This window comes from Ranitomeya variabilis, chromosome 1 (assembly GCF_051348905.1).
Source record: "Ranitomeya variabilis isolate aRanVar5 chromosome 1, aRanVar5.hap1, whole genome shotgun sequence".
Taxonomy (NCBI): Eukaryota; Metazoa; Chordata; class Amphibia; order Anura; family Dendrobatidae; genus Ranitomeya; species Ranitomeya variabilis.
The window spans coordinates 12,637,175-12,698,122 of NC_135232.1; the positions used below are offsets into that span (position 1 = coordinate 12,637,175).

General features: G+C 45.7%; 1 protein-coding gene and 1 pseudogene across 1 annotated transcript; both read right to left on the reverse strand.

Moving 5' to 3' along the window:
- Positions 1-21,019: 21,019 nt before the first annotated feature.
- LOC143793579 (uncharacterized) lies at positions 21,020-21,769 on the reverse strand (annotated as a pseudogene).
- Positions 21,770-21,958: 189 nt separating this feature from the next.
- Positions 21,959-60,423, reverse strand: LOC143793525 (uncharacterized). The gene is made up of 9 exons (XM_077280570.1): positions 60,314-60,423; positions 36,892-37,038; positions 36,395-36,574; positions 34,982-35,105; positions 32,145-32,242; positions 31,988-32,066; positions 31,786-31,883; positions 31,541-31,646; positions 21,959-23,387 (listed from the first exon to the last, which is right to left on the reverse strand). Exons 2-9 carry the CDS (start codon positions 36,979-36,981, stop codon positions 21,976-21,978), a joined length of 2,187 nt encoding a protein of 728 aa, XP_077136685.1. The 5' UTR covers positions 36,982-37,038; positions 60,314-60,423; the 3' UTR covers positions 21,959-21,975.
- Positions 60,424-60,948: the final 525 nt, after the last annotated feature.

Here is a 60,948-nt window from a genome sequence, read left to right on the forward strand (position 1 = left end):
AATAAGATGTATAACTATGTGCTTAATTCTAAAACTCTGGGCAAAACCGTCAATGAAAAAGACCTGGGTGTATGGGTGGATGACAAACTCATATTCAGTGGCCAGTGTCAGGCAGCTGCTACAAAGGCAAATAAAATAATGGGATGTATTAAAAGAGGCATAGATGCTCATGAGGAGAACATAATTTTACCTCTATACAAGTCACTAGTTCGACCACACTTAGAATACTGTGCACAGTTCTGGTCTCCGGTGTATAAGAAAGACATAGCTGAACTGGAGCGGGTGCAGAGAAGAGCGACCAAGGTTATTAGAGGACTGGGGGGTCTGCAATACCAAGATAGGTTATTACACTTGGGGCTATTTAGTTTGGAAAAACAAAGGCTAAGGGGTGATCTTATGTTAATGTATAAATATATGAGGGGACAGTACAAAGACCTTTCTGATGATCTTTTTAATTATAGACCGGTGACAGGGACAAGGGGGCATCCTCTACATCTGGAGGAAAGAAGGTTTAAGCATAATAACAGACGCGGATTCTTTACTGTAAGAGCAGTGAGACTATGGAACTCTCTGCCGTATGATGTTGTAATGAGTGAGTCATTGCTTCAATTTAAGAGGGGACTGGATGCCTTTCTGGAAAAGTATAAAGTTACAGGGTATATACACTAGATTCCTTGATAAGGCGTTGATCCAGGGAACTAGTCTGATTGCCGTATGTGGAGTCGGGAAGGAATTTTTTTCCCCAATGTGGAGCTTACTCTTTGCCACATGGGTTTTTTTTGCCTTCCCCTGGATCAACATGTTAGGGCAGGTTAGGTTAGGCTATGGGTTGAACTAGATGGACTTACAGTCTTCCTTCAACCTTAATAACTATGTAACTATGACCCCAAACACACCTCCAGGCTGTGTAAGGGCTATTTGACCAAGAAGGAGAGTGATGGGGTGCTACGCCAGATGACCTGGCCTCCACAGTCACCAGACCTGAACCCAATCGAGATGGTTTGGGGTGAGCTGGACCACAGAGTGAAGGCAAAAGGGCCAACAAGTGCTAAGCATCTCTGGGAACTCCTTCAAGATTGTTGGAAGACCATTTTCGGTGACTGTCTCTTGAAGCTCAGCAAGAGAATGCCAAGAGTGTGCAAAACAGTAATCAAAGCAAAAGCTGGCTACTTTGAAGAACCTAGAATATAAGACATATTTTCAGTTGTTTCACACTTTTTTGTTAAGTATATAATTCCACATGTGATAATTCATAGTTTTGATGCCTTCAGTGTGAATGTACAATTTTCATAGTCATGAGAATACAGAAAAATCTTTAAATGAGAAGTTGTGTCCAAACCTTTGGTATGTACTGTACATCATCATCATCCATCAGTCATCCATCATCATCTTCATCCATCAGTCATCCATCCTCATCCATCATCATAATGTTCATACATCACCATCCTCATACATCATTATCCTCATCCATCATACATCAGTCACCCATCATCATCCTCATCCATCATCACCCATCCTCATCCACCATCATCATCCATCAGTCATCCATCATCAGTCACCCATCATCTTCATCCATCATCATCCTCATCCATCATCTTCATCCATTCTCAAACATCATCATCCTCATCCAGTCATCATCATCATCATCCTCATTATCTTCCATCATCTTTATCCATCATCTTCATCCATCATCATCCTCATCCATCTGTCATCCATCATGATCTTCCATCATCTTCATCCATCAGTCATCCATCATCATCTTCCTCCATCATCATCATCACTTCTCCCCCACCCTGATCACATGATGGTGACAACACTGATCCTTCTGGTCTCGCAGTGCAGCAGACAGAGGGCAGATCCCATTTTTTGTTTCGTTCTCGCTCTTTATTTAAAAAAAAATCATTTTCATTGGAATTTTCCTAAAACATATTAACAATCCCGAGTGTAGAAGATAACGACGGCCGCACACAGACCGGGCCAGGAAGAACCCCTCTCCCGGACCTCGCTGGTATTATAATTAAACCTTCATCATCCCTCCGAGCAGGTGAGCGAGCTGACAACACGGCCATTCTACACAGAAACCCACTGATTTCACCCCCCCTTTCTTTTAGTGTAAGGGTCCCAGGTTGTTTTTGGGGTCCTCTAATATACACCAGGCTGTAGAAGGAAAGCGATCAAACATGTTCTTTTTTTTCCCTGAAGAGCAACAATTCACAATAAATTTCTTCCATGTCATAAGGAATGTGACTGCTTGTGTTTCTGACATAGGACATCCGGCTGCTCCACCTCCATGAAATGCTTCACTTGTGCCATCAGTTCTGCGGTGGGGGTGGGGGGGATTTGGTTCTAGCCGATATGTAAGAAGCAGTGCTTTGGCTAATATAACCAAGGTACGCAGCAGTTTGGGAGGACGGCCCGTCTACTTGCTAGGATTATCTGCGTTACTCCAGACGTGTAATAAGCGCTGAGATCTCATCTCCCGAGATCTTGGTGCAGAGATCTCCATCTGCGCATGGCCACCCCCAGCAGCCATTTTCCCGGAGTCCACCGTATAGGAAACCATGTCACTGTGGGGGCTCTGGGCTTTCACAAAATGTCAGCAGAGTCCCCCAGAGCACCGGACACTCGCAATGGTGTGCTGCACCGCATATCCAAACACCCGCAGCACCAGACACCCGCACATCCAGACACCCACAGCACCAGACACCCACAGCAGCGGACACCCACAGCAGCGGACACCCACAGCAGCGGACACCTGCAGAACTGCACATCCAGACACCCACAGCACTGGACACCCGCAGCACTACACATCCGAACACTCGCAGCACTACACATCCGAACACTCGCAGCACCGCATCACACATCCGAACACCTGCAGCACCAGACACCCACAGCAGCGGACACCCACAGAACCGCACCACACATCCAGACACCCACAGCACCAGACACCCACAGCACCGGTCACCCACACCACCGCACATCCGAACACCCGCAGCACCGGACACCCGCAGCACCACACATCCGAACACTCGCAGCACCGCATCACACATCCGAAGACCCGCAGCACCAGACATCTGCAGCAGCGGACACGCGCAGCACCTGACACCCGCAGCACCAGACACCCGCAGCACTGGACATCCACAGCACCAGACACCCGCAGCACTGTACACCCATAGGACCAGACACACACAGCACCAGACACCCGCAGCACTGTACACCCATAGGACCAGACACACACAGCACCAGACACCCGCAGCACCGCACCACACATCCGAACACCCGCAGCACCAGACACCCGCAGCACCAGATACCCGCAGCGCCACGCCGCACATCCGAACATCCCCTCCTCCCAGCCTGCAGCCGGTAAGGTATATCTGCATTGTAAGACACACCCCGATTTTCCCCCAAAATTTGGTGGAGAAAAGTGCGTCTTACAATCCAAAAAATAAGGCATATTGAAAGCACAGATGGCCCCGGGCATGATTTTATACGGAGTTTCTCTTCACTCTTTGTTTATAATCCGTTTCCTAAACAAGCTACAACCTGCTCTGATCTTACAAGGAATCTCCACATCGTCCAACCGCTGCTTCCGATATTTAAAGATGATGTCTGGGCGGACCCCCAATAGATTAGACTTCATTACAGAGTACAGGACCAATAATCAGGGGCACCCATAGGAGATAACATCCAACTCATTCTCGACAACCTCAAGGTTACGTCTTTTAAGTTGGCCATAATGCAGAGTTTGATCTGTTCATATTGAAAGCAGTGCTGGGGAGGTGGTTATACTTCTCCGGACACTCTGTGCCTGTCAGCCATCTGTGACATCATGACAGACATTATCAACCTTCAATTAACATCCATTAGCCTTTTAAAGAATTATTGCAGCATTTCTTCCAGCAGTATAGGTCAGCACAAACCATAATAACCCTGTATAATTATAGCTACATAGGTAATGTAATTCACATCTATCAGTGCTGTCCTATGCATTAGCAGCAATCTTAGACCGAATAAAAATAAAGTGCTTAGTGCATAGTAACTGGTCGAGAATAAACCGCTGGAACACACAATCCAAACATAGCAGAGAAATGTGGCATACTTACTAAATATGAGAAGGCGATGTGCCGGTAACAAGCCGTCCCCGCCGCCCCAACGCACGTTTCGTCAAGACTTCCTCAGGAGGCTAATGGATGTGCTGGTTGCATCCTGTCCCTGGATGAGTGCTGTCCAGTAGTTCTAGTTTTAAGAATTTTTGATTCTGTACTTTATCAGTAAAGATTTGAATGTAAGGATTATACTCGATTTGTGGTCTTTATGCACCGTGTTTTTTGATGTGAATAAACAGAATGAAGTCATCTGCAAACAAGGCCGCCTGAATTGATTTCTTGGTAAACTGGATCCCAGAAAAAGTATTTGGATCCGATAAAATTCAGACTGAGGGATCCAACGCTAAGCTGAAGAGGAGGGGGACAATGGACAACCCTGAACTGGTTCCCTTTTTGAGGAGAAAGGGAGTGGACAAAAAACCCGGAGAGTAAACCTGAGCCCTTGGAGAAGAGTGTAAGTTGTGAATGTAATTAATGAAGGGGCCTGCTAAAGACATTTTTGCTAAGACCTTGTATAACCAATCCCAAATAATGTTATCAAAGGCCTTCTCCGCGTCTAATGAGATGATCGCTGGGGAATCTGATGTTAGTTGAGGAACGAACGTTATCCAGCACCAAAAGTACTTTTCTGATAAAGTGGCTGAGCGACCTCTTATAAACCCCCCTGTACTGGGGATATGAGGGGAGGTAAAACAGAAGCCAGTCTGTCGGTTATTACCATGACCAGCTCTATCCTCACCTACTGTATTCTCACCCATCCCTTGTAGATTGTGAGCCTTCGCGAGCAGGGTCCTCTCTCCTCCTGTACCAGTTATGACTTGTATTGTTTAAGATTATTGTACTTGTTTTTATTATGTATACCCCTCCTCACATGTAAAGCGCCATGGAATAAATGGCGCTATAACAATAAATAATAATAATTATTATTATTTTGGATATGATTCTGTCAGGATTAAAGAGAGAGATTGCCCTATATGAGTTGGGGGATAGAGGGTCCTTATCTGGTTTCAGTAATAATTTAACCCCTTCATGACCCACCCTATTTTGACCTTAATGACCTTGTCGTTTTTTGCAATTCTGACCAGTGTCCCTTTATGAGGTAATAACTCAGGAACGCTTCAACGGATCCTAGCAATTCTAAGAATGTTTTTTCGTGACATATTGGGCTTCATGTTAGTGGTAAATTTAGGTCGCTAATTTCTGAGTTTATTTGTGAAAAAAATGGAAATTTGGCGACAATTTTGAAAATTTCGCAATTTTCACATTTTTAATTTTTATTCTGTTGAACGAGAGAGTTATATAACACAAAATAGTTAATAAATAACATTTCCCACATGTCGACTTTACATCAGCACAATTTTGGAAACAAAATTTTTTTTTGCTAGGAAGTTACAAGGGTTAAAATTTGACTAGTGATTTCTCATGTTTACAACAAAATTTACAAAACCATTTTTTTTAGGGACCACCTCACATTTGAAGTCAGTTTGAGGGTTCTATATGGCTGAAAATACCCCAAAGTCAGACCATTCTAAAAACTGCACCCCTCAAGGTGCTCAAAACCACATTCAAGAAGTTTATTAATTCTTCAGTTTCTTCACAGCAGCAGAAGCAACATGGAAGGAAAAAATGAACATTTAACATTTTAGTCACAAAAATGATCTTTTAGCAACATTTTTTTTATTTTCCCAAGGGTAAAAGGAGAAACTGAACCACGAACGTTGTTGTCCAATTTGTCCTGAGTACGCTGATACCTCATATGTGGGGGTAAACCACTGTTTGGGCGCACAGCAGGGCTTGGAAGGGAAGGAGCGCCATTTGACTTTTTGAATGAAAAATTGGCTCCAATCTTTAGCGGACACCATGTCGCGTTTGGAGAGCCCCCGTGTGCCTAAACATTGGTGCTCCCCTACAAGTGACCCCATTTTGGAAACTAGACCACCCAAGGAACTTATCTAGATGCATAGTGAGCACTTTAAACCCCCAGGTTTTTCTCAAAAATGATTTTTTAGCCCACAATTTTTTATTTGCCCAAGGCTAACAGGAGAAATTGGACCCCAATAATTGTTGCCCAGTTTGTCCTGAGTATGCTGGCTCCCCATATGTGGGGGTAAACCACTGCTTGGGCACACGTCAGGGCTCGGAAAGGAAGTAGTGACGTTTTGAAATGCAGACTTTGATGGAATGGTCTGCGGGCATCACGTTGCATTTGCGGAGCCCCTGATGTGCCTAAACAGTAGAAACCCCCACAAGTGACCCCATTTTGGAAACTAGACCCCCCCAAGGAACTTATCTAGATATGTGGTGAGCACTTTGAACCCCCAAGTGCTTCACAGAAGTTTACAACGCAGAGCCATGAAAATAAAAAATCATTTTTATTTCCTCAACAATGATGTTTTAGCAAACAATTTTTTATTTTTTCAAGGGTAACAGGAGAAATTGGACCCCAATAGTTGTTGCCCAGTTTGTCCTGAGTATGCTGGTACCCCATATGTGGGGGTAAACCACTGTTTGGGCGCACGTCAGGGCTCGGAAGGGAGGGAGCACCATTTGACTTTTTGAACGCAAGATTGGCTGGAATCAGTGGTGGCGCCATGTTGCGTTTGGAGACCCCGATGTGCCTAAACAGTGGAAATCCCTCAATTCTAACTCCAACACTAACCCCAACACACCCCTAACCCTAATCCCAACTCTAGCCATAACCCTAATCACAACCCTAACCCCAACACACTCCTAACCACAACCCTAACCCTAATCCCAACCCTAACGCTAACCCTATTCCCAACCCTAACCCTAACCCCAACCCTACCCACAACTTTAACCCCAACAAACCCCTAACCATAACCCTAACCACAAGCCTATTCTTAACCCTATTTCCAACCCTAGCCCTAATTCCAACCCTAACTCTAATTCCAACCCTAAGGCTATGTGCCCACGTTGCGGATTCGTGTGAGATTTTTCCGCACCATTTTTGAAAAATCCGCAGGTAAAAGGCACTGCATTTTACCTGCGGATTTACCGTGGATTTCCAGTGTTTTTTATGCGGATTTCACCTGCGGATTCCTATTGAGGAACAGGTGTAAAACGCTGCGGAATCCGCACAAAGAATAAACATGCTGCGGAAAATACAATGCAGCATTTCCGCGCGGTATTTTCCGCACCATGGGCACAGCGGATGGTACTGTAAACCTGATGGAACCCTGCTACGAATCCGAAGCAGCAAATCCGCGGATTTGGCTGCGAATCCGCAGTGGCTAATCCGCTGCGGATCCGCAGCCAAATCCGCACCGTGTGCACATAGCCTAATTCTAAAGCTAACCCTAGTTCTAACCCTAACCCTACCCCTAGTTCTAACCCTAGTGGAAAAAAAAATTATTTTCTTTATTTTATTATTGTCCCTACGTATGGGGGTGATAAAGGGGGGGTTCATTTACTATTTTTTTTATTTTGATCACTGTGAGGTTTTATCACAGTGATCAAAATGTAGCTGGAACGAAGATTCGGCAGATTCGGCGGGCGCACTGCGCATGCGCCCGCCATTTTGGAAGATGGCGGCGCACGTGGAGAAGACGGACACCGGGAAGCTTGGTAAGTATGAGGGGGGGGGGTTGGAGCACGGGGGGGTGATCAGGCAGGGGGGGTGGGATCGGAGAATGGGGGAGCGGACAGGAGAACGGGGGAGCAAACAGAAGGACGGAGGGGAGCAGAGCACAGGATGGAGGACTGGGGAGATCGGTGGCAGTGGGGGGGTGCAGACCAGTGTTTCCAGCCATGGCCGATGATATTGCAGCATCGGCCATGGCTGGATTGTAATATTTCACCAGTTTTCATAGTGAAATATTACAAATCGCTCTGATTGGCTGTTGAAAGTGAAACAGCCAATCAGAGCGATCGTAGCCACGGGTGGGGGGGGCTGAAGTACCACTCCCCCTGTCCCTGCAGATCGGGTGAAATTGGAGTTAACCCTTTCACCCGATCTGCAGGGACGCGATCATTCCATGACGACACATAGGCGTCACAGGTCGGATTGGCACCGACTTTCATGACGCCTAAGGGCCGTCACAGGTCGGGAAGGGGTTAATGTAGGCCATAATCACAGCAGCAAAAACGGGAGATATTTTATAAAAAATGTACTTGAAAAGGGGACTCAATACAAGCGGTCCATACAGGCAAGTATTATGTCAAGGTCGCCATTAGCTTGGTGTCGGTTTTAAAGACCATGAGGAAGCAAAAATCAGAACTTAGATGGCTACATGATATGAACGGGGGTAGAACATAAGCGATAATCGGGATTCACATGGTCGGTGCCTAAGACTCACGGTCTCATATTTTGCAGCGGTGATTATCTCATGTTAAAGGAAATGAATATTACCAGAGCAGTCCACCTATTAGCCAGCGAAGAGCTCTGGCTGTAAGGGTATGTGCACACGTCCGGATTTCTTGCAGAAATTTCCTGAAGAAAACCAGAAATTTTCTGCAAGAAATCCGCATTTTTTTTTTTGCGTTTTTTTTCCGTTTTTTTCGCGTTTTTTTAGCATTCTGCAAGCGTAATTAGCTTGCAGAATGCAAAAGTTTTCCAAGCGATCTGTAGCATCGCTTGGAAAACTGACTGACAGGTTGGTCACACTTGTCAAACATAGCGTTTGACAAGTGTGACCAACTTTTTACTATAGATGCAGCTTATGCAGCATCTATAGTAAAACATAGAATGTTTAAAAATAATAAAAAAAATAAAAAAAATGCTTATACTCACCCACAGACAGCTGATCTCACCGGCGTCCGTTCCGTATAGATGGTGTGTGTGCGCAGGACCTTCCATGACGTCGCGGTCACGTGAGCGGTCACATGACCGGTCTCGACCAATCACAAGACGGCGACGTCATCGCAGGTCCTTCACCGCACACCAGCTACAGGAACCGAAGCGACAGCGTGCAGTGGAGAGGCGGGAAGACATCGAAGGTGAGTATAGGACTATTTTTTATTTTAATTCTTTTTTTTGACCAATTATATGGTGCCCAGTCCATGGAGGACCCTGGGTACCAACCGCACATAATCTGCTTACTTCCCGCATGGTGGGCACAGCCCCGTGTGGGAAATAAGCAGATCAATGGACTCCTAGGTGTGCGGAATCCCCTGCAATTCCGCATTTTAATGAACATGTTGCTTTTTTTTTCCGCGATGCGATTTTTTCGCGGAAAAAAAGGCTACATTTGCACAAAAAATGCGGAATACACTGAAAATAATGGGAGGCATATGTTAGCGTTTTTTTCGCGTTTTTATCACGTTTTTATAGCGAAAAAACGTGAAAATACGCGAAAAATACTGAACGTGTGCACATGGCCTAATACTGCTCCCGGACAACAGGTGGCAGCAGAGTCCCAGGCCGAGATCAGCAGGATCATGAAAGCAAAGCCTGGAATATGCTTTATATGCAAATCGCTTCTTCAGAGAAAAAGAGGACTTGAGCTCTATAGCGCCACCTGATGGAATATGCTCTGAAACATGTAATGGAGAAAGATTCTCCAGGCGCCCCAATGTGGACACAAACAACAGACTCTCCAACTGAGGGATATATTGATCAGATTGCAGTGTCGGAGTCACCTCCAGGCTTTGGCATCACACAAGTGTCGGATTCAGAGCACATTGGCAGCCCCACCATTCTTATTTACACTGCCCAGCTCCCAGATCTTCCCATGGTGATAGCTCCTAAGGGGAGAGGGACAGAGACCGAGCGCCGGTCTTCAGCAAGTCTCCCCCCGCTCCTGGTGAGCAGAGACATATCAGGGCTCTCACTAGCATCGCACTGCCGTGTACAAGGTGGGAGACCCCGATTATCTGCGCTGCAGGAGCTCGCAGGGGCCGCGGCACTCACACCACCACTCTTCTCACCGCCTCCGGTCCACAGTGAGGAAGAGGTAACTGCCTCCGGTGAAGTGCCGACAAGTATCTTCGGCAATGCAGCCAGACAGGAGCAGAGGTAGGAGTCGGGAAGCGCTCCCGCAAGTCTAAAATGGTGTCTGCTAACAGTCTAAGGCTAGGTTCACATTGCGTTAGCGCAATCCGCTAGCGCTAAACGGATTGCCCTAACGCAATGTTTATTTAGGGGCCGCTTTATGGGTCGCGTTAACGTCAACGCTCTCGCAGATCCCTGATCTGCGAGAGCAGGGAACGGACCTCGGGTGCGCCGCGGATGCTGCAAGCAGCGTCCGAGGCGCGCCACAGAAGAACGGCACATCGCTAGCGCGAGCCGAAAAAAGCACGCGCTAGTGATGCGCTGCAGGCGAAATTTACATTGCTGTCAATGGGTGCGCTAACGGACCCGTTGCACGGCATTAATTGCGACATTTTCGCCGTGCAACGCTGTCCGTTAGCATGCACACATTAACGCAATATGAACCTAGCCTAAGCCTCGGTCCTCAGTCCGATCCTCCTCACCAAGGGGTCCGGAGACCAAAGGCTCTCTGGGTGGGCAGCAGTCAGCGGAAGCAGTTTGGGAGGTGAAATCCTTTGCATTAAATCTCAAAATCTCCCGTAATTGTGTATTATCCAGGAGCTTTCGCTAGCACGTCCTGCTCCTTCAGCTTCTGGAAGCTCCTTGTGGTGCTCTCTTGTTCTCCCTGTTGTCAGCCACTATGTAACGTACACGATTGTGAGGAGTCCCTGACAAGTCTCCTCACTGCGTAGCCAGCGAGTTATTCAGGACAGCCTTTATTTTTTCTCCCCTATCTCCTCACACTGCAGCTTGCGAGCAGCGGGGCCCTCACTGCCCCTATGACTGCTGCATTAGGTGTTTAGTCCGTGATGTCCTTATTGTCTGACATGTAAAGTGCGACAGAATATGTTGGCGCCATAGAAAGGAAAATTACAATAATTACACTGTCCTGCGCATTTTCAGAAGTTATCAGGTTCAGTTATGAATGAGCCATAAATGATTTCACCTCCTGAATTCAGATCGGACAATGACAAAGTTTAGTTGCTCTGGTTTCTATGAGTTTTCTTTTTCCTGCTACATATAATCAACGCATGAAAGTGTCAGTACTTTGAAACATAATTTTTGCAAATATAAAGATGCAGAATCTTTTGTGCCAATTTTCTGATGATTATTTAGCGGAAACTTAGCAATTTCAGTAAGTAAAACGTCTAAACACTATTGTGAACTATAAGCAGTTACAGAAATTGCTCTACAACATTTGCTCCGCATTCAGTGATGACTATTTCTTTTCTCTTGTGCTCCTGCATTAGATCATCTCTTACAATCGTCTAACAGTGATCTGCAGCATTGATGGATTCCACTTTCCCTGATATCTTTTCTCCATAGCCGCAATATGACAGAGAAATCTCTCACCATGCCCATCTCACTGCTCCAGTTTGGTGAAAAAAGGTCTAGATGCGAATATAAGGTATCAGAATTCCCCCTCACTGTGTCTGAGATGCAGTTAATGTCAGCTCACCCGTCCAACCTGCTGAAGCCATCAGTACTTTGAATGACAGCTCAATGTCCAGCCTGGTACAGGGGCGTGCTGAGCTGTCATTTTTTTAATTGACAGCTTGGCCATCCAATCTGAGATTGGGAGGTGCTGGCTGTCCACAGGTGTTCACTGTCCCAGGTAATTGCCTGGCTACTTAACTGGGCTGTTAGTCCCAGACCTCTGTAAAATGTACATTAAGTTTTTGTGTGTTCTGTATGTTGATCTTCTGTTGCCTGACCTTGGACCTCATTCTGATCATCCATCTGTTTAACCCCTTCTGCTCTGATCCGCCATCTTCCTGGTATTTTGACCTTGGAAAGTAACCTGACTACGCCATTCTCTTTTTCCTTCTGTTTATGACTTACCCTCCTAGATTTTGACCTCGGACTCCTTGACTATCCCGACTCATGGTTTATCCATGATAAGTAACTCAGCATCAAACAAGAAATAAAGGACATGTTATAGCCAATATCTTTTTAGATTGAGATTTCCCACCAACTCTTTATAATTATCAGCTCGAGTTTCCCAAAAAATTAGTTATCACTAAGGCAAATGATACTCATGCAGCCTTTTCCTTCACATGCAACAAACGGAGAACCTCCTCACCTTGAATAAGGTTACGAATCTGATGTCCAATGGAGACTCCTTCCTTTATCTTGGCTTCGTTCAACCTTGGAAATTTATCAATGAGATACTTGATGCTTTTGCATTTTTATCCATGACTGTACAAAGTCCTTCACTAGGCCCTAAATAATATGCAATGGTCTCTTTTACTGTTGTAATATTCTCTTGCACAACTATCACACACCCAGAAAAAGCAGCAGCACTTTGTGTGTCCACCCTGGTAACTAAGTAAGAGGGCATCCACCTTTGAACCATCACAGAGGGGCCAAAAATGTTGGTCATAGTTGTCAGCTGTTTCCTGTTGTCATAGGTTTCTTTCATGTGGATGGTATAACCAGGTAATACATTGCCATTATGCAGCAAGATGGCTTTTAGGCTTGTTTACACGAATCGATGAAGAGCTTCCATCCCTCTGGATTATGACTTCTCTTCAGAGCTTCCATTAAACTGTTGATGTTGCATGCCACAAGATCACCCTCAATGAAGAAGTTTGGAGATTCCACAGGTGTAGCCTGGAACCCAAGAACTCAGCCTTATTCTTGAGGCAGATCAAAGCTCTAACAAGATCATTTAGTTCACTTTGTTTGATATTGAAAATTAGAGCCAATAAGCAAATTGAAGCATCATATTAGTTTTCAGCACCATAAAATTAGTCGAGTTCAACTGTTTTAGTCTCTGAACCAATTTGGCTGTAGAACAGTGTTATTATTATTATACCGAACACTTTGGGCCACTGATCTCTTGCCGCCGACCTAAATCTGTGATTGTAAAGGGCAGACGGACAATGTGCATTTAGCTGGATAAGTTATTATGGGAAGGGGAAGTCCAAAATAAAGGCAAATAGTTTTAGCTCCTAAGTCCAGAGTCAGCTGCATCGCTGCTTTGGTCACAGTGATTGGCTGCAGCTGTGACGTTACATCAACAGCTCACATCACTGCTGCAGCCAAATACTAAAACCAAAGCAACAGTGTACTTGGCCCTGGACCCAGGAGCTGAGGACCTTTGCTGTGAAACATATAGGGTCCACAGCAGGTCCCCGCAGTAGTACAACTTGCATGTAGTGGGGGCGCCAAGGATAGACATGTTCATAGTGGTCACACTGAACCCAATGGCTGACAGTAATGCAGCCGCCAATTATTCACTTCTGATTGGCAGAAATTGACTTTAATTCGCAATTTTCCTTAGACCTGTGACCTTACACTCTGCCTCATGGAAAGCAGCTGAGGGCGGTTATAAGGAAATATGTAGTAATGTCTTTTTGTTCGATCGCACACTGAGCTCTGCTATATCGTTTGGTTTTGCAGACACAAGCTGCGGCTTTGATCCCCCTCACCACCCCTCCTTCTCTCTCTCTGTCTGCGTGTGTAATCCTATACTCCTTTCCCCTCCCTCAATAATCTGTTAATTAGCAGAACCCAGCTCTTTGTCTGCAACCATGTGCTCCATGTGTGTACGAGAAAGTTATTCAAGATGAAATAACTCGACCCCAAGTAGCGATATAGTTGTGATAGTTACATGCTTGGGATGTGCGACGACAGGGCTACACATCAGTGCTTTTTCTAAGATCAGCATCTGGCAGAATTTGAGAAATGCATTACTGCTTATCCGAGTCACATAGCCAAGTCATGTTTGCTCTCAATTGAAAGCCAATGTTTTGCTGAGAAAAATGATAATTTTGTCTTCCGCCTATGAGCCTCACAGACCAAGTTAGGATGGCTATGAGCAATTAGAAGGTTTTCCATACCTTTGCAAGGGGGGCATATCCAGTCCCTCAGTCATGTCACTAGGAGGGTATAAAATATGGGACCTCATTTTAAGAGTAGCTTTTTTCCCAGGAGGTCAGGTAACAGAAACTCTGCAATCTGCCTGATGCATTGGGACATATTGGGACAATCCTTCCTGCTGCATGGCTTACCATGGAGTGACATAAGACAAATGTAAGTTTATTTTCATCTATAATCCCTTTTATTTAGTAATTGTTCTGTACATACATAATTGTCTCATCTTATAATATCGTTTTTATACCTTTTGTAAACACTGCCTATGTCTTTTTGGAGTAAAAGTTATATTTACTAGCTTCCTTTTCCTTGCTCTAAAACGTACCTCCAATGTTCTCTGAAGTAAATTATGCTACGGATTGGGTTGGCTCCTGACCTGCTATTAATCATAGAAATAGGAGCTGGTGGCAGCGCAGCGTGCTGAGCTTGTGGGGCACAGCTGGCATGACAAAAACGGTTTTATAAGTGTATTGCCTGGCTGCGGCTGGGAAGTTATATCGCCCTCACTGAAGAGTGCCCGCTAGCCAGTACACGAGAAGGCAGCCTTTCTGGCAACTAATTATCCTAGGTGCAGTTCCCTGACTGACCTGAGGGTGAGGGGGGCGCTAGAGAGTTGCAAGTTCCAAACCGGAACTGGGATGTGGGATATAAAAAAAATCCCTGAAGAAAGAACTGACACAACCTAACACCCCGGTTCATAACAGCTGTCCACAGTAAATCTGGGTACAAAACCTGCAACAAAGCAGCCACTTCTCACTGATCTGTTGCTGATATTATGTTGTTGGTTCTCGCCAATGAGAACCAGTGCCCTGTCATCCCAGAGCTGTACCAGGCGACCAGTGCCCTGTACATAGAAGAGGCCCTATTGCCCTGTGCTGTACCGATGAGAGGCACAATTCTTGCACACTGGTTTACAGATGCACCCTTGCTGTCAGGCGCTTTTCATTTTTCTCTCTCTGAGCATTTGAATAGATGATAAGTGTCAATAGTTGTGTCCCTACCATATGAGCTGGTTCCCCAATGCCCCAAGTTGTGGTACATCGGAAGAGCTAAAGGACACGTTTGTGTAGACATTTTCTCAGACTCGTGATTTTTTTTTTTCCACCACTGCAGCCGCGTCATTGCTTGTTGATAGTATGAAGCCATCGGGTTGCTGGTCTTAATCTTCACCTTGTTCCTTGTATTATTCTGACCATGATGTCCTTCTCCAGTGATTTGCTCTCTTTGCATGGTGTCCAAAGTAGGCACAATATACCTCAGGTGTAGGAAAAAAATGTAATTATTTACACAGTCCAATGTTATAAAAGTGAATCACCTGTGGGTTTAAAATACTCACTACACCCCTAAATCAATTCAATGAGGGGTGTAATTTCTAAAATGGGGTCACTTGGGGGATTCTGCTCTTTTGGCTTCTCAGGGTATCTCTTAATGTAACTTGGCATCTGCAACTTAAGTTATCGAAAATGTGCTACAAAAGTCACATAGCACTCATTCCCTTCTGAGTCCTGACATTTGCCCAAACAGTAGTTTACTGACCACATATCAAATATCAGCATAGTCAGGAGAAATTTCACAATAAGTGTAGAGTCCATTTTTACTTGATACACTTGTAAAAATGTGAAATTTGATGCGAAAACATTTTTTGTGGAAAAAAAATGTAATATTTAAGGCCCAATATTATACAATACTTTTCAAGATGCTCATTACACACTTAGATGAATTCCATGATGTAGTTTCCAAAATGGGATCACTTGTGGGAAGTTTCTGCTGTTTTGGTAACTTGGAGGCTCTGTAAATGCGACATGGAAATCACAATTTATTCCAGACAACTTGGCACTCTAAAAATCAAATAACGCTACTTCTCTTACACACCCCGCCGTGTGCCCAAAAGGTAGTTTTCCACCACATATGGGGTATTGGTATACTCAGAAGAAATTGCACAACATAAAGTGGGGTCAAATTTTTTCCTGTTACCCCTATCATGAGAAATCTTGAGCGAAAACATTTTTTGTACAAAAATCATATTTCAGTTACAGATATTATGAACTTGCAGAAATCAACTGTGGGTTACAAATACAAAATTATTTACCGGTAGTGTTTTTTTTCAGTACCCATTAGAGCACCCTTATGTTCCCTCACAATACTAAGTTGTTCTTCTAGATGGTGGGTCTCACTCTTTGGGAGGTTTGTACTGTATATAATGTTGTGTCATTAACTATTGGAGGGCCTCTCATGCTCGGTATTCCAGCTGATGTGGAGAAAGGCGTCGTCCTTTTTATCCTGAAGGTTTCCTGTCCTTGAAGGGTGGATTCCCTCTATCATGGTGCGGTCATGGGTGACTGAGAAATGCTCACTACTAACCAGATACATTTCTGATGGGGTGCAGTTTTGAAAATGAGGTTACTTGTTGGGGGATTATGCTGTTTTTGGCTCTCCAAATGAGGCATGGCATCTGTAATTTCTTCAATTAAAAATTGCACTCCAAAAGTTATAGCTCCATTTTCCTTCTGAGGCCTGCGGCTTGCTCAAACAGTAGTTTTTGACCACATGTGGGGTAGTACTCGGGAGATAATGGACCACAAAAGCTATTGTGCAATTTCTCCTGTTGCTCTTCTAAAAATGAGAAATTTGGGGATAAATCAGCACTTTAGTGGAAAACAATTCAATATTTGATTTTACGTCCCAATATCATAGCATTCTGTGAAGCACCTGTGGGTTCAACATGGTCATCCGTCCTGTGAATGAATTCTTTGAGTGGAGTAATTTCCAAAATGAGGTAACTTGTGGAGGCTTTTGATGTTTTGGCACTGAGGGGCTCTGAAAATGCAACATGGCATCTGGAGTCCATTTCAGTCACATATGAGCTCCAAAAATCAAGTAGTGCTTCTTTTCTTCTGAGCCCTACCGTGCCCAATCAGTAGTTTCTGAAAATATATGGTGTATCTGCATATTCAGGAGAAATTGCTTTTACCCTTGTGAAAATGAAAAATTTGGGGCTAAAGCAACATTTTAGCAAAAATAAGTAATTTTTCATTTTTTTCTTCCATTTGTATTAAGTCCTGGAAAGCACCTGAAGGGTTAAACGTTAAGAATGGGGCTTTGAATACATTGGGGGTGCAGATCTGAAATGGTGTTTTGTTTGCAGTTTTCTGACATATACAGCTCTGGCAAAACTTAAGAGACCACTGCAAAATTTTCAGTTTGTCTGATTTTTCTCTTTATAGGTATATTTTTGAGTAAAATGTAAATTATTCTTTTATTCTATAAACTACTGACAACATGTCTCCGAAGTTCCAAGCAATAAATTTTGTTTTTATTTTCTGAAAATGAGAAATGGTCAAAATAACCAAAAAAATGCATTGCTCGCAGACCTCAAATAATGCAAAAAAAACAAGTTCATAATCATTTAGATACAACAATACTAATGATTTACCTCAGGAGGAGTTCAGAAATCAATATTTTGAGGAATAATCATGACTTTTAATCCCAGCTTTCATGCGTCTTGGCAGCTTTCCACCAGTCTTTCACACTGCTTTTGGGTGACCTTATGCCACTCCTGGTACAAAAATGTAAGTTCTTTGTTTGATGGCTTGTGACTATCCATCTTCCCCTTGATTACATCCAAGAGGTTTTCAATGTTCAGGGCTGGAGATTGTGCTGGCCATGACAGGGCTTTGATGTGGTGGTCCTTCATCCACACCTTGATTGACCAGCTGGGTGGCATGGCACATTGTCCTGCTGGAAAAAACAGTCCTCATAATTGGGGAACATTGCCTGAGCATAAGGAATCAACTGTTTTTTTCCAGGATAACCTTATGTGGCTTCATTCATACGTCCATCGCAAAGATTAACCTTCCCAATCACCAATCCTCCACCAAATTTCACAGTGGGTGCAAGACCCTGTGTGTTGTGAATTCTGCTCTTGGGCTCCCTCCGGTGGTTATAAGTGGTAGCGCTGCTGTCTTCGATCGCAGCATTTCATCAGGTGTGTCCACTTAATGCAATCCACTGGGCTATTTAGTTTTGCTTGACCCTTTAGTCAGTGCCAGTTGTCCATTGTTCCTGGAGGATTCACATCTCTGCCTGGTCTCTCCTGCTTTGCTGTTCATTTCAACAAAGATAAGTTCTGGCTTTGTTTTTGCAGTCCACATGCTGTGGGCTTTATAGTTCAGTGCATTTCTATGTTTTGTCTTGTCCAGCTTGGTCTGTATAAGGACTTGCTCATCCAAGCTGGTATCTCTGGAGATGCAGATATACCCTCTATATCTTTAGTTAGATGTGGAGATTTTGTATTTTCTGTGGTGGATATTTTCTAGTGTTTTAATACTGACCGCATAGTACTCTGTCCTATCCTTTCTATTTAGCTAGAATGGCCTCCTTTGCTAAATCCTGATTTCAGTCTGTGTATGTTAATTCCCTCTCCTCTCACAGTCAATATTTGTGGGGGGCTGTCTATCCTTTGGGGATTTTCTCTGAGGCAAGATAGTTTTTCTGTTTCTTTCTCTAGGGGTATTTAGTCCTCCGGCTGTGTCGAGGTGTCTAGGGAGTTCAGGTACATCCCACGGCTACTTCTAGTTGCGGTGTTAAGTACAGGGTCCGCGGTCAGCACAGGTACCACCTTCTCCAGAGTACGTCTCATGCTGCTCCTAGGCCACCAGAGCATAACACCTGTGGCTTGTACGCCTTGCCAGGTCTCCATCTAACCATTAGATAACCAGGTGTTGAGCAAAGCTGAAAATTAGACTCATCAGAGAAGATTACATTGCTCCAGTCATCTTTGGTCCAATCCTCATGGTCTTTCGCAAACTTCATCTTGGCTCTCCTTTTGCTTCTTATTGATGAAAGGCTTTTTTTCTAGCTTTACATACTTGATTCCTGCCTCTAGGTGCCTGTAACAAACTGTTCTTGCCGTGCACTTCACCCCAGCTGCCATTCCTTTTGTAGGTCACTTAATGTCATCCTGCGGTTGCTGCGTGACATTCGAATAAGATGACGGTCATCCCGGTCAGTGGAGTCGTTTTTGCCCTCTGCAGGTCTGTAGCTTCGTTGTCCCCAATGTCTACTGCTTGACCTTGTTGTAATAGACTGCCATCTTGGAAATTTTAAGGATGGAGGCAACATGACGCTCACTGTGTCTCTCTGCTAGTAAAGCCAGAATTAAGCCCTTCTTTTCCTCACTCAAGACTTTTCTTTTCAACTCCTTTGGCATGGTTAAAAGAAGTTTTATTCATTCCTATTACTTTTGGGATATTACTAGCACTTGTTTTGCCATGCAGCTTGTCCTCTTGCAAAAGGATTGTGAACACCACAGCGGTGTTTTTTATACTTTCCTTCGTTAAATAAGATTTGGTTCAGGTGATCACCTAATCAGAAGCACATTAAGTAGAATGAGGTGTACTCTGGTTGGAATTCAACTGAAACTGGAATGGAATGTCTGTCAGATATGTAGAGAAGCGGATTTTTATAAAATTGTGCAGTGGTCTCTTAATTTTTGCCAGAGCTGTGTGTCCCCTCAAATTTACTTCAAAAGTGTAGTGGTCTATAGACATACAGGTTTTGTAAATTTAACGGAAAAAAAAAAAAGAAAGATAGCTGCTAAGCTTTTAGCCCTTCTAACATCATAAAAAGTAATAAAAAAAATTATGATGAAAAGTAGGCTCGAAAGTAAATACTAACTATTGTGTGGACTGTTTTAAGGGCATAAAAATTCAAAGCTTGAAAATAGCATTTTTTTTTTTTTTTTTAAGTCTGACAATTTTAAGATCTTTCCAAATATAAATGCAAACTCCATCAACATAAATTTTGCGAAACAACATTTCAACCTTTCTGGGGAGATCTAAAACAAATTATCTAAATTACAAGGAAATGGAGGCTCATGATACACGATTCTACCAAGTATGGGATGCATTAAACTAGAAAATGTGTTCAGTGCACGGTCACCCTGAACTATAACGGATTAGCGGGTTATACCGCCATTCAATATAGTGCAGACTATAAGAGCATTGTCGGGAGAGGGAACGTGTGTGGGGTTGGGGAGGAGTAAGAGTGACAAGATGTACCCAAAAAAGCAACAAGGGGGCAGCAGAAATCTTTATTCGGTCACCATGTTGTACATGTGTGTGTCCATTTCCGGAAAGACCTTCCCGACCGTGATGTCTATGTACGAATGGGTAACAGTAGAAAATCAACTTAAGAAATTGACTTGGCAACAATTGAAAGAAATTTTGTACATGCTTTCATTAGGTTTAGTCTTTTTATGTTTCATATTCAAATATTAATGTTAACATACGATACAAAGTCTAGATAGAGTTTCACAACTTCTGACTCTCCTGCGCTGTATGTGATAATCTGAATACAGTAACAAACAAAGTTCATGGTGACAATTCAGCTTTACAGCATTAAAAGTAAATAAGGTTCCTCTGCTCCTCCCTGTATTGCTTTTTTCTACAAATTTCAGATTATTGTAGATAAATAAACTTTTGATGTTTTGCAGATCCAGATTAATTCTACTCAAAAGACAATATTATTGGCAGATAGGGCTCATGCATATGGCCTTATTCTCGATCAGAGTGCAGTCTGAGAAAACATCGGATCGCGCTTGGACAAATGTTTTATTAGGAGTACGTGCAGAAGTTAAATTTGATCCATGAACTGAGCTGCTTGAAAAAAAAAAATCACTATAAGCAGAGTTTGATCCAATCTTTGGAGTCAATGAGTGTGTATGCTAATGGGCTCCATTAGGATGATATCTGAGTGCAGTCTGATTTCCACAGCCTAACAGAATGGAGATATTTATTTCTCCATCTTCTCCTCTTCCGAGGCAATCGAATCACACTATGTTCACACTCTGATCAGAGTTTGAATTGCATAATTGCACTGATTCTCCCGGATGAGAGAATACATAGTTTTCTGCACCTGCCCTTAGTGTTATGTTTATTCTTTGGGAATAACCTGATACATTAATTTTTTTTTTGGTGCATTCACAACATTTTTCGCATTCTAAATAAGAATATGGTTTACTAGTAATGTAAATTCTTTAATAAGTTTAAAAATTTGATTTCCTTGTAAAACATTTTTCACATACAGAACATCAAAATGGCATCTCTCTTGTGTGACTTTCTTGATGATTCAGAAGATCTGCTTGCTGAGTAAAACATTTCCCACATTCTGAACATAAAAACGGTTTCTCTTCCTTGTGAATTTTCTGATGTTTAACAAAATCTGATTTATATGTAAAGCACTTTGCACATTCTGGACATGAAAACGGCTTCTCTCCTGTGTGGCTTCACTCATGTGTAAGAAGATTTGATTTATTCACAAAGCATTTTCCACATAGTGAACATGGAAACGGCTTCTCTCCTGTGTGACTTCGATGATGATCTTTAAGTTTGTTTTTTGTCATAAAATATTTCCCACATTCGGAACATGAATACGGTTTCTCCCCAGTGTGACTTTTCTGATTTTTAACAAGACTTGATTTATCTGTAAAACATTTCTTGCATTCTGAACATGAATATGGTTTTTCTCCTGTGTGAATTCGCCGATGTTTTGCAAGATCTGATTGATGTGTAAAACATTTCCCACATTCTGAACATGAATACGGCTTCTCTCCTGTGTGACTTCTCTGATGTTTAACAAGATCCGATTTACCTGTAAAGCACTTTCCACATTCTGAGCACATATATAGTTTCTCGCCTGTGTGAATTCTCTGATGTTTAACACAGTCCAATTGATAGATAAAACATTTTCCACATTCTGAACATGAATACGATTTCTCTCCTGTGACTTCGCTCATGTCTAACAAGACTTGCTTTACAAGTACTTTTTACGTAGAGAACATGAAAATGGCTTTTCACCTGTGTGAATTCTTTCATGTACAACAATACCTGATTTATCTGTAAATGACTTCCCACATAGCAAACATGAAAACGGCTTCTCCCCTGTGTGACTTCTTTCATGTCTAACAAGACTTGATTTATCTATAAATTGACTTCGAACATATCACAATGAAAATGGCTTCTCTCCTTTGTGACTTTTTTGATGTCTAACAAAATCTATTTTCCAGGCAAAGCATTTCTCACATTTTGAGCATGAATACGGCTTCTCTCCTGTGTGAATTCTTTGATGTTTAAGAAAATGTGATCTATCTGAAAAACTTTTTCCACATTCTGAACATGTATATGGCTTCTCCCCTGTGTGAATTCTCTGATGGTTAACAAGACTTGATTTATCTATAAATGACTTCCCACATTCTGAACAGGAATATGGTTTCTCTCCTGTGTGACTTCGCTGATGTCTAACAAAATTTACTTTCCAGATAAAGCATTTCCCACATTCTGAACATGAAAAAGTCTCTCCAGTGTGAGTCTGTTTATGTTTAACAAGATGTGATTTATCTGTAAAACATTTCCCACATTCTGAACATGAATATGGCTTCTCTCCTGTGTGACTTCTCTCGTGTGTAAGAAGATTTGATTTATTCTTAAAGCATTTTCCACATAGTGAACATGGAAACGGTTTCTCTCTTGTGTGACTTCGATGATGAACCCGAAGTTGGGTTTTTGTAATAAAACATTTCCCACACTGGGAACATAAAAATGGCTTTTCTCCAGTGTGAATTTTCTGATGTCTTGCAAGACCAGATGAATGTGTAAAGCATTTCCCACATTCTGAACATGAAAACGGCTTCTCTCCTGTGTGAATTCTCAGATGCTTTACAAGGTCTGATGGATGTGTAAAACATTTCCCACATTCTGAACATGAAAACGGCTTCTCTCCTGTGTGAATTCTCTGATGTTTAACTAAATCTGATTTACCTGTAAAGAATTTTCCACAGTCTGAACATATATACAGATTCTCACCTGTATGAATTCTCTGATGTTTAACACAATCTGGTTGACAAGTAAAACATTTTCCACATTCGGAACAAGAATACGGTTTCTCCCCTGTGTGACTTTTTTCATGTCTAATGAGACCTGATTTTACTGTAAAACACTTACCACATACTGAACATGAAAATGGCTTCTCTCCTTTGTGAATCCTTTCATGCACAACAAGAGATGATTTAAACACAAAACTTTTCCCACATTGCAAACAGGAGTATGGTTTCTCCCCTGTGTGAATTCTTCTATGTGTATGAAGACTTGATCTTCTTGTAAAGTATTTTCCACACTGACCACATTGAAACTTGTTGCCCACTTTCTGATCTGGACTTGTGGCAACAATCTGAGATTGGTGAGGAGAAGATTCCTCATGATTAGTGGGTTTATGTGTTACATCTGTACTGTAGAGTCCTAGATTTACATCAGGGGTAATTAGATTTTCTTCTGAAGAGTGCAGCTTCATGTAGTCATCTTCTAGCTTATAATTTAGCAGGAAAATGACGTTTCCCTCAGAATTCCTAATGAGATTTTCTGTTAAAATTAAAGGGAGATTTTGTAGGTGTCTTTAACCAAAGTAGATATAACATTGCTATAAAGCTGGACAAACAATGGTAGTTTTTGATGCAGTCAGAGTTACAATTTTTGACCCGGCATGAAGGAGAAGTACACACCATTCTTTTTTAATACAATCCTAACTTTAAAACTACCCAAAAAACCCTGCATGTGTGATTTTATCCCTATAAAACCTTGTTTAGCATATTACAATGTATCAATGACAAAGGTTAAGATTCTGATCTACATCCAGCAACACCTTCATTACATAAATCTATAAACAATAAAACTCAAGGAATTGAGAAGTGCTTCACGAGACAGACTCAAAGATGTTGAACTTATTGTCATTTTATTTTTCTCTACAATAAAAACAATTGCACAAATCAACATTATTCATGCATGTTTTTAGATTTCATTTCTTTGTTGTTTCTTTCTAATGTGACAAAATTTAGATGGGCCGTTTTTTTTCTTAAATACTCTCCTTTTAAAAGCCATAGCACTATTATTTTTCTATTTGCTTGGCTGAAGATTTATTATTTAGCTTTTATCATTTTGGGAGGAAAAGGAAGAGAATATGCAAAAAAAGGAGATTTTTGTGTACTCACCGTAAAATCTCTTTCTCTTAGCCTCTAATTGGGGGACACAGGACCATGGGTGTTATGCTGCTGTCCACTAGGAGGCGACACTATGCATAATCTGAAAAAGATTAACTGTGGCTCCTCCTGTGCAGTATACACCCCTGGACGGCATCAGCCTTCTCCAGTTTTGTGCCAAAGCAGTAGGAGGAACGTAACATGAATAACATAATTATGCCTGTAAGAAGGCAACTATGTACGAGCTCAAGAAACAATATGAGAACTCAACAGTTACAACAGCCCGGAAAGGGCAACAGGGTGGGAGCTGTGTCCCCCAATTAGAGGCTAAGAGAAAGAGATTTTACGGTGAGTACACAAAAATCTCCTTTACTCTGTCGCCTCATTGGGGGACACAGGACCATGGGACGTCCTAAAGCAGTCCCTGGGTGGGAAGCAATGGACGAATATTGTGCAGACAGGCCCGTACACTTAGGGCACCGCCGCCTGCAGGACACATCTACCCAGGCTCACTGAGGACTGGGTATGAACCCTGTAGTGTTTAGTAAATGTGTGTAAGCTAGTCCAAGTGGCCGCCTTACACACTTGTTGTGCCGAAGCCTGGTGCCGAATGGCCCAGGAGGCCTCTACCGCCCGTGTAGAGTGTGCCGTAATACCGGCTGGAAGAGGAGGATTCTTAAGGCGGTACGCCTCTTGTATGGTGGATTTGATCCACCTGGCAAGAGTAGCTTTTGGAAGCTGGCCTACCCTTGTGGCCGCCTTCCAGAAGGAGGAAAGGAGAATCAGACCTCCGGAAGGACGCAGTCCTAGACACGTATATACGCAAAGGCCTGACAAGGTCAAGCGTATGCAGAGCCTTCTCCACTCTATGAACCGGAACCGGACAAAGGGATGGTAGTGAAATTTCCTCATGGAGGTGGAAGTCTGACACAACCTTCGGAAGGAAGGATGGGACCGTACGAAGAACTACCTTGGCCTGGTGACAAGCCAGGAAAGGCCGTCTGCATGAGAGTGCTGTCGGTTCAGACACCTTGCGTAGCGAGGTGAGTGCCACCAGGAAAAAAAACACCTTCTGGGAAAGAAGGCGGAGCGGGACCTCCTTAAGGGGTTCGAAGGGTGGTTCCTGCAATGCTGTCAGGACCAGGATGAGGTCCCACGTTTCTAGTGGTCGTCTGTAGGGGGGAACCAATCGGGGAACCCCCTGAAGGAAAAGGCCTTACTTGCGGCTTGGTAGCAATGCGCTTTTGGAAAAAGCACTGAGAGGGCTGACACCTGGCTTTAGGCGAGCCCAATGACAGACTGGCTTCCAGACCCGCTTGGAGAAAACCAAGAGCTTTGGGTAGGGAATAAGGGAGTGGAACCTAGCCACGAGATTCGCACCAGGTAAAGAAAACTTTCCAGGTACGGTAATACATCTTGGCAGAGGCTGATTTCCGTGCTCTGATCATGGTTGCAACGACCTCTGTCGAGAACCCTGCCTGGGTTAGAACCCAGGTCTCAAGGGCCACGCCATCAAGTTGAGAGCCCTTGAGTTCTGGTGGTAGAACGGCTCTTGTGATAGAAGATCGTGGCGGTCGGGGAGACGCCAGGGGGCGTCTGCTGTGAGTTGTACGATGTCGGCGTACCATGTGCGTCTGGGCCAGTCCGGTGCAATGAGGATAGTTGAAACTCCCTCTTGTTTGATCTTCCTCACCCTCTGGATATCAGGGGGAGAGGTGGAAAAAATATACAGAAGCTGGAACTGAGTCCAGTCCTGAACCAGAGCGACTGCTCCGAGCGACCGCGGATCGTGAGTTCAGGCAATGAAGTTGGAGACCTTGGCATTGAAATGGGATGCCATTAGGTCCACATCCGGGGTCCCCCAGCGGAGACAGATCTGATGAAAAATTTCGGGATGGAGAGACCACTCTCCCGAGTCTATTCCTTGTCGGCTGAGGAAGTCTGCTTCCCAGTTGTCCACACCCGAACGTGGACCGCCGAAGGACCGACCCTGTGTCCTCCGCCCAGCGGAGGACATATGACACTTCCCGCGTCGCTTGGGTACTGCGGGTCCCCCCTTGATGAGTCACATATGCCACAGTCGTGGTATTGTCCGACTGTATCCTGATGTAAGAGGCTGCCAGTAAGTGATGGAAAGCCCTCAATGCCAGAAGGATGGCACGAATTTTCAGGATGTTGATGGGCATGGACGCTTCCGCTGAGGACCACTTGCCCAACAGGAGCCCACAGCTGAGTCGGGGTCCCTGGATGCAGGCGCAGTGTGCTGGCCTATTGCTTGGAGGTGTAGGATGCTGCCTGTACAGGCCCTACCTGAGGTGTCTCAACCTATACCCCCAGAGAGGGAAAGGGAAGGTGCTATTGTCACCTTCAGGGGCCTTTATCCTCGCCTCGACCTCAACCCAGAAACCAAAAGGAATTGGGGAAGGGAGTCTCGACTTCGAACCAGCACCCGAGGGACTGGGGAAGGAGCAGCATGGGGAATAGCCATCTCAACTTCAACTGGGCACCCCATAATAGGGGGCCGAGGAAGGAGCCATGCCGGAAGTCTCACAAGAGACCCTCTTTTCTTCATCTGCTAGTCGGAGGGCCAGTGCCTTGTCCTTGGGAAGGAGCACTAGACCCCTGGAAGTGTTGAATAACATTCCCAGGAAGGTCAGGGACTGACTCGGAGTTGGTGATGACTTTGTAGGTTGATTAACCAGCCCATACGACTGAGAGTATCGGTTGTGATTGAGACGCTGAGCTCGCAAACCTTGAAGGTGGGAGCCTTGATGAGTAGATCGTCCAGGTATGGAACGACTACTATGCCTCTGGAATGCAGGACGTCCATGGTTGCTGCCATGACCTTGGTGACACTCTGGGAGCCGTGGCGAGTCCAAAGGGGAGAGCCACGAATTCGTAGTGGTCCTGGCCTATTGCGAACCTGAGAAACCTCTGATGGGCAGGTGCAATGGGTATATGCAGGTATGCGTCTTGTATGTCTATGGAGGCGAGATATTCTCCCTTCTCCATGGACGCAGTGATGGACCGAAGGGACTCCATGCGGAAGTGACGGACCCGTACATATTTGTTAAGCTGTTTTAGGTCTAGTATGGGCCGTACGCTGCCTCCTTTCTTGGGAACTACGAACAGAGTGGAGTAGAACCCTCGGAAGCGGTCGGTCGTGGGTACCGGTACTCTGACTCCTGATTAATAAAGCGAGGAGACCGCTTGGTGGTAGGCTCGAGCCTTGGCTGGCAGTTTTGGGGGGACAGAGAGGAAGAACCTGTCCGGTGGGTTGGAGGTGAAGTCTATTTTGTATCCGGAAGACACTAGTTCCATGACCCACCTGTCTTCTGTAATAGGCAGCCATACTTGATGAAAGAGCAAAAGTCGGTCGCCTACCGGTGTGGTGTCTTCCGGAGTCCGTAAGTCATGAGGAAGAGAAAGTCTGAGATTTTCCTCCTCTGGGCTTAGACTGGCCTGCTTTTGACTGCCAGGTCTTGTCCGACCTTTGCGTCGATCGTGAGTTGTCCCTGCGTGGGGAACGGTTACGATTTTGTACTGGACGTGAGACGGACCAGCCGGAGGAATTCCGAAAGGATCGGAATCGAGTTTGGTTACGCTTCTGGTAAGTGCGTTTAGGTTTCAGTTGGGGAAGAGAAGTACTCTTACCCCCTGTGGCGTTGGATATCATAGTATCCAACTGTTCACCGAAAAGTCTCCCACTGAGGTAGGGGAGGTGCGTGAGGGACTTCTTTGAGGCTGCGTCCGCTTTCCATTCCCGCAGCCAGAGGATACGCCTGATGGGGTTTGATGCTATCCCCGCGACTCCCCTTGCTGAAACCAGAGCTGCATGGAGCATGTAATCTGCTACAACTGCAATTGAACCGCTTGGTCCGACAGTTGAGGAGCGGATGCTTGGAAGGCTTGTAGATTCTTTGCCCAGGCCAGGATGGCCTTGGCAGCCCAAGCTGAAGCGAACGCAGGAGCCATGGATGCCCTTGCTGCCTTGAAAATTGAACGAGCCATGCGTTCTACCTGCCAGTCTGCTGCGTCCCTGAGGGTTGAGCTATCTGGCGGTGTAAGGAGGGTCTGTGCTGCCAGCCTAGAGACTGGGGGATCCACTTCAGGTGGATCTGTCCATTCCTTGGTGTCCTTCTGTGGGAAGGGGCACCTCGCCTCCAGATATTTGCGATTAGCGAATTTTTTCTCAGGCTGTGAGAGCCGTTTTTTTTTTTTTTTTTTTTTTTTTTTTTTTTAAGGATCGCCTTAAACTCTGGTGGTTAGAGAAAACCTTAGGCGGCTTCAGAGGTCCTTCAAAGGAAGTCTGATGTTCCGGGGCCTCTGATGGCGGATCAGAAATGACCAGCACCCGATGGATGGACGATATTATGTCCTCAACTAGCGCTGTATTGCTAGGAGGGATTGGGATCAGGGACCCCTCCGTTTCTCTGTCTGAGTCAGAGACGCAGATGCCTTCCGAATCCTGTGTATCACTGAGGCGTCCCCTGCTAGGTGAGCAGGGGAGGAGACCTTCTCTGGTTGGGGATTGCGGAGATCTGCATTGTCTGTCCCTGGAATGGGACGGTCTAGATGACCTGGAGCAACGGTGTCTCTCCCTAGAGGGGGATGACCGTGTGCTATGGGATGACGCAGATGGACTTGATGTATGGATCCGCTTGCGTCGTGACCTAGACGTGGATGTGCCAGGGGCATCTTGTTCCTGAGTCAAGCTCTCCCTTTGCTGGGTAACGTTCATAGCCGGGGCATGACCCTGCAGAGCCTGAAGCAATGTGGAAGTTAGGTTATCTATAGACTGCGTCATAGATTGCGATATCTGAGTAGCCCATTCCGGTGTGGCATTAGACACCGAGGCATTGGCAGGGGCTTCTTGTGTGACACAGTAGTTTGTATACAGTTCTGACAATGCGGGTACGTGCTACTACTGGGGAGAGCGGTCCCGCAGGCTGTGCAGAATGCATAATAGCAGTTCTGCCTGGTTCTCTTAGACCTTGAGCCCGGCATAGTGCACAGAGTGCAGAAGTGTGCCAGCAGATGGACCTTACAGGGGTAGAGAACCTACAGGGGAGCCTTATAGGTAATATGGATTCACAGCTGAGTAAAGATAACCCAGCTGTGATCTTACCCCACCAGTGTACCCCTAGGTCCAGCGCCGAAAATCCACAGTCTTGTGCCCCCCGGAGACTGGCTGCCTGGTCCTGGTCCTGCAGACCGGGAGATGCAGGGTTAATCTGCAGCCGAAAATGGCTGCAGAGACAGAGGAGGAGAAGGGGGCGGAGAGCTGGAAAAAGGCGGCAAGGCTATAAAAAACCCGCCCTTTCTGTCTTGATCCGCCCCTTGTATGACACTGTAGAGTGTCATATTTGTCATCCGGGGGGCGGAGAGGAGGCTGCTGCTTCAGCTAGGCCGAAGCCGGGGCCTAAATTAGATGCCTGAGGCCCAGAAGGGCTCCAGGCCGGCGCGAAAGTCCGGGAGGGGGTCGGATCTGAACCGGACCCCTCCGGATTTGAAGGCAGGATGGCGGTGGGGCTATAAGCGGAAGGGGGAGCCCGGCTGGGGTCCCCCTGAGGCAGTATAGAGCTGGTGCTGCCGCAGAGACAGGGACGCAGGGAGCCCTGTGTCTGTATGTGCCATGCCTGCCTGCACTCCCCCCGGCCTCAACAGGAGCCCGCAGCTGGGCTGGGGTCCCTGGATGCAGGCGCAGTGTGCTGGCCCATTGCTGGGAGCTGTAGGATGCTGCCTGTACAGGCCCTACCTGAGGTGTCTCAACCTAATACCCCCAGAGGGGGATAGGGAGGGTGCTTTTGTCACACCTTCAGGGGCCTTTATCCTCGCCTCGACCTCAACCCAGAAACCAAAAGGAATTGGGGAAGGAGGGGGGTCTCGACTTCGAACCAACACCCGAGAGGTTGGGGAAGGAGCAGCATGGGGAATAGCCATCTCAACTTCAACTGGGCACCCCATAATAGGGGGCCGAGGAAGGAGCCATGCCGGGAGTCTCACAGGAGACCCTCTTTTCTTCATCTGTAATCCCATCGGAAAACGGGAAACTGGAGAAGGCTGATGCCGTCCAGGGGTGTATACTGCACAGGAGGAGCCACAGTTAATCTTTTTCAGATTATGCATAGTGTCGCCTCCTAGTGGACAGCAGCATAACACCCATGGTCCTGTGTCCCCCAATGAGGCGACAGAGTAAAATGTAATGCTACCAATGTTTCTTACACTTTTTATTCTTTTACTGCTTACAGTATTGTTAGGTTTTTGGACTATAGTTTTTTTAAAATGCTTTTTACCTTCACAAAAGAAGTTTTATTTTCATGATTGTTATAAGTAAATAATCCACTTTCCATTTTTTTTTATATTTTCTTTTCTTTATATATTTATAATTTAACAATTTTTTCTGTCCTACTAGAGGATTTAAAGGGAAGCCATCATCAGAAAATGATCTATTGTTTAAATACTTTTTTGTGTTAAATGTATTTTTAGCAATTGTTTTTTTCCCGTATCATATTTCTGTAGTGAAAGAAAAAGAAGAAATCTTGCATTTTTCACACTGACCACTGGGGCTTTTAAGACTGTAACTTCCTGTTGCTTCAGCAAACACTACTCGTACATTAGCCACAATGGTCGGACCCTGACCCTATCTTTTATATATCTAAAGGCCCCGTCTCACATAGCGAGATCGCTAGCGAGATCGCTGCTGAGTCACAAGTTTTGTGACGCAACAGCGACCTCAGTAGCGATCTCGCTATGTGTGACACGTACCAGCGATCAGGCCCCTGCTGTGAGATCGCTGGTCGTGTCGGAATGGCCTGGACCTTTTTTTGGTCGTTGAGGCCCCGCTGACATCGCTGAATCGGTGTGTGTGACACCGATCCAGCGATGTCTTCACTGGTAACCAGGGTAAACATCGGGTTACTAAGCGCAGGGCCGCGCTTAGTAACCCGATGTTTACCCTGGTTACCAGCGTAAATGTAAAAAAAACCAAACAGTACATACTCACCATCTGATGCCCGTCAGGTCCCTTGCCGTCTGCTTCCTGCTCTGACTGAGTGCCGCCGTACAGTGAGAGCAGAGCGCAGCAGTGACGTCACCGCTGCGCTCTGCTCTCACTGTACGGCGGCTCAGTCAGAGCAGGAAGCAGACGGCAAGGGACCTGACGGACACCGAAAGGCGAGTATGTACTGTTTGTTTTTTTTGGTAACCAGGGTAAACATCGGGTTACTAAGCGCGGCCCTGCGCTTAGTAACCCGATGTTTACCCTGGTTACCCGGGTGCTGCAGGGGGACTTCGGCATCGTTGAAGACAGTTTCAACGATGCCAAAGTCGTTCCCCTGATCGTTGGTCGCTGGAGAGAGCTGTCTGTGTGACAGCTCCCCAGCGACCACACAGCGACTTACCAACGATCACGGCCAGCTCGTATCGCTGGTCGTGATCGTTGGTAAATCGCTATGTGAGACGGGGCCTTTAAGGATAGTGTTATTGTGAAAGGAGTGACACTGTGACATCACCTAAATAATAGGTCATTTTACATACCTGTGGAAACGACTGGAACTTTCTCTCTCTCGACAGTCAGACATGATTGATCTCCCTTACTCCTCTCTTCTTCATCCTCCACTTTAATATTTGTCAGGTCTTCCCCCTGATATATCAGATGTAACATTCAGTACAATACAGGAGACAGGAAGGAAAAAAGAAAAAAAAGGAAGAGATCAAGATAAGAAATCAACAAACTTCCCCCTGCTTTATACAGATGCGGTACAGGGCTCAGCGCCGTCTACCTCATGATCCTCCGGGATGTTGTGATTCTCCTCTGGACAGTCCTGGGGATACAGAGGACGGCGACATCTCTCTGGTGGATTTATTTCCACTAGTCCATCTGTAGGAGACACACAGTGATGGAATAGGTTGTGTCATGTGGTGATGAGATGATGGGAGTAGTAGTAGGTGACCACAGCACACATGACAGTCTCCCCTCCTCACCCTGCTGATCGGCCCATAAATCCATTGTTTCTTCTCCTTCATCGATAACCTCAACCTTAATATCAATCAGATCTTCACCCTAAAAAGAAAAATGTAAGATGAGCTCAGGTCCCATCACTTCATGGTCAGATGTTGTGGGGGCTTCAGTGTCATCTACCTGATGATCCTCCGGGATGTTGTGATTCTCCTCCGGACAGTCCTGGGGATACAGAGGACGGGGACATCTCTCTGGTGGATTTCTCCTCCTGGATCCATCTGTGGAGACACACAGTGATGGAATAGATGACCTTCCATATATCTATATACCCGACACAGTGATCGAATACTTGACCTGCCGTGTATATATCAGACATGGCTCTAAACACCATTAACTTCTTGTTTCTATGATAGGGTTCTCTCCTCCTGTGTCTGAAAAACCTCCAAGGTGTCACAGAAAGCTGCACATTAATATAACTCAACTTTCTTTTTCCTTTGAGTTATTCCCTTCTTCTAAGAAGGTGCTGTTATGGCAAATTATATATATATATATATATATATATATATATATATATATATATATATATATATATATATATATATATATATATATATATATATATATATATATATATATATATATATATATATATATATATATTCAGAACGATGTAAAAACGTCAGGTGTGGAAAAAAATGCAGAGTAAGAAGCTTTCAAAGAGAAGTGATCAATTAGTTTTAGCAATTAATAGAATGCAAAGTGAATGAAGAAAAGAGAAATGTAAATCCGACCAATATTTGTTGACCGCACGTCGCCTTCATTACTTCTCGGTCACTTGTACGGTTAGAGATTTTGTAGGATTACAGTCAAGTGTACAAGTAACCAATTGTACCAGATAGATGATTATGATCATTATTTTCATATGAGGGTTGAAGCCCGGTCATTAACTGAAACAGACACAGCTGTGTGGGAGGCTTAATGCTGAATGAAGCACAAACCACTGCTACAAAAGGTGAGGATGTGGAAGACAGTTTCAGGACATACCTCATGACGAAATTGAGCACAGAAAGAAGATGCAAAGTAGTTATACAACATCAGCAAGGTCTCTCCCAGTTAAAGAATTCACAGCAGAGTTTCAAAATGTGTTTCTCAACATATTTTGAAGAAACATCAAAAAATATAAAACGGTAAGAACCGTAGACGCAGTAGTCAGCCAAGGGAACTTAGTGCAGCAGATGAAAGATACATAATGAAGATGACCAGCAGTGCCATCAGCTCAGAACTGGCAGCAACCAGTGGAACCAGCTACTGCTGTAGTAGTCTGCCCAGAATTGGTCTTCATGGAAAAATTGTGACCAAAAGAGCAAATCCTTCCACACTGAGGCAAGGCTAAGCTAAAGTATGCAAAGGAACATAGGAATCGGTGAGGTAGGTGTGTGTGTGTGTGTGTGTGTGTGTGTGTGTGTGTGTGTGTGTGTGGGTGTGGGTGGGGGATTTTCAAGGCAGAAAAATAACAGAAGATCTCTGGAATGAGGTGTAAAATGTGAAATATTCAGATGTAACATAAGGTCTGGAGAGCAGCACTATAATAATGATATAAGAATGAGGGTCTGCAGGAACAGTGACGCACAGTGGAGGGCTTGTCTGCGGCTCCATCTCAGCACATGGAGTTGTGGATTTGGTCAGGATTAGTGGTGTCCTCAACGCTGAGAAATCCAAGAGATACTTCTCCATCATGTGATCCCATCAGAGAGGCGTCTGATCGGCTCCAAATTTATTCTCATCAAAAATAACAGGCAGAAGTCGTGAGACTGCTAACACAGCCTCAGCGAATGCACTCAGGCAAACATTCACGGTGGACTACCAGATATAGTGGTGCTCAGCGTGAGGTAAGACAGTAGAAAACTGTGAGGAAAAAGCATGAAAAGCTAAGTAACAGCATCACTCACCACTGCTACGTAAAAAAGCAGCACTTCGTCATGGTCGTCACATGAGGAGTCAAAGAGGTAAGTAAGCTACAGCTGTTCCAAGTAAACTACTAACAGCCTGAAGAAGAGCAGTTCACGTGAAACAGCTGTCGCTTACTTACCTCTTCATGTCTCCTCTCCTCATGTGACCACCACAATACAATGCTGCCAAATTTATTCTGCAGCCGGGCAATGACCCCCAACATCCAGCCAATGTCATTAAGAATGAAGAGTCCTATCTGTGATCCCGTCTGTCTGGGATCACATGAAGAGACAGAAGGATCTGCACAAGCCTCTTACACAGAAGATCTGGAGTCAGGTCTCCAAGATGTTTGGAGCAACCTTGATGCCTTGTTCACCAGATACAGAGGCAACTAGGGAGATCACCAAAAACTGATTATGGAGGCAACGGACAGTCACCATGTACGGATGATGGAGGTGAAGGGCAGCCACCAGATACTGATGATGGATGCGATGGGCAGTGATCACATAGCGATGACGGAGGCGACGAGCGGTCATTGGATACTGATGACGGAGGCAACAGGGGGTCACCAGATATCGATGATGGAGGTGACGGGCAGTCTCCAGATACTGATGATGGAGGCGACGAGCGGTGACCAGATCCTGATGGGATTTACATTTCTCTTTTGTTCACTCACTTTGCATTTTGTTCCTTGAATGTAAGGCTTTTCCAGCAGAACAGCTTCATCACAAACACAGATGTCCATAATCACCAGACCGCATACTACTGATAATGCCGCCCGATCCTAGAGAACAGATTTCCACATGATCGTGGTGCTGCGCATGGTCCCACATGGAAAATCTATCTCACAAATTTCTGTGACTGCTCCACTCATATCAGACCGACAAATGCTAAAGGGACCGTCATACAGCGAATGGAAACATTTCACATGAATGGCAAAATTAGGGCTCGGATTTAATATAAAAGATACATTTTAAGTGTTTCTACATCACATGAAACTGCACATCGGCCTGTGCCCACAGTAATGGGAAACAACACACTACTAACTTATAAGTCACGTGTCTCACCTCGTGGTGTAAGAGGCCGGAGCTCCTCCATCATCACGTCCTGGTACCGATCCTGGTGTCCTTCTAGATACTCCCACTCCTCCATGGAGAGATAGACAGCGACGTCCTGACACCTTATAGGAACCTGACAACAACCACACCGTCATCACCCAGAATCCTCCAGTGCTGTATAATGTCCCAGCAGTCACCTCTCCGCTCATCACCCAGAATCCTCCAGTGCCGTCCTGTATAATCTCCCAGCAGTCACCTCTCCGCTCATCACCCAGAATCCTTCAATCCTGTATAATGTCCCAGCAGTCACCTCTCTGCTCATCACCCAGAATCCTCCAGTGCTGTCCTGTATAATGTAACAGCAGTCACCTCACCACTCATTACCCAGAATCCTCCAGTGCCATCCTGTGTAATGTACCAGCACTCACCTCTCCGCTCATCACCCAGAATCCTTCAGTGCCGTCCTGAATAATGTCCCAGCTGCCACCTCTACGCTCATCACCCAGAATCCTCCAGTCCTGTATAATGTCCCAGCAGTCACCTTTTCGCCCATAACCCAGAAGCCTCCAGTCCTGTATAATGTCTCAGCTGTCACCTCTCCGCTCATCACCCAGAATCCTCCAATGCTGTATAATGTCCCAGCAGTCACCTCTCCGCTCATCACCCAGAATCCTCCAGTCCTGTATAATGTCCCAGCAGTCACCTCTCCGCTCATCACCCAGAGTCCTCCAGTCCCGTCCTGTATGTCTCAGCAGTCACCTCTCCGCTCATCACCCAGAATCCTCCAGTCCTGTATAATGTCCCAGCAGTCACCTCTCCGCTCATCACCCAGAGTCCTCCAGTCCCGTCCTGTATAATGTCTCAGCAGTCACCTCTCCGCTCATCACCCAGAGTCCTCCAGTCCCGTCCTGTATAATGTCCCAGCAGTCACCTCTCCGCTCATCACCCAGAGTCCTCCAGTCCCGTCCTGTATAATGTCCCAGCAGTCACCTCTCCGCTCATCACCCAGAATCCTCCAGTCCTGTATAATGTCCCAGCAGTCACCTCTCCGCTCATCACCTAGACTCCTCCAGTGCTGTATAATGTCCCAGCAGTAACCTCTCCGCACATCACCCAGAATCCTCCAGTCCTGTATAATGTCCCAGCAGTCACCTCTCCGCTCATCACCCAGAATACTCTAGTCCTGTATAATGTCTCAGCAGTCACCTCTCCGCTCATCACCCAGAATCCTCCAGTGCTGTATAATGTCCCAGCAGTCACCTCTCCGCACATCACCCAGAATTCTCCAGTCCTGTATAATGTCCCAACAGTCACCGCTCCGCTCATCACCCAGAATCCTCCAGTCCTGTATAATGTCCCAGCAGTCACCTCTCCGCTCTTCACCCAGAATCCTCCAGTGCTGTATAATGTCCCAGCAGTCACCTCTCTGCTCAGCAGCTCAATCATCTTGTTGCTGAGCTCCAGGATCTTCTTGTTCCTCTCATGTAGCAGGGAGTGCGGGGGAGGCTCTGTGATGGGGCCCGGGCTCCGCCCTCCTGACTCCTGGAGATGGATGATGGGAGTCACACCGTCCCCCGGTGTCCTCCTCACTATTGTGTACTCCTGTGTATGGAGAGAGACACTTAGGGAGAAGAATTCCTTCCCGACTCCAGATCTGACAATCAGTAGAAATCCCGGGATCAATAACCGTCTCCAGTAATCTGGGGCCATAACCGGGAATATTATTCCCCCCCGGACAGACATCCCGGCCCCTCTACAGCTCTTATAGGGAATCCCCATGACAATTCCTCTGGGCAGAGAGCTCCACACAATCACTGCTCTTACAGTAAAGAATCCTTCTCTCTATTCTGGATTTCCTCCTCCCGATGTCGGACTTGTCACAGAACACAATAAAGCTGATAGAAATGTAGAGGAGTTACCTCTCCGCTCAGCAGGGAGATGATCTCCAGGGCCAAGTGGAATAATCTTCTGGTGGTCTCATCCCTGTCCTCGTCCATCCTCGGGGTCATTCAGGAGGAGGAGGGATGAGCACTGGATCAGCTGGAGGGATCTCGTCCTGCCGGCGTCTTCATGATGAAGGAGAAGATGGAAATCACAGGGGATGATATAACGTGAGATCCAGAACCACGGTCACTGAGCAGTGAGAGGATCAGGTTCTCCGAGCCGTCACCACATGGATTATAGGAGGATTCACAATACGGACATTTAGGTCATAGTAAAAGGATAATGAATAATGGACAGATGCAGAACCCCTCCACAGGATAACCCATAACTACCTGACAGACGTGGGTAGCACCGCTAGGTGGTGAGGCTCGGCTGTGGGGAGACTCCTATAGTGAATGGACAGATGCGCACACATGCAGCAATCTCTCTACTCATTCTCTGCTCGGATGCACCAACTTGCTCACAAGGAGCGCTGAGAACTCTGTTCTCCACATAGGTGCGGGTCTAATAACTATACATATACGGTATAGACAAAGTTTAGGCATTTTTATTTAGTGTGGTGAATTCCATTAAAAATGAATAATAAAAACACCGCCAAAATTGTTCCTGCCATTGTGCTTTGCAATGTTCAGAAGATCCATACAAATGAAGGGAGAAGAATGCGCAAACACCTCTTGTTTCTAGGGGCAGGTGACATGGACAGTTCTGGAGATAGAGGAGGGCTCCGCAGACTTAGGTAATGTCCTGTGCATATGGCATCAATGTCCTAGATTGGAAAAACCTTTTAGAAACTTATGAGTGACCTGAATGTAGTCGACCTCTAGAGAGTTTACTAGTCGCTGGAAGACACTAAGTCACAACAGTTACTCCGCAATCATATTATCCTGCCATACCGTCTGCCCATGGTCAGCTAAATTCTCCAGAGAAATTTCTGAATTTCCCATCATACTGGATTCTACAATGCTGAGGACACATGGAAGGACATAAAATGTACCCTTGGGGGAATCATAACAGAGCATAGGTCTTGCCTTAAACAGTTGAGGTCGGAGAAGCCTTTGGGGAAGAGGGCAATTATCAAATTTATAGGGCATCACCAATAGAGCCCCTTCTGACACATCGGCAGGGGAAAGGTGAGAGATAAAATCCCAAACATTTTGGATCAGAAAATACAGAGAAAACCTGAAAAAATGCTTTACTGAATAAGGAGGCAAAAGCAAAGCTGGCTCAGTAGAGTCACTCTTGGCCGACATCTTGGGTCATATATTCGGTCTCTCATTTCCTCCGCAAACATGAACATCCATGATTAACAATATCCTAATCAAAATCATGTCTCAAACACATTACAATAATAAAATTCACTAACTATCTAACAGAACCTCTGCATAACAAATTGGTCTCCTCTTTAACCCCTTCAAGACCTTGCCCTTTTTCGTTTTTGCGCTTCTGTTTTTCGATCCTCTTCTTCCCAGAGCCATAACTTTATTCTTTTTCCATCAATATGGCCATGTGAGGGCTTGTTTTTTGTGGGACGAGTTGTACCTTTGAACGACACCATTAGTTTTACCATATCATGTACTCAAAAATGGGAAAAAAATTCCAACTGCGGTAAAATTGCCAAAAAAAAGTGCAATTCCACAACGTTTTTTGGGATTTTTTTTGTACCATGTTCACCAAATGCTAAAACTGACCTGCCACTATGATTTCCCAAGTTATTACAAGTTCACAGACACCAAACATGTCTAGATTCTTTTTTATTTAAATGGTGAAAAAAAAATCCAAAGTTTGTTCATAAAGATTTAAAAAATGCGCCATTTTCCGATACTCGTAGCGTCTCCATTTATCGTGATCTCGAGTTGGGTGAGGGCTTATTTTTTTGCGTGCTGAGCTGACGGTTTTAGGGTATGTGCACATTTTCTTGCAGAAATTTCCTGAAGAAAACCGGAAATTTTCTGCAAGAAATCCGCATTTTTTTTTTGCGTTTTTTTTAGCATTTTGCAAGCGTAATTAGCTTGCAGAATGCTAAAGTTTTCCAAGCAATCTGTAGCAGATTGACAGGTTGGTCACACTTGTCAAACATAGTGTTTGACAAGTGTGACCAACTTTTTACTATGGTTATACTCACCTGCAGACAGCCGATCTCCTCAGCGGCTTCCGTTCCTATAGATGGTGTGTGTGTGCAGGACCTTCGATGACGTCGCGGCTTGTGATTGGTTGTGTGAGCGGTCACATGAGGGGTCACGCGACCAATCACAAGACCGCGACATCATCGCAGGTCCTTCACACAGAGCATCTATAGGAACGGAAGCGGCAGCGTGCACCGGAGAGGTGGGAAGACTCCGGGGGCCATCAGAGGGTGAGTATATGACTATTTTTTATTTTAATTCTTCTTTTTTTTTTTTTTTTTTTTACCAATTATATGGTGCCCAGTCCGTGGAGGAGAGTCTCCTCTCCTCCACCCTGGGTACCAACCGCACATAATCTGCTTACTTCCCGCATGGTGTGCACAGCCCCGTGCGGGAAGTAAGCAGATCAATGCACTCCTAGGTGTGCGGAATCCCCGCATTTCCGCAAATTTAATGAACATTTTTTTCCGCGGTGCGATTTTTTTCGCGGAAAAAAATGCAACATTTGCACAAAAAATGCGGAATACACTGTAAATAATAGGAGACATATGTTAGCGTTTTTTTCGCGGTTTTTTTCACGTTTTTATAGGTAAAAAAACGCGAAAAAAACGCTAAAAATCCTGAACGTGTGCACATGGCCTTAAGAATACCATTTTGGTGCAGATACGATCTTTTGTATCTTTTTATGTGTATGTTTGATTTTTTATTATTATTTTATTTTGAATGCGGCTAAAGGGGGGTGATTTAATCCTTTATGTTTTTTTAAAAACATTTTTTTTTTTTACTTTTGCCATAATTCAATAGCTTCCATGGGAGACTATAAGCTGGCATAACCCGATCGGCTCTGATACATAGAAGCGATGATCAGATCGCCTGTATGTAGCAGAACTGCTGACTTGTAATGAGCGCCGAACAACGGGCGGTGCTCAGAGCAAGCCGGCAGTGACAAGCATAGAGGCCTCCAGGAGACCGCTGGTTGTCATGCCAACCCATCGGTAACCCACAATCATATGACGGAGGTCAGCTGTTGCGGGCACGTCGGCTGTTCAAAGCAGCTGACATGTGCCAGGAAAGATGTGGGCTCACCGCCAGAACACACAAAGAGAGAAAAGTGACATGCGCAATAATGTCACAAAGGGGTTAAAGATGGATTTCATATCTGAAGGGCTGGATACTATTGTGAAAAATGTGTAAAGGAATCCATCGTTCATAAATTTTGCAAAGTTCTTTTCTGAGGCTTTGGCCCCATATTGAGCAAGGTATCTGAAGAACTTCCTTTCCCAGAGTCAAGCCAACTAAGCTCAAATATTAGTTTTGCCAAAACCTGTCAAAAACCCTTATTTTCCAGCAATGTTAGGCCCATCTCTCTCCCAAGTGCGGATTTAAAATTCCACTTTACAAAATTTATCTTAGGCCACATATTTCTGTAAAAAGTAATGCCGGGCATAATAGAATTACAATAATGTTTGCTCTTGTCACGATAATGTAAAAAATGTCATATTGTGAGTTTAGTTTCAGAAGGTTGCATGGCTTTTCCAGCAACGCCGTGGGCCATTCCGACCCCACTCTTCTCTCTCTGCCTGCTGCTTGTATGTGTGTAATTCAAAACCCTCACTAGAATCACTGAAGTTTTGTGGCTTAGCTGCAAATATCATTCTCTGTGAAAACTACTCATTTCCTCCTCCCAACCAATACCAGCCAAAACTGGTATAGCCACTTCCCACTGCAGGCATTTCTTTGTTCTATTAATGTGATATATATGGGCACCGTATATATGGGCACCGATACTGGCTAGAATTATAAGAATTATATATTCCGGATGTCCATCGATAGATCTATCACTCACTGAAAGCGCTAGCAGCTAAACGCAATGAGTGCAAATGCGGATTTCTCCGTAAGCGGTTTACGTAATTACTCCTTGTTCACACTTAAAAGAATGCCCCCGATGTGGGGAACATCATGAGCATGGTGTCGTACTTATGCAAGGTTCACACAGCAAGTTATGCATAATAACTAACATAGCTCTAAGTAAAGGTGAGGTGTCAGCCTCTAAGTGATGTCACCACAGGGGGAGTGCCTGGGTTTTGGGCTAGAACAAATTAGTGAGACAGCATTCTTGCAATGTCTTTGTGTTCGGGGTCCTGCTGCTATATAGATGTGATATGCATCTAGATGTGTGTATACTCCTCAGCCTACTGCCAGCCATGATATGAAATGATCTGAACGCTATGTAAGTGTTTTTTCAATTTGAATCCTTCTTTTATTTGTAATTGCTTTGTACATATATTTGTCTTCTTTATAATATCTGAGGGCAGAGCAAAGTACTGCAGTGCGCAGGTGCCGGGCCGCTATGACCTTTCCCAGCGCCTGCGCACTGCAGTACTTTGCTCTGCCCTCAACAGGGAGATAAAGTACGTCTGCGCCGCAGCCGCAGCATGAAGACAAGAAGAGGACATCATCCTATGAAGATGGGAGGCCTTGGACCGGACTGCAACTCCCATCGGACCAGAACAGAACCGGGACCACCCCTGGGTGAGTAAAATCTAACCTCTTTTTCTTACCTTTCAGGTTACATCGGGGGCTTATCTACAGCATTCCAGAATGCTGTAGATAAGCCCCTGATACTGGTGGGCTAAGCTTATCTTCCATTTTGGGGGTGACAGGTTCCCTTTAATACTTTGTAAACACTGCCTACCTTTTTATGCAGTAAAATATAAAATTACTAGCTTGTCTCTTCATGCTTTAAAGGAACTGTCGCGTCCTCTGAAGTGAATTATGCTACTGATTTGGGTTGGCTCCGGACCCGTTAATCCTTAGGAAATCGGCGCTGGTGGCAGCATACTTTGTTCTGTGCGCTTGGGAATCTCTGTAGCGACCGGCGACGTTGATAATTATTGTTCCCACCTGTGTGGGAGTAGTTATATCGCCCTCGCTGCAGCGTGCCCAATAGCCAGTACATAGCGGGCAGCCTTGCTGGCGACTTATTACCCCAGGTGCAGTACCTGATCTGACCTGAGGGTAAACGGGGCGCCAGAGTGCTGCAAGTTCCAATCCAGAACTGGGAAGTGGGATATAGATAAATCACCTTCAGAAGGAACCAGGGGCAACCAAAAACCCCGGTTCATGATACACGGGTATTACATACCTGGTAATGTGTTTTTTCATGAGACATGACGGCACCATGAGAGAGGGGATCCGCCCATCAAGGACAGGAAACCTTCAAGATAAAAGGGGCGGCTCCTCTCTCCACATCAGTTGTTTACAGAGTACGAGAGGAACTCCGCTGGTTAGTGTACACATAAATAATACATCCTATACGGTTCTATTCACCGATACCCCAGGGAGTGTATAATATAAATAATGCTAATAATGCACCCAACTAATGACGTGATCAAAAGGGTGGGAATATAAGGGTGCCATCATGTCTCATGAAAAAACACATTACCAGGTATGTAATACCCGTGTTTTTCCATCATACATGACGGCACCACGAGAGAGTTACAGAGATTGTATTCTCTTTAGGGAGGGATCACTGCTTGTAACACTTCTCCCAAATGTGAGATCAGAGGTAGCAGATAGGTCTAGCCTATAATGTTTAAAAAACGTAGACGGAGAGGACCAAGTGGCCGCCTTACAGATTTGGTCGATGGTAGCATCTGCTCTCTCCGCCCCTTGACGTCGCCATGGCCCTCGTGGAGTGGGCTTTCAGACCCTGTGGAACAACCCTGCCTGCACTACTATACGCTAGAATAATGGCCTCTCTCACCCATCTAGCTATAGTCTGTTTTGAGGCTTTAAGGCCCTTCCTTGACCCCTGGAACGAAACAAATAAAGCCCTTTGCTTCCTCCAGGATTTTGTCACCTCTAGATACTGTAGGATACATCTCCTAACGTCTAGGCAATGGAGTCTCTCCTCTTTTTTGTTACTGGGATTGGGACAGAAAGAGGGTAGGGTTATGTCCTCAGCCCTGTGAAATCTCGATACCACTTTGGGGAGATATGCCGGATCAAATTTTAATACAACCCTATCGTCCATGATTTGTGTGTAAGGGGGGTCAGCTGACAACGCGTGTAAATCCCCCACCCTACGGGCTGATGTAAGGGCCACTAACAAAGCTGTTTTTAATGTTAGTATTTTATCAGAAGTTGTATTTAATGGCTCAAAGGGGCTTTCCGTCAGGGCTGTTAACACCAGATTTAGATCCCATGGTGGAGGAGTAGGAGATGGAACAGAGTCAGCTCTACTACAGGCTCGGACAAACCTCACCACCCACCTATTACTTGCCAGGTCACAGTTAAATAGGGCTGCTAAGGCTGAAATGTGTACTTTGAGGGTACTAACAGCTAACCCCAGATCTAAGCCCTTCTGCAGGAACTCCAGTATTGCCACTATTGGGACCTCCCCTTCCCGTATTGGCCCTGAGCTGGAGAGGAATTTCTTCCATATCCTCCCATAGATCTTGGTCATTACTGGTTTTCTGCTGCTGAGCAAGGTGGATATTAACCCAGCTGAGAACCCTTCTTTCTCTAGTAACGACCGCTCAAAAGCCAGGCTGTCAAATGAAGCCCGGAGTTCTGCGGGTGGTTGAAGGGACCCTGTGTTAGAAGGTCCTGGTCTTCCGGGAGAACCCACGGGTCCGTCACTGACATCACTCTCAGCCAGTAAAACCACGGTCTTTTCGGCCAGAAGGGAGCTATGACAATTACCCTGGCCTTGTCCTCCCTGATCTTCCTCAGAACCACTGGGATTAGACATATCGGTGAGAAGGCATACAGGAGTCCTGACGTCCATTCTATGCTGAAGGCGTCTACTGCCAACGGCCTGTCTGCTGGGTTCAGGGAGCAGAACTTTTGGACTTTCTTGTTGACTTTTGAGGCAAAGAGGTCTACCTTGGGTTTTCCCCACATGTGCACTATCCATTGAAAAACGGACTTTTGTAGGGACCATTCTCCTTGCCTCAAGTGGTTCCTGCTTAAGAAGTCTGCCTTTATGTTGTCCACGCCTCGGATATGCAGGGCCGATAAGGACAGGAAGTGCCTTTCGGCTAGAGACATGAGTCTTGTGGTTACGTGCATCAGAGCCCGAGAGCGGGTGCCTCCCTGGTGGTTCACGTATGCGACCGCTGTTCGGTTGTCCGATAGGACTCTCACATGATGCCCTGCTAAGTGAGGAAGTAATCTCTCTAGCGCCTTTTCTATTGCTAGGAGCTCCCACTCGTTTGAGGATAGATCTTTCTCCTCTTGAGCCCAGGGGTCTTGGACCCATAGTGTGTCTGAGTGGGCTCCCCACCCCCACGGACTGGCGTCTGTTGTGATCACCTTGGAGGCTGTGAATGTCCAGGGAACTCCTCTCGGGGATGACTATCTGTAACCACCATCTGAGAGATTGGTCGTTCTGCAGCACACACCATTGCAGTTCTCTTGCATGGAACTGGGCCCATTTTACTGCCGGTATGCAGGAGGTTAGGGACCCTAACACCGACATGGCCCTTCTTAAAGTCATTTCCGGTTTTTTTAAAGCGGCCATAATCATCTGTTTGATTTTTTCCTCTTTTTCTTCTGGGAGGCGACACTCCTGTGCCACAGAGTCTACCGTTATCCCCAGGAAATTCTGGACCATAGCTGGCTCCAGCTTGGACTTCTTGAGATTTAGTTGCCATCCCAGTGTCTGAAGAGTGTCCATCACTATCCTGACCTGTTCCTGACAGTGAGAAAAGTTCTTCCCCACTATCAGGAAGTCGTCCAGGTAGGGTATTATCAGTGTCTTTTTCCCTGAGATGTGCCGCGACCTCTGCTATCAGCTTTGTGAATACCCGTGGGGCTGTTGCTATCCCAAAGGGCAGAGCCCTGTACTGGAAGTGACGCAGCTGGGACCCCATCTGGACTGCCACTCTGAGAAACCGACGATCTTGTTGTCTGATTGGGACGTGATAATAAGCGTCCTTGAGGTCGAGGACGGACATGTAACACTGGGGATAGAGAAGTTTCACCGCTGATTTTATGGTCTCCATCTTGAATGATGGTATTACAAGAAATTTGTTGAGGCCCTTTAAGTTTATTATTGTCCTCCAGGAGTTGTCTGGTTTTTTTATGAGAAAAAGAGGGGAATAAAATCCTTCCCTTCTTTCCTCTATAGGAACTTCTTCCAAGACGTGTTTGTCTAGGAGTGATGTTACTTCTCCTTCCAGACTGTCTTGTCTACGATCTGCCGGATCCATATGCTGGATGAGATCCTCTCCCAGGCTGGAAGGAAGTGAGAGAGCCTCCCTCCCACCTGAGAAGGACCGTCACTGGGAGGGTTTTTTGGTGTCTCTGGGGGACTTGCCGAAATAGAAGCCCTTTCCTCCCCTGGGTCGCTTGTCCAGGTTGCTCCTGTCTCGGTCTCTGTACTGCTGCCTCCGGAATTTTTGACCTCTCCGAAAGGAGCGACGAAAGGGCTGAAATGGCTGTTTCGGGAAGTTCTTTTTATCCCCGGCTTTCTCCAATACCTCGTCTAAAGCCGGTCCGAAGAGGAAGTTCCCCTCACAAGGCAAAGAGCAGAGCTTCATCTTTGCCTGAGTATCTCCTGGCCAGCATTTAAGCCATACGGCACGGCGTCCTGTGTTGGCTAACGCTGCTGATTTTGCTGCCAGCCTAGCCGAGTCCGCTGATGCTTCAGCTAGAAACACCGCCGCTGCTTTCATAGTTGGTATTGCCTCCAGGATAGTTTGCCTGGGAACTTTTTGCTCTACCTGTTCCTCCAGGTTATCTATCCAGATTTTAAGGGATCTGGCTACACAAGTGGCCGCGATAGCTGGCCTTAGTGCTCCTGCTGAGGCTTCCCAAGCTGTCTTCAGGGAGCTGTCCACCTTCCTATCCAGAGGTTCTTTTAGAGAACCTAGGTCCTCGAATGGCAGGGAGGATTTCCTGGCAACTTTGGAGACCGCCACATCAATTTTTGGGGCTCTGTCCCAAGATGAGGATGCCTCCTCTTCAAAAGGGTACCTTCTTTTTAGGGAGGTGGTTAACTGGGACCTTTTTTCTGGCTTTTGCCATTCCCTTTTAATTAGTTCTTGTAGCTGTTCATTAGCAGGGAATGACCTCAGTTTTTTCTTTTGTAGGCCACTGAACATAAGTTCCTGGGCTGTCTTTTTGGCCTTCTCATCTACCAGCCCCATGGTAGAGCGAACAGCTTTTATAAGCTTATCTGTAGCCTCTGCTGGAAAAGTGTCTTCCTCCTCTGAGCTACTATCAGAGCAGCGGGTCGTATCTGAATCCTGCTCTGACCCCGAGGAATCTCTTTGGGATCCTACTGAAGGGCTGGTTCTGTCCCTAGATCTGGCATCTGTGTCAGCTGTCTGTAATGCGTTTACGGATCTAGAGACTTTGGACTGAATCAGGGACCTTAGGTTGTCCGTAAAGGAGGGCGTTTCCTCCGCCACCGTCCTGTTGATACACCCCTGACACAGTCTTTTACCCCAAGATGTCTTTAAGGGCTTTTTACATAAGGGGCACTCCTTATTTTTAGTTTTTCCACTTCACATTTTGGGGACCTCCTATACTCCACCCCGCAATGTATGTAAGAAAAGAGGGGAGAGACGGAGATAAGAGAAGAGAAAAGAACAGACATTAGCGTGCTGGACTTTCTCGCAGATCACTCACCACTCAGACACTTTCAAAGTACGGGTACCGGATCCGGAGGTTGGCTGGTTTTCTCCGTGTCTCCCACTGAGACTAGGGACCCCTCCTTGGCACGGCGATCCGTCCGTACGCTGTCCGAGCGGCTTCTGCTGCTGCCATGGCGGGACTGGCTCTTTTCGCTTGAGCGAGACCGCCTCTCCTGCATCTCTTGCTGTGGCATCAAATGCTCTGGTGAAAGACTCTCCATCATACACACTAACACTTAGCAAGAGTAGTCACCTTCAACCTGGCCTGGTTTTAGTGACACAGGGCAGCGTTTCTGGCTTGTTTAAATACACTCACTGGCCACTTTATTAGGTACACCTGTCCAACTTCTTGTTAACACTTAATTTCTAATCAGCCAATCACATGGCGGCAACTCAGTGCATTTAGGCATGTAGACATGGTCAAGACAATCTCCTGCAGTTCAAACCGAGCATCAGTATGGGGACGAAAGGTGATTTGAGTGCCTTTGAACGTGGCATGGTTGTTGGTGCCAGAAGGGCTGGTCTGAGTATTTCAGAAACTGCTGATCTACTGGGATTTTCACGCACAACCATCTCTAGGGTTTACAGAGAATGGTCCGAAAAAGAAAAAAAATTCAGTGAGCGGCAGTTCTGTGGGCGGAAATGCCTTGTTGATGCCAGAGGTCAGAGGAGAATGGGCAGACTGGTTCGAGCTGATAGAAAGGCAACAGTGACTCAAATCGCCACCCGTTACAACCAAGGTAGGCCTAAGAGCATCTCTGAACGCACAGTGCGTCGAACTTTGAGGCAGATGGGCTACAGCAGCAGAAGACCACACCGGGTACCACTCCTTTCAGCTAAGAACAGGAAACTGAGGCTACAATTTGTACAAGCTCATCGAAATTGGACAGTAGAAGATTGGAAAAACGTTGCTTGGTCTGATGAGTCTCGATTTCTGCTGCGACATTCGGATGGTAGGGTCAGAATTTGGCGTAAACAACATGAAAGCATGGATCCATCCTGCCTTGTATGGAGCATCTTTGGGATGTGCAGCCGACAAATCTGCGGCAACTGTGTGATGCCATCATGTCAATATGGACCAAAATCTCTGAGGAATGCTTCCAGCACCTTGTTGAATCTATGCCACGAAGAATTGAGGCAGTTCTGAAGGCAAAAGGGGGTCCAACCCGTTACTAGCATGGTGTACCTAATAAAGTGGCCGGTGAGTGTAGATTCACTTTTTTTTTTTTTTTTTTTTTAATCAATTACCTGGTTGATCCTGCCATTACTGGCTGCTTCACTAGTCAGGTGCATATGTGCACCTGTCATGAATTAATTACCTGGCTGATCGTACCTGCACCACTTCCGGTGCTTATAGATGCCATCCGTCGTCAGCGCAACACCTGCGCTGTGTAAATTTACCAGATCGCGCACCCGGTGCCACTGCGCGCTATTAGAGCATTTACCTGGCTGATCCTGCCGGCCCCCCAGCGCGACGCTTGCGCCGCAAAGCGATATCTGAGCGTGCACCCGGCAACCACTTTCGGTGCACGCTCACCATTTACCTGGATGATCCTGTCACCTAATGGCACCTGCGCGCGCACCCGGACTTACTTCCGGTGCGCGCTGCTGTATTATGTTTCAGGCGCGCATCCGGTTACCACTTCCGGTGCGCGCCGCCTCTTTCGGTCCCCCTGCTGCTTAGCACATCCATAAGGTTCCGAGTGCTGCCCGGGTACCGCATACCTGCCATTTCCGGGTACCTGACGCCGGCTGAGCAGGAGCTCGCAGCGCCGGAAAATTGTCCACGCCACGGACCCCAGCAGATGCGCAGCACTCACCCCCATGCTTCTCAGCGGACACCGCTCCTTTGTACAGGTATCGATCAGGGGGAAGGGGGGACCTGCTTCTTCACGCTCGACAGGGAGGGCCCCAAAACCCACCGAGGAGCTTACCTAGCACGGGCACTGATGTGCCTCACGGGCTGCATGGCCAACTTTGAACAGGGGGGCACCAAAAGGTGCGTATCTGCGGCCCCCGTGGAGAATCTTCACCCGGGCATCCGCCTCACGGGCTGTGGCCATGCTTCGCTCAGGGGGGGCATGGTATACATTGACCCCCGAGGCGACTATGGGTACCTGGTGACGGGTGCAGCAGACCAGCGCCTGCCCAAATCCACCCGACCCAGGCCCCGGCATCCTCTTCAATCTTCAGACGTCATCCATCTTCATCAGACGTCTTCCATCTTGAGGGTTCCCCGTCAAGGACAGGAAACCAACTGATGTGGAGAGAGGAGCCGCCCCTTTTATCTTGAAGGTTTCCTGTCCTTGATGGGCGGATCCCCTCTCTCGTGGTGCCGTCATGTATGATGGAAAAAAATTGGTATGAGTAGTGGGGATGATAAAGGTATCCTCCACGGGATCCCTGACATATAGGTGGGATCCGTGACATATTGCTGGCAGCATGGTGGGATCCGTGACAGCTCTCGATGAATCCTCCAAGTTCTGATATCCAGTGATGTCAAAAAAGTTTTTGAGAAAGTTAGTTGGGGATTTCTCGAGGAGACAATGAGAAGTATAGGACTGGGCTCCAAACTCCTACCCAGGACCGTAGTCCAATGCAGCTCCCACTATGCCCTGGTATGGAGCAATGGTCTCTAGTTTGACACATTGTCGTCGTGTGGATGCGGAGATTTTTTACTATTGTTGATTCACAGATCCTACATTCCAGGCACCTTTTTGTTACATCACACTTATAGCATATGGACTAACCATTCATACAGATGGTTATAATATCATCGTAACCACATACAGTTTAAGTCCCGTGATCACAGGGATGTAACTACAGTGGGTATGGAAAGTATTCAGACCCCTTTAAATTTTTCACTCTGTTTCATTGCAGCCATTTGGTAAATTCAAAAAAGTTCATTTTTTTCTCGTTAACCCTTTCCCGACATGCCCCGTACTAGTACTACGCATGTCGGGTCCCCTGCTTTGATGTGGGCTCCGGCGCTGAGCCCACATTAAAGTCGCAACATGTCAGTTGTTTTGTACAGCTGACATGTGCGCGCAATAGCGGCGGGTGAAATCGCGACTCACCCGCTGCTATTAACCTGTTAAATGCCGCTGTCAAACGCTGACAGCGGCATTTAACCGGCGCTTCCGGCCGCGTGGCCGGAGATGAGCGCATCGCCGACCCCTGTCACATGATCGGGGTCGGCGATGCGTCAGGATGGTAACCATAGAGGTCCTTGAAACCTCTATGGTTACTGATGCCGGCCTGCTATGAGCGCCCCCTGTGGTCGGCGCTCACAGCACACATGCATTTCAGCTACATAGCAGCGATCTGATGACCGCTGCTATGTAGCAGAGCCGATCAGGCTATGCCAGCTTCTAGCCTCCCATGGAGGCTATTGAAGAATGGCAACAGTAAAAAAAAGTTTTAATATGAAAAAAAAAAAAAAATAAATAAATTATTATATATATATATATATATATATATATATATATATATATATATATATATATATATATATATATATATATATATATATATATATATATATATATATATATATATATATATGTTTAAATCACCCCCCTTTCGCCCCATCCAAAATAAAACAATAAAAAAAAAAAAAAAAAATCAAACCTACACATATTTGGTATCGCTCAGAATCACCCGATCAATAAATAAAAATAAAAAAAAAAAATAAAAAATTAACCCGATCGCTAAACGGCATAGCGAGAAAAAAAAGCCGGATTACTTACCGGTAGTGCTCTTTTAATGAGTCCACGACAGCACCCCACATGAGAGAGAGGGATCCGCCCATAGGAACAGGAAACCTACAGAATAAAAGGAGACGGTCCCCTCTCCTCCTCAGTTTAGTTTACAGAGTATAAAAAGGGAACCGCAAAAGATTTAGTATTAATTCTTATTCAGCAACATCAATTTCTTAAACTCTATACAACCATTATTTGTGAACTTAAAAGAAAGAGCTGTGCATAATTTAGGGAGGGTAATAAATGGGTGCTGTCGTGGACTCATTAAAAGAGCATTACCGGTAAGTAATCCGGCTTTTTACCCTTCGCCACGACAGCACCCCACATGAGAGATTTTCAGAGAGTCATTATCTGGGTGGGATTACTGTACTAAGAACAGCTCTACCAAAGGTTAGATCAGAAGATGTAGATAGATCAAGTCTATAATGGTTGTAGAAGGTAGAAGGTGTAGACCAAGTTGCGGCCTTACATATTAAATGAATTGGTACATCCGCCTGATCCGCCCAGGAGGAAGCCATGGCTCGTGTTGAATGTGCCTTTATCCCCACTGGAGGAATTTCGCCCTTTGACGTATAGGCCAAACAGATTGCTTCTCTGATCCACCGAGATATGGTAGCTCTTGTAACCCCATGTCCTTTCTTGCGGCCCTGAAAGGAGATAAACAGAGCCCTACTCTGCCTCCATGTCTGAGACCTCTCTATGTAAGTCAGGATGGCTCTTCTGACATCTAAGGTGTGGAACTTATGTTGTTCTGGGGTTACAGGGGAATCAAAAAAGGAAGGGAGAAAAAATTTCCTGAGATCTGTGGTAGGTGGATGCCACCTTAGGGAGGTATGAGGGATCAGGTTTTAGGACTATCCGATCTTGAAATACTAGCAAGAAAGGTGGGTCTACTGATAGGGCCTGGATGTCACTAACCCTCCTAGCTGAGGTTAGGGCTACCAATAGGGCTACTTTATATGTTAGAACATTTAGAGGTATGGAATCTAGTGGTTCAAATGGGGAGCCAGTTAAGGATTCTAGTACTAAATTTAAATCCCACGGAGGTAGACGGGGAATATGGACAGGATTACTTCGTTCACAAGACTTTATAAATCTGGAGACCCACCTATTAGCTGCTATATTGCATCCATATAGGGCTCCTAATGCTGAGACCTGAACTCTTAAGGTGTTTACCGATAACCCTAATTCTCTACCTTTTTGTAGGAACTCTAGAATAGGTGTAACCGGAACTTGCTTAGTGAACGGTTTTGTATAAAAGTTTAAGAATTTATTCCATACCCTACTATAAATTAGGGTGGTAGATCTTTTCCTACTTAGTAACAGGGTGTTTACTAGTTGTTCTGAAAACCCCCTTGAACTTAACTGCCGCTCAAATTCCACGCCGTCAAGTGAAGCCCTTTCACTTGCGGGTGTCAGTATTCCGGGTTTTCCAAGTTACCTTGTGAATGATTTTGCCCTTCGTTAAGATGGAGTTTGCTGTTTTTGTCTGCCCTACTTCCTGTTCATTTGTTTAAAACCCGGGTCAGGTGTCAGCCTCTCTGCTGGAGTATTCTGCTTGGTTTCTCCATCAGCTCAGCTGCTTGTCTGCTGTACTACCCGTGGCTCTGGACATTCTCTGCCTATTTAAGTTACGCTCTCAGTCTGTTGGCTTGGGAACTTAACCCTTGGTTCTCTCCTCCGGGTAAGAACTCTGTTTTGGAACTGTGTTTGGGGCTTTGCTGCTGGACTTAGACTGTGTTTGCTACTTAATCCTTATTTACTCCCCCCGGTGGGAGCTACTGGAAATTACACCAGTATAATTCTTTATGTGAACTTGTTTCTGGACTTACCCGTGTTCATCCCACACCTGGGATTAACCTGAGGACTTGTTTCTGGACTTCCCTGTGTTTACTTCATACCCGGATTTGACTCTTTCTGCACCAGCTGTGTTTGGATCTGCACGTCACCCGTCTCACTCACCTTGCCAAGGACTTTGGCCTAAGAACTCTTCTGTTTTGCTGTATATGGCTAAGGGACTTGTTTCATTGCGAGTTATCAGTATATTGTTTGTGTGTTTTTGCTGTGTTACAAATACACTATTTGCACTAAAGAAACCCGTCTCTGTCTGTTCATTGCCCCATACTACCAGAATCTTAGAGTTCCTACAATAGTATTACAGCGGGTGGAAGAAGGGCCCTTGGAACAGTAGTTCCTTGTCTAATGGAAGAATCCATGGATCGCATAGACACATGCTCTGGAGACAAGAGAACCACGGTCTCTTTGGCCAAAAGGGTGCAATGAGGATTACTCTTGCTTGTTCCCTCCTGATTTTCCTGATCACTAGTGGAATCAGAGACATTGGAGGAAAGGCGTATGCCAGTTTGAACTTCCAAGGATGGTGTAGAGAGTCCAACATGTCTGGATGATCCATGAAGTTCAGGGAAGCGAACCTTTTTACCTGTCTGTTGCCTCCTGTGGCAAACAGATCTATTTGAGGTATACCCCATGCTCTTGTTATTACTCTGAATACGTTTCTGTTTAGGGTCCATTCTCCCTGGCGTAGCATGTTTCGACTGAGGTAGTCTGCTTTGGTATTTTCTACCCCTCTGATGTGTAGGGCTGTTAAGGATGCAAGATGAGTCTCTGCCAATTGGAAGATCTCTGCTGCTATGGTCATCAGACTTCCTGACCGTGTACCACTTTGACGGTTTACATATGCCACTGTGGTGGAATTGTCCGAGAAAACTCTTTCATGTGCTCCTTGAATCTGTGGAAGAAAATGATTTAAGGCATTTTCTACTGCTCTTAATTCTTTCCAATTGGAAGAACATGTTAATTCTGCCTGATCCCAAGTATCTTGGGCCAGATCATTCTCCTGTGCACCCCACCCCATAGGGCTGGCGTCGGTAGCAATTATCTTAGAAGGGTCTATTATCCATGGTACACCCCCTGAAAGGTGTTCCATATCTAGCCACCAGGATAGGGATCTTATGACATCCCTGGAAAGAGTTAGTTTACTCTCCAGATGTCGTTTTCTTCCCTGGACTGATAATACTTCATACTGCAACTGACGGGTATGAAAATGAGCCAACGGTACAGCTGGAATACATGAGGATAATGATCCTAGTGAGGACATAGCCTTCCTTAGTGTCATGTGGGTTTTTTTTATTGCCTCTGACACCTTTGACTGTATAGTTACTTTTTTTGAATGCGGGAGGAAGCTTTTTTGACTTACGGAGTCTAGCTGGATCCCTAGAAATATTTGAACGGTCTCTGGGTTCAGTCTGGACTTTTCGAAGTTGACGATCCAACCCAACTCCTGTAGGGATGAGATCGTATTAGACAATCGTATTTTACATTGAGCTATAGAATCTCCTACCACCAGAAAATCATCCAGGTAGGGTATTATCAAAGTGTCCCGTTGGCGTAGATGAGCCATCACTTCTAATATCACCTTTGTGAAGATGAGGGGAGCCATAGAAAGCCCAAAGGGCATTGCTACATATTGAAAGTGACGAACCTGTCCTGACAGAATGACCGCCACCCTTAGGTACTGCTGGTGTTCGGCATGCATGGGAAGATGATAGTAAGCATCTTTTAGGTCTATCCCGGCCATGACACACCTAGGGAACAAAAGTTTGATGGTAGAACTAATGGATTCCATTTTGAAAGTATGGTTATGCAAAAAGGAATTTAATTTTCTGAGATTTATGATGGTTCTAAATGAACCATCTGGTTTATTGATCAAAAACAAAGGGGAATAGAACCCCTTTCCTTTTTGATCCCGGGGAACCTCTATCAATACTTTTTTAGATAGAAGAGATAGGATCTCTGATTCTAGAGCTTCTTGTTGTTCCCGTCCTTTTGGAGATGTTACTATAAAAGAATCCCAAGGGATTCTATCAAACTCTAATTTTAATCCGCATTTAATAATGTCCAGAATCCAATGGATAGATGTTATTTGTTTCCATTTAGAAAATAAATATTTTCATCTGCCGCCCACTTCATAGTTAGCGGTACTTGCTACGCTTTGAATTATAGGATCCGGTAAACAAAGCACCTTTGTGTTTTGGATCCTTTGTCTCCCAGCGCTCCCTTTGCTCAGACGGTTTGCTCCTGGTAAAGGGGCGTCTTCTGAAGGCTCTCCTGTAAGATGGAAGATATTGGTTAGGGAAGCCCTTCTTCCGCTCTCCTGCTTTATTTAAGAGCTCATCCAGTGTTTTCTCAAAAAGGAACTCACCCTGGCAGGGGATCGCACAAAGGTTTGCTTTGGCCTGTGCGTCCCCTTTCCAGTTTTTTAACCAGAGTGCTCGCCGGGCTGTGTTCACTAGGCCGGCTGACCTGGCTGCTAGGCGTAGCGAATCCACAGAGGCATCTGCTAGGAATGCTACTGCCTCCTTTATTAGAGGGATTTTCGGTAGGATTGACTCTCTCGAAGCTCTACCTCTAATTTGTTCCTCCAGCTGCTCCATCCACACTAGCAGCGACCTTGCAGTGCAGGTATCAGAAATAGCTGGCCTGAATGCCTCCGTGTTAGCCTCCCATGATCTTTTAAGTAAGGCTTCTGCTTTTCGGTCTAACGGGTCAGTTAGAATCCCCGATTCTTCAACAGGCAAGACCGATTGTTTGGAAGTTGAGGCTACTGCAGCATCAACTTTTGGTACTTTTGACCAAGAATTCAGCTCTTCATCACTGAAGGGATAGCGTCTCTTAGCGGATGATGGTAAGAATCCTCTTGTATGCTGTTTATCCCACTCCTTTTTAACCCCTTCATGACGGTGGGATTTTCCGTTTTTCCGTATTCGTTTTTCACTCCCCTCCTTCTCAGAGCCATAACTTTTTTATTTTTCCGTCAATTTGGCCATATGAGGGCTTATTTTTTGCGAGACGAGTTGTAGGTTTGAACGTTTGGTTTTACCATGTCGTTTACTAGAAAACGGGAAAAAAATTCCAAGTGCGGTGAAATTGCAAAAAAAGTGCAATCCCACACTTGTTTTTTGCTTGGCTTTTTTGCTAGGTTCACTAAATGCTAAAACTGACCTGCAATTATGATTCTCCAGGTCATTACGAGTTCACAGACACCTAACATGACTAGGTTATTTTTTACCTAAGTGGTGAAAAAAAATTCCAAACTTTGCTAAAAAAAAAAAAAAAAAAAAAAAAAATTGCGCCATTTTCCGATACTCGTAGCGTCTCCATTTTTCATGATCTGGGGTCGGTTGAGGGCTTATTTTTTGCGTGCCGAGCTGGCGTTTTTAATGATACCATTTTGGTGCAGATACGTTCTTTTGATCGCCCGTTACTGCATTTTAATGCAATGTCACGATGACCAAAAAACGTAATTCTGCCGTTTTGATTTTTTTTCTCGTTACGCCGTTTAGCGATCAGGTTAATGCTTTTTTTTATTGATAGATCGGGTGATTCTGAACGCGGCGATACCAAATATGTGTAGGTTTGATTTTTTTTTTCATTGGTTTATTTTGATTGGGGCGAAAGGGGGGTGATTTAAACTTTTTTGTTTTTTTTATTTTTTTCACTTTTTTGTAACTTTTTTTTTTTACTTTTGCCATGCTTCAATAGCCTCTAGAAGCAGGCACAACTCGATCGCCTCTGCTACATAACAGCGATCATCAGATCGCTGCTATGCAGCAGAAAATCAGGTGTGCTGTGAACGCCGACCACAGGGTGGCGCTCACAGCTGCCGAGGATCAGTAACCATAGAGGTCTCAAGGACCTCTATGGTTACTATTCTGAAGCATCGCCGACCTCCGATCATGTGACGGGGGTCGGCGATGCCGTCATTTCCGGCCGCATGCGGTAGTTAAATGCCGCTGTCTGCGTTTGACAGCGGCATTTAACTAGTTAATAGCGGCGGGTGAATCGCGATTTCACCCGCCGCTATTGCGGGCACATGTCAGCTGTTCAAAACAGCTGACATGTCCCGGCTTTGATGCGGGCTCACCGCGGAGCCCTGCATCAAAGCAGGGGACCTGACGTCGGACGTACTATCCCGTCCGACGTCAGGAAGGGGTTAATTAGTTCTTTAATTGTGGGTATGATGGGGAAGGATCTACGCATTTTCTCTCCTAACCCCGCAAACAATGTCTTGAGCTGACTTTCTCCCTTTCTCGTCTGGGCACCCCATCGTGCTTCTAACAGCTTTTACTAAGTTGTCTACACTGCTATTAGGTAGACAAAGTCCCCCTTCATTTTCGGATGAACTCGGCTGAGATTCATTTTCGTCTGAGGATCTATGTACCACCTCTGACTGAGCTTGCTGGAGATTGGGACCTGCTTGGCTGTCGGGTACTGGTGCTACTTGCATGCGCCAAACCCTGCATTTCTTCACGGATTATGGCTCTAACGTCAGACGGAGTCATTATATTTTCCTGCCGTAAGGTTAGTATGATGCAATCTGAGCATAAGCTTTTCGTATACGAATCCGGAAGGGGTTGCGAACATAAAGCACATTCCTTGTGTTTGGATTTATGTGTCCTTTAGGAAGGGGATACAGGAGGAACATACATCAGCATATAGGAAGAGGATTTTAAAAACTCACCCAGTGAAGCTGACAGGTACCAGTTCTGGAGGCGGATTCTTTGATAAAAGATCTCTCTGTTTGGTGGTAGATCGTTTTTCCTGAGGTCGGCTCCCACTCTTAGTGCTGCTCCTGGCGCTTGTCTCCTTGCTGGGAGAACGCTCTGTCGCAGGCAAGTGCGCTTTGTCGGCCGGTGAAGCCATACTTACACACACCGGCCGATGCTAGCGCTGCATTTTTAAATCTGGTGCCGAATCTCCTGCCTCCCCGCACCTAACCCGGAAGTGCTCTGGCGACTTCCGGGTTAGACGCACCACTCCTCCTCACCATGCGGCGGCTGCTGGATAAGAAGCCGGCTGCTGAGCGCGCGTCCTCATGGAGCCAGGCGGACCAGCGGTGACCGGACCCGGACCATGGCGACTGACCAGACGAGGGGGGAGGCTGCAACAGTGGCTCCCCCGCCGCTGCCTCTGGAACCGCAGCCCCTGCCGTTCCCACGGACACCGACGCAGGCGGGTGCATGGCCCAGGAATCCTCTTGAACTGCAGGTACTTCGGATTCCCATAGAAACAGGAAACCTAAACTGAGGAGGAGAGGGGGCCGCCTCCTTTTATTCTGTAGGTTTCCTGTTCCTATGGGCGGATCCCTCTCTCTCATGTGGAGTGCTGTCGTGGCGAAGGGTAAAATTTGAAACGCCAGAATTACGTTTTTTTGGTCGCTGCGACATTGCATTAAAATGCAATAACAGGCGATCAAAAGAACGTATCTGCACAAAAGTGGTATCATTAAAAATGTCAGCTCGGTACCCAAAAAATAAGCCCTCACCTGACCCCAGATCACGAAAAATGGAGACGCTACGGGTATCGGAAAATGGCGCATTTTTTAGCAAAGCTTTGATTTTTTTTTCACCACTTAGATAAAAAATAACCTAGACATGTTAGGTGTCTATGAACTCGTAATGACCTGGAGAATCATAATAGCAGCTCAGTTTTAGTATTTAGTGAAGCTAGCAAAAAAGCCAAACAAAAAACAAGTGTGGGATTGCACTTTTTTTTGCAATTTCATCGCACTTGGAATTTTTTTCCCGTTTTCTACTACAAGACATGGTAAAACCAATGGTGTCGTTCAAAAGTACAACTAGTCCCGCAAAAAATAAGCCCTCATATGACCATATTGACAGAAAAATAAAAAAGTTATGGCTCTGGGAAGGAGGGGATCGAAAAACGAAAACACAAAAACTAAAAAGGCCCGCGGCGGGAAGGGGTTAATGTACACTTTGCACCCCATCTTGACTGAAAACAAAAAACAGAAATGAAGAAATTTTTGCATATTTATTAAAAAAGGAAAACTGAAATATCCCATGGTCATAAATATTCAGACCCTTTGCTTAGACACTTATATTTAAGTCAAAAGCTGTCCATTTTCTTGTGATCCTCCTTGAGATGGTTCTACTCCTTCATTGCAGTCCAGTAGTGATGAGCGAGTATACTCGTTGCTCGGGTGATCTCCGAATATTTGTTAGTGTTCGGAAATTTAGATTTTGTTGATTCAGCTGCATGATTTACAGCTTCTAGCCAGCCTGAGTACATGTGGGGGTTGCCTGGTTGCTAGGGAATCCCACATGTAATCAAGCTGTTTAACCGTCGTAAATCATGCAGCTGCGGCTAAGAAAATGAAATCTCCGAGCACTAACAAATACTCGGAGACCACCCGAGCAACGAGTACACTCGCTCATCACTACAGTCCAGCTGTGTATAATTAAACGAATAGGACTTGATTGCAGTAGGGAGATGGGAGAAAGTTCCACAAAGTCAACTTTTACTGCAGACCTCCACCAGTCTGGCCTTTGTGGCAGAGTGGCCCAACGGAAGCCTCTCCTCAGTGCAAGACATATGAAAGCCCGCATAGAGTATACTAAAAAAGGTCTCTCAGTCTATGAGAAATAAGATTCTATGGTCTAATAAGAAGAAGATAGACCTTTTTGGTGAAAATTCTAAGCAGTATGTGTGGAGAAAACCAGGAACTGCTTATCACCTGCCCAATACAATCCCAACAGTGAAACATGGTGGTGGCAGCATCATGCTATGGGGGTGGTTTTCAGCTGCAGGGACAAGAGAACTGGTTGCCATTGAAGGAAATATGAATGCAGACAGGTACAGAGATATCCTGGATGAAAACCTCTTTCAGAGTGCTCTGGACCTCAGACTTGGCCAAAGGTTCACCTTCCAACAAGACAATGACCCTAAGCACACAGGTAAAATAACAAAGGAGCGGCTTCAGAACAACTCTGTGACCATTCTTGACCGGCCCAGCCAGAGCTCTGACCTAAACCCAATTGAGCATCTCTGGAGAGACCTGAAAATGGCGTCCACCAACGTTCACCATCCAAACTGATGGAACTGGAGAGGATCTGCAAGGAAGAATGGCCGAGGATCCCCAAATCCAGGGGTCCTGTAACTAAGGCTCCGATCACATCTACAAGACGTCACCGACCACGACCGATGGATCCTGTAACTAAGGCCCCGATCACATCTACAAGACATCACCGACCACGACCGATGGATCCTGTAACTAAGGCTCCGATCACATCTACAAGATGTCACCGACCACGACCGATGGATCCTGTAACTAAGGCTCCGATCACATCTACAAGACGTCACCGACCACGACCGATGGATCCTGTAACTAAAACTGTAAAAATACAAATTCGGTGCTATAAAAATATATTTCAGTCTATGATAGTGCCCTATTTAGGGACATCTATCCTATCTGCCACTGATGCTAAACAGTTAATTTAATCAAACCTAATAATGGCTGTGGTCCATGAGTCGGCATGAAGTTATCAGGGTAAGTAGTACAGTCACTGAGATACAGGGACTCACAAGCTGTAAAATAGCTCATAGCCTCTCTAGGGGCTATAAGATAATGCACAATACCTGAAATAGGGGGATTTAATACGTAGCTGTTCATTCCTATAACTGTCTATTAATGACATCTCTGATAACGCCTGGCACAATCGTCAGCAGAGGACAGTCACCGTGGTAACTACACCGCCAGCAGAGGACGGTCACCGTGGTAATTACACCGCCAGCAGAGACCGGTCACCGTGGTAACTACACCGCCAGCAGAGACCGGTCACCGTGGTAACTACACTATCAGCAGAGGCCGTGAGATGAGGAGCAGACGCTGCACATCCCCCATACAATGCTGCCCGTCCCCAACACTGAGGAGCCGCAGTCACATGGAGCAGGAGCCTCCACAGGAACAGCTCTGATCTCACCCCACACTCTCCTCTCACAGATTTACCACAAGCACCAAAACTCCACCAAACCCTCCTGTAATCTCACCGGAATAATGGCGGGAAATCTGCTGCTGGCTGACACCAGAGAACACGAGCTGCACACAACCAGGACGGAGCTGCTGCACTGAGAGCTGAAGGACCTGTGGTGACGTCACCGTCATGTGATCAGGGGGCGGGGCTCAGGACAGAAGTGGTGAAGGACCTGTGGTGATGTCACCGTCATGTGACCAGTAGTCATCAGTCATCCTTGTAGCCAGCTGTGTGGTAACAGCCCCTCTGTCAGGAGTCTAAGGGAGCTGTCACACAGACCGCTCTCCAGCGACCAAGGATGCCAAAGTCCCCTGGTAACCAGGGTAAACATTGGGTTACTAAGCGCATGGCCGCGCTTAGTAACCCAATGTTTACCCTGGTTACCAGTGTAAATGTAAAAAAAAACAAACAGTACATACTCACATTCCGGTGTCCGTCAGGTCCCTCGCCGTCCGCTTCTTGCACTGACTGTGATTGCCGGTCGTAAGGCACAGCACAGCGGTGACGTCACCGCTGTGCTCTGCTTTTACTTTACAACCGGCACTCACAGTCAGTGCAAGAAGCGGACGGCGAGGGACCTGACGGACACCGGAATGTGAGTATGTACTGTTTGGTTTTTTTTACATTTACGCTGGTAACCAGGGTAAACAT

Coding starts and splice junctions, on each gene's coding strand:
- LOC143793525 (XM_077280570.1), bottom strand. CDS start 36,981: ATGACCCCGAGGATGGACGAGGACAGGGATGAGACCACCAGAAGATTA. Junction 31,647..31,785: donor ACATCCCGGAGGATCATGAG/GTAGACGGCGCT, acceptor CTGATATATCAG/GGGGAAGACCTGACAAATAT. Junction 23,388..31,540: donor AGTTCCAGTCGTTTCCACAG/GTATGTAAAATG, acceptor TAATTTTAACAG/AAAATCTCATTAGGAATTCT.